A 72,089-nucleotide genomic window follows, 5' to 3' on the forward strand; every position below is an offset into this window, starting at 1 on the left:
TCCCGAGTAACTGGGACTACAGGCACCCGCCACCACGCCCAGTTAATTTTTTGTATTTTTAGTAGAGACGGGGTTTCACCATGTTAGCCAGGATGGTCTCCATCTCCAGACCTCGTGATCTGACTACCTCAGCCTCCCAAAGTGCTGGGATTACAGGCGTGAGCCACCATGCCCGGCCGAATATAAGTACTTTTAAATTAACTCTCCTGTTCTCTGCATCTTCTTCTAAATCATCATTTTTGCCTAAGCAACAGCTAGGGTCTAATACGGATGTGATGACTCACTTCAAAGTGGGGGAAGCCAGCCCCCATGTGCGCCCAAAACTCCTGCTTCCTTGGCCCTGGGTCCAGAGACTGGACCATCATTCTGGAGGCTTGCTGGAGATCTGAGCCAGGGCACCATTTTCTGTGGCCTTTAAACAAAGGCTGGTGCTCACCCAGGCATGTCAGCTCCACCGAGGATCTATTTGGAAGGCAGAATTCTGAGATGACCCCTTAGGTTCTTGCCCTGGATAAATGCCAGGTGTAATCTCCTCTCCCCTGGAGTGTAGGCACGACCCGTGGCTTGCTTCTAATCTATACCTAGGAAAAAGTTGAAGGGATTTTGCACATGTAACTAAGCCCCTAATCCATTCACTTTGAGTTAATCAAAAGGGAGATTATTCAGGGTGGGCCTGACATCTTCAGGTGAGATCTTCAGTGAGGGTCTGGAGGAGAGAGACTCCTTCTTCCTGGTTTTTGTTTGTTTGTTTTTGAGATGGAGTCTCACTCTGTTGCCCAGGTTGGAGTGCAGTGGCACGATCTTGGCTTACTGCAACCTCTGCCTCCCAGGTTCAAGTGATTCTCCTGCCTCAGCCTCCCAAGTAGCTGGGATTACAGGTGTGCGCCATCATGCCCGGCTAAGTTTTGTATTTTTAGTAGAGACAGGGTTTCACCATATTGGCCAGGCTGGTCTCAAACTCCTGACCTCAGGTGATCCACCTGCCTTGGCCTCCAAAACTGCTGGGATTACAGGCGTGAGCGACCACGCCCGGCTGGTTTTGAAGAAGCCAGCCACATGAGTTCCACAGTTGCATGGAAATAAATTCTGCCAACAACCATGTGAGGTTGGGAGAAGACCCCAAGCCTCATGAGACACCAATTCCAGCTGACACTTTGATCACAACCCTGTAAGAACCTGAGCAGAGGACCCAGCTAAAGCTGCACCCCCAGACTCCTGACCCACAGGAAAGGAGAGGTAATAGATGGGTGCTTTAAGCTGCTAAATTTGTGTTGATTTGTTATGCAGCTTAGAAAATGAATACATCATTCCATTTTTTAAAAATCATAAGCTAATCACACCATTCGATTTTTTTTTTTTTTTTTTTTTTTTGAGACAGAGTCTCACTCTATGGTCCAGGCTGGAGTGCAATGGTGCAATCTTGGCTTAACCTCTGCCTCTCAGGTTCAAGTGATTTCCTTGCCTCAGCCCCCCAAGTAGCTGGGACTACAGGCATGCACCACCACACCCAGCTAATTTTTGTATTTTTACTAGAGATGGAGTTTCACCATTTTGGCCAGGCTGGTCTCGAACTCCTGACCTCAAGTGACCTGCCTGCCTCAGCCTCCGAAACTGCTGGGGTTACTGACATGAACCACCGCACCCGGCCCGACACACCATTCAATTTTAAGGAACTTCCAGGTGCTGTGGTCACGCCCCTCTTGTGTGGCACAGAGGTGGGGAGAGATGGGTTGGAAGGTGACTGGATGGGGGCATGGAACTAGGTGGGAAGAGGAAAAGTGTCTTGAAGGAAATAAGTCCCTTCAGATAAGGGAGGGGGAAGCTTAATCAATATGCAAACTTTGACAGTCCTTCAGTCCTGAAGATATTGGAGGAGAGACAGTTACCATCCCAGACAGAGGCCCTATTTCCACCTTCTTGCAGGTGGGGCTGGGGCGCAAATACTTAGAGGAGAAAGGAACACCCTTTATAAGCATGTGAAAAGTTTCTGGAGTGGAGAGATGATGAAGCAGGATATTTGGAGTCAACAGCCAAAGTTTTAATTTTATTTTTTATTATACTTTAAGTTTTAGGGTACATGTGCACAACGTGCAGGTTTGTTACATATGTATACGTGTGCCATGTTGGTGTGCTGTACCCATTAACTCGTCATTTAACATTAGGTATATCTGTTAATGCTCTCCCTCCCCTTCCCCCCACCCCACAACAGTCCCCAGAGTGTGATGTTATTATACTCACTTGTTATTTTGAGATACGTCCCATCAATACTTACTTTATTGAGAATTTTTAGCATGAATGTTGTTCAATTTTGTCACAGGCCTTTTCTGCATCTAATGAGATAATCATACGGTTTTTGTCATTGGTTCTGTTTATATGCTGGATTATGTTTACTGATTTACGTATGTTGAACCAGCCTTGCATCCCAGGGAGGAAGCCCACTTGATCATGGTCGATAAGCTTTTTGATGTGCTGCTGGATTCGGTTTGCCAGTATTTTATAGAGGATTTTTGCATCGATGTTCAACAGGGATATTGGTCTAAAATTCTCCTTTTTGGTTTGTCTTTGCCAGCCTTTGGTATCAGGATGATGCTGGCCTCATAAAATGAGTTAGGGAGGATTCCCTCTTTTTCTATTGATAGGAATAGTTTCAGAAGGAATGGTACCAGCTCCTCCTTGTACCTCTGGTACAATTCGGCTGTGAATCCGTCTGGTTCTGGGCTTTTTTTGTTTGGTAAGCTATTAATTATTGCTACAATTTTAGAGCCTGTTATTGGTCTATTCAGAGATTCAACTTCTTCCTGGTTTAGTCTTGGGAGGGTGTATGTGTTCAGGAATTTATCCATTTCTTCTAGATTTTCTAGTTTATTTGCATAGAGGTGTTTATAGTATTCTCTGATGGTAGTTTGTATTTCTGTCGGATTGGTGGTGATATCTCCTTTATCAGTTTTTATTGTGTCTATTTGATTCTTCTCTCTTTTCTTCTTTATTAGTCTTGGTAGCAGACTATCAATTTTGTTGATCTTTTCAAAAAACCAGCTCCTGGATTCATGGATTTTTTGAAGGGTATTTTGTGTCTCTATTTCCTTCAGTTCTGCTCTGATCTTAGTTATTTCTTGCTTCCTGCTAGCTCTTGAATGTGTTGGCTCTTTGCTTCTCTAGTTCTTTTAATTGTGATGTTAGGGTGTCAATTTTAGAGCTTTCCTGCTTTCTCTTGTGGGCATTTAGTGCTATAAATTTCCCTCACACACTGCTTTGAATGTGTCCCAGAGATTCTGGTATGTTGTGTCTTTGTTCTCATCGGTTTCAAAGAACATCCTTATTTCTGCCTTCATTTCGTTATGTACCCAGTAGTCATTCAGGAGCAGGTTGTTCAGTTTCCATGTAGTTGAGCGGTTTTGTGTGAGTTTCTTAATCCTGAGTTCTAGTTTGATTGCACTGTGGTCTGAGAGACAGTTTGTTATAATTTCTGTTGTTTTACATTTGCTGAAGAGTGCTTCACTTCCAAATATGTGGTCAATTTTGGAATAAGTGAGGTGTGGTGCTGAGAAGAATGAATATTCTGTTGATCTGGGGTGGAGAGTTCTGTAGATGTCTATTAGGTCAGCTTGGTGAAGAGGTGACTTCAATTCCTGGATATCCTTGTTAACTTTCTGTCTTGTTGATCTATCTAATGTTGACAGTGGGGTGTTAAAATCTCCCATTATTATTTTGTGGGAGTCTAGGTCTCTTTGTAGGTCTCTAAGGACTTTCTTTATGAATCTGGGTGCTCCTGTGTTGGGTGCATATATATTTAGGATAGTTAGTTCTTCTTGTTGAATTGATCCCTTTACCATTATGTAATGGCCTTCTTTGTCTCTTTTGATCTTTGTTGGTTTAAAGTCTATTTTATCAGAGACTAAGATTGCAACACGTGCCTTTTTTTTGTTTTCCATTTGCTTGGTAGATCTTCCTCCATCCCTTTATTTTGAGCCTATGTGTATCTCTGCACATGAGATGGGTTTCCTGAATACAGCACACTGATGGGTCTTGACTCTTTATCCAATTTGCCAGTCTGTCTTTTAATTGGAGAATTTAGCCCATTGATATTTAAGGTTAATATTGTTATGTGTGAATTTGATCCTATCATTATGATGTTAGTTGGATATTTATCTCGTTAGTTGATGCAGTTTTTTTCCTAGCATCAATGGTCTTTACAACTTGGCATGTTTTTGCAGTGGCTGGCACCAATTGTTCCTTTCCATGTTTAGTGCTTCCTCCAGGACCTCTTGTAGGGCAGGCCTGGTGGTGACAAAATCTCTCAGCATTTGCTTGTCTGTAAAGTATTTTATTTCTCCTTCACTTATGAAGCTTAGTTTGGCTGGAAATTCTGGGTTGAAAATTCTTTTCATTAAGAATGTTGAATATTGGCCCCCACTCTCTTCTGGCTTGTAGAGTTTCTGCCGAGAGATCAGCTGTTAGTCTGATGGGCTTCCCTTTGTGGGTAACCCGACCTTTCTCTCTGGCTGCCGTTAACATTTTTCCTTCATTTTAACTTTGGTGAATCTGACAATTACGTGTCTTGGAGTTGCTCTTCTCGAGGAGTATCTGTGTGGCATTCTCTGTATTTCCTGAATTTGAATGTTGGCCTGCCTTGCTAGATTGGGGAAGTTCTCCTGCATAATATCCTGCAGAGTGTTTTCCAACTTGGTTCCATTCTCCCCGTCACTTTCAGGTACACCAATCAGACGTAGTTTTGGTCTTTTCACATAGTCCCATATTTCTTGGAGGCTTTGTTCATTTCTTTTTATTCATTTTTCTCTAAACTTCTCTTCTCATTTCATTTCATTCATTTCCTCTTCCATCACTGATATCCTTTCTTCCAGTTGATCTAATCGGTTAGTGAGGTTCGCGCATTCATCACGTAGTTCTTGTGCCTTGGTTTTCAGCTCCATCAGGTCCTTTAAGGACTTCTCTGCATTGGTTATTCTAGTTAGACATTTGTCCAATTTTTTTTTCAAGGTTTTTAACTTCTTTGCCATGGGTTCGAACTTCTTCCTTTAGCTCAGAGTAGTTTGATCATCTGAAGCCTTCTTCTCTCAACTCGTCTAAGTTATTCTCTGTCCAGCTTTGTTCCACTGCTGGTGAGGAGCTGCATTCCTTTGGAGGAGGAGATTCACTCTGATTTTTAGAGTTTCCAGTTTTTCTGCTCTGTTTTTTCCCTATCTTTGCAGTTTTATCTACCTTTGCTCTTTGATGATGGTGATGTACAGATGGGGTTTCAGTGTGGATGTCCTTTCTCTTTGTTAGTTTTCCTTCTAACAGTCAGGACCCTCAGCTGCAGGTCTGTTCGAGTTTGCTGGAGGTCCACCCCAGACCCTGTTTGCCTGGGTATCAGCAGTGGAGGCTGCAGAACAGCGGATATTGGTTACCAGCAAATGTTGCTGCCTGATTGTTCATCTGGAAGTTTTGTCTCAGAGGAGTACGTGGCCATGTGAGGTGTCAGTCTGCCCCTACTCGGGGGTGCCTCCCAGTTAGGCAACTCAGTGGTCAGGGACCCACTTGAGGAGGCAGTCTGTCCGTTCTCAGATCTCCAGCTGCATGCTGGGAGAACCACTACTCTCTTGAAAGCTGTCAGACAGGGATATTTAAGTCTGCAGAGGATTCTGCTGCCTTTTGTTTGGCAATGCCCTGCCCCTAAAGGTGGAGTCTACAAAGGCAGGCAGGCCTCCTTGAGCTGTGGTGGGCTCCACCCAGTTGGAGCTTCCCAGCTGCTTTGTTTACCTACTGAAGCCCAGGCAATGGCTGGTGCCCCTCCCCCAGCCTTGCTGCCACCTTGCAGTTTGATCTCAGACTGCTGTGCTAGCAGTGAGTGAGGTTCCATGGGTGTAGGACCCTCCGAGCCAGGCGCAGGATATAATCTCCTGGTGTGCTGTTTGCTAAGACCATTGGAAAAGTGCAGTATTAGAGTGGGAGTGACCCAATTTTCCAGGTGCCATCTATCACCCCTTTCTTTGACTAGAAAAGGGAATACTTTGACCTGTTGTACTTCCTGTGTGAGGCAATGCGTCTCCCTGCTTGGGCTAATGCTCAGTGTGCTGCACCCAGTGTCCTGAACCCACTTTCTGACAGTCCCCAGTGAGATGAACCCAGTACCTCAGTTGGAAATACAGAAATCACCTGTCATGTATCACTCACGCCGGGAGCTGTAGACTGGAGCTGTTCTTATTTGGCCATCTTGGCTCCACCCACACTATTATGATTCTTACACAGAGTCCTTTGCTTTCCAGCAGCTTCCTCTCCCTCCTTTTTAGGTCGGAATCCCTCTATTTTAGTGGCCACTGGGATTCTGAAATGACCAGGTCTTTGTCTCAGAGACCTCACACATGCTGTTCCCTCTGCCTGGAACACTTTTCCTTGCTCTGGTCCCCTGAAATCTCTTTCAGCTCAACTGCCCCATGCTCAGAGACCCCCTTTCTCCCTCTATAGTTTGAAGCCAGTTTACCCCTGTAGTCTGCGCCTGGAAAACTCGTTTTTGTCCTTGATGCCTCCCGAGTTGTCACAGGATGTACGTGCCTGTTTGGGTGTCTGGTGTCTGTCTCCCCGACTGGACTGCATGCTCCTGGTGAGCTGGAGGGACTGGACTAGCACAGGCCAAGGCCCTGAGGCTGGAGGGAGCAGGGCAGAAGGCACAAGCAAAAGGCCTTTGTGATCTGGAGGGAAGTGAAGGAGAGGGAGAGAGATTAGAGAGGCTGGCAGAAGATGGGCCAGGGGCCCAGCTGTGTGGGATCTTTTGGGCCACAGAAAGACATTTGATTTCTCATGTAAGAGAACCAGGACACCATTGGAGGGTATGAGTCACCTCATCTAACTGAGCTCTGTAAATGTCACTGTTTTATTATTTTTATACAATTCTTTAAAAGTGATTTTAGTTATTTACCTTTTTATTTTTATTTCTTTTATTTATTTTTTTTTTTTGAGATAAAATCTTGCTCTGTTTCCCAAACTGGAGTGCAATGGCATGATCTCGGCTCACTTCAACTTCCACCTCCTGGCTTGAAGTGATTCTCCTGTATCAGACTCCCGAGTAGCTGGGGTTATGGGCATCTGCCACCACGCCCAGCTTATTTTTGTATTTTTAGGAGAGACGACGTTTCACCATGTTGGCCAGGCTGGTCTTGAACTTCTGACCTCAGGTGATCCACCAACCTCAGCCTCCCAAAGTGCTGGGGTTACAGGAATGAGTCACCATGCCCGGCCTTATTTACTTTTTTAAAAAAGATCCAGCCAGGCACGGCAGCTCATGTCTCCAATCTCAGCATTTTGAGAGGCTGAGGTGGGATGATCACTTGAGGCCATGAGTTCAAAACCAGCCTAGGCAACATAGTGAGACACCCCCTGCCCCAATTTCTAAGAAAATGAGAAAATTAGGCATGGTGGCTTGTCTGTATCCCCAGATACTGGGGAGCCTGAGGTAGGGAGGACTGCTTGAGACCAGGAGTTTGAGGCTCCACTGAGCTGTGATTATGCCACTTAGCTACAACCTGGGCAACAGAGTGAGTCCCCAGAGCCACCTCAGCCTCCCTAGAGCTGACCGAGCTTTTGCTTCTTATCCCAGGGAATGACGGACGCTGTGGCTTTGATGGGCATCGGGTGAAATGGGCAGAGTGGCGCTTACCTGGGATGGCAGTGAAGTGGGACAGGGAGGTCATTGTGGCAAAGGGCGGCATGAGTTACTTGGCCTTGATGCCTTCCCTGGCCAGACGGTCCAGGTTGGGGGTGTCCACATCCTGATCCTAGTCCCAGTGGAAGCCCTGGAAGGAGATCAGCAGCAGCTGTGAGTGCTCTTCCTCCCTGGGAGGGGGTGGCCGCCCAGCAGGACAGGCGGCAGCAGCAGCTGGAGGGCCCCGAGCCCTGTCATCCCATGAGCACCTGTGATGCACTCCTCACAGAGTTCATGGGCTTCTCCCTCTTTAGTCCGTTGTTGAACAAAGTCCACATTAATAATTCAGCCCAGCTCTGTTGTGGGACAAACAAGCTACACTGTAGCAAGATGCTGCATATTTGCAGGAGAGGATGAAAGCGTTCTGGAGATGGATGGGGGACATGGCTGTACAATGTGGTGGATGCACTTAACACCACTGAGTTTTTCCTTTGAAAATGGCTAAAATAATAGATTTTGTAGTATTTTACCACAATAAAAAATCAAACTGGCCGGGCATGGTGGCTTACATCTGTAATCCCAGCACTTTGGGAGGTCGAGGCGGGTAGATCATTTGAGGTCAGGAGTTGAAGACCAGCCTGGCCAACATGGAGAAACCTCATCTCTACTAAAAATGCAAAAATTAGCCAGGCATGGTGGTACATGTCTGTAATCCCAGCTACTGGGGAGGTTGAGGCAGGAGAATTGCTTGAACCCGGGAGGCGGAGGTTGCAGTGAGCCGAGGTCGCGCCACTGCATGCCAACCTGGAGGACGGAATGAGACCCCGTCTCTAAAAAAAAAAAAAAAAAAAAGAAAAAATCGAACCATATTTTGGACTCTTTTACTAATTCCAACATTTTGAAGATCTGGGGAGAACAACCTAGATTGGTGCTTTCCTTGGCTTAGTATGTCCTGTTTTTATAGGGAGAGCAAATTATTATTCACCAGCACTATTAAAATAGCTACAACAGGATGAGCATGGTGGCTCACACCTGTAATCCCAGCACTTTGGGAAGCTGAGGTGGGAGGATTGCTTGAGCCCAGGAGTTCAAGATGGCAGCCTGGGCAACATGGTGAGACCTTGTCACTATAAAAAAATACAACAACAACAACAGCAAAAATAGCTAGGTGTGGTTGTGTGCACCTGTAATCCCAGCTACTTGAGAGGCTGAGGAGGGAGGATCACTTGTGCCCAGGAGATTGAGGCTGCAGTAAGCCATGATTATGCCACTGTACTCAGCCTGGGTGACAGAGTGAGACCCTGTCTGGAAAAAAAAAAAAAAGCTGCAGTGGACTCAGTGATCATGAGGCCAGGCACTGTATACATATACATCATCTCATTTAAATTTTTTCTCTTGTTTAAAATTATTTTTTCCTCTAATCCCCATGTTGATCGACATTTTTTAAATCCTAGGAATTTATTAGTTGAAAATTTCACATGAGAATTAAAAATTGCCTGGCGTGATGGCTTATACCTGTTAATCCCAGCACTTTGGGAGGCTGAGATGAGAGAATCACTTGAAGCCAGGAGTTTGGGCCAGTCTGGGCAATATAGTGAGGATGCAACTCTATAAAAAAATTTAAAAAGCTGGGTGTGGTATCGTTCACCTGTAGTCCCAGCTACTTTGAAGACTAGGTGGGAGGATTGCTTGAGCCCAGGCGGTAAAGGCAGCCGTGAGCTGTGATTGTGCCATTGCACTGCAGCCTGGGCGACGGAGTGAGACTCTATCTCCAAAATAAATGAATGAAATTGTGGTATAATATATGCAACATTTACCATTTTGTGCATCTGAAAGTGTACAATTCAGTGACATTTTGTACATTTATTATGTTGTGCAGTTATCACCACTACCTAGTTTCAGAGCTTTTTCCACACCTCAATTGGAAGCCTCATATCCATTCAGCAGTCACTCTGCATACCCCCTCCTGCAGCCCCTGGGAACCTCTCATCTACTTTCTATCTCTGTCGATTGGCTTAGTCTGAACATTGCATATAAATGGAATTGTACAATATATGACCTTTCAGGTCTGCGTCATTCACTGAGCATGTTTTTAATGTTCATCCATATCACAACATGGATAAGTTTTATTTTCTTTTTAGACCCTATCTAAAAAGAAAAAAAAATTGTAAAACAAAAACAAAAAAATAGGATGGAGATAAGATGAGTACTGCAAAGCTTATAATATTTACTATCTAGCACTTTACATAGAAGCTTGCCTACCTCTGAATGATATGCAGGTACAGAGATGACATTTATCTTGGCACTTATTGAAAGACCTATAAATTGTATAAAGACATCATCATTGGATTTCCAGTAAGAAGAAGTGGCAAGACGTGACGGTGTGTCCAGGTGTTCAGGGGAAGTTTAGGGAAGGTCTTGTCTTGATGAGGTTGGATGTGAGACCCAGATGAGATAACCCCATTTCCTCTGCTGAAATTGCCTGAGAATTTCGTTCCAGTTATTTGCGTAGGTTGATTCTTTCGGTGCAGGGTGGGGTGGGTGAGGAGGTGAAGTGTCAGGGGAGTTCTATTTTGTTTTTGCACAACTTGGTGTGGTACTTGTACTTCTACTTCTACTTGTACTTGGTGTGGTGTTTTGCTGTGTGAAGGAATTTCATAGAATTTTGTAATGAGTATGCAGCATAGTGGTTTGAATCCTGCCAGGCTGAGGGTCATAGCTCAGCTCTGCACCTCATTATCTATGATGCCTTGGGGCAGGTCCCATAACTCTCCAAGCCTCTGTTATATATTCCATGGGGTTGTGAGCTTCAGATGAAATAATGCATGCTGGCAGGAATGGTTACTGCTCATGGGATTTCCATGTGCTCCCCGTATTCCCCAGACCCCCAGTAGTTAGATGGATCCATGCCAGGCTCCAATGCTCTATAAGTGGAAGTCACAGACATCACCTCTAGCCTACAGCTTTTGAGGGCTTGGCAATAACTATCTCATTCCCTCATCTCCTGGTGCAGTAACTATGGGAGAATCCTTGCATTAAGATGGCAGAATTTCCATCATTCTAGGTCTTTGAGTGGCCATATGGAGCACACCATACCCAGCCAAGCCATTGTGGACATGGAATGTAAGACATCAACCTTGGTTGCTAAGCTGCTGAGACTCTGGGGTTAATTTGTTACTGCAGCATAACCTAGTCCATCCTGATACATGCAGCATGCAAACCACTTACGTTGACCCTTAGTCATGGTATGAGCTCCACAGATGTTGGCTACTTTTGGTAAGAAAATAGATTGCCTCTGAAAATTTTGTTAGCTGATCTCATGATGCCAATGTTGCTATTTTGTAATTGGATAAATTGGACTTGGCTCTCCTTCCAGCATGTGGGAGAGACAGATGACTGAGAGACAATGAAGCACTATTGTCTTCAGTTTGTGTCCTTGGATACCCTTGGGGGCAATGGACAATGTATGCTCCTCTGAGAAAACTGGACCTAAAGGAGAATGGGATGTGATACCAGAATTGGGAGCGTCCAAGGCCCCAGGCATTCCCTGGTCTGGAGACAACTTTGAGTCCTTGGTGGGAAGATTCTCCAAGGGAACATAAATGCTTTTACTATCTAGTTTGTCTCTTTGAGAATTACAACTTTTTTTTTTTCATTCCAGTAGCTTTTGAGGTACAGTTTGGCTCTTTGAGAATTGCATAGTAATTAATTTTAGGGGTCATCTGTACACATCTCTATATTCCTGAAACATGGTAGAAACAGCCCAGCAGTCAGGCAACAATCTACCATGACCACTGAAACATCCCCAAAGTGAAACACCAGATGTGATCCACTGGGTTTAGTGGAGGTGGCTGGCTGGAGAGTTGATTATATTTATTGTTGTCACTGTGGTGATTATGGTCAACATTGTGATGCGTGTTGGTCTTCTTTTGGTGAGTTGCAGTTTGGAAGGAATAAATCCATTATTATTATTTTTTACTCTCGCTCTCTCGCCCAGGCTGGAGTGCAGTGGTGCCATCTCAGCGTGCTGTAAATTCTGCCTCCCAGGTTCAAGTGCTTCTCCTGCCTCTATGGCCAGGCTGGTCTTGAACTCCTGACCTCAGGTGATCCATCTGCCTCAGCCTCCCAAAGTGCTGGGATTACAGGTGTCAGCCACCATGCCCAGCCCCATTATTCATTTAACCAATATCTATGGAGCACGTTGGGTGTGGTGGAGGATGAACTGCACGGGAGGGAGGAAGCCTCCTCCTGCCACTATGTTTTCAAGTTGTCCCAATACTCCACCATGGGACACACAGGCTTGTGGGTCCCAGAGCTCCAGAAGCATCTCCCGACCACACCATCCTGACCCAGATTCTACTGAAAAATACGTGAGTCTAGCAGAGCCATCTCTGACACTTCGCTTCCTTTGAACGGCTTATCTGTCAGTCATGGGGAGCCCTTATGAAAGTGCAGTGTGTTTTGTGAAACTTGAGGTTGATCAAAGAATACAGTTAAACTTTGTTAAGAAATCTACATATTGATGACATAGGCAGTGGGGTGGAGGTGGGGAAATTCCCAAATACGTTTTAGGAATTATCTCAGAAGGAGGTAATAGTCAGAACTCTTGTTTGCCAGTGACAGAAACTCATCTTACTAGTGTGGAGTGGAAAAGGGATCATGTTTTGGTCTGCACTCCCCAACCCCAACCCCAAGCAGATCCTGAAAAAGGGACAGGATTGCAAGTGGATTATTTAGGAGATGATTCCAGGGAACACCAATAGGTGAGTGAGAAACTGATTCATGGAAAGGCAGGAGGCCACACAGGGGGCTTCAGTGAGCAGCTTACCACTCCAGGCAACTAGGATTTGACCCCACTGGGGACTTCTAGGAGGTGATGTGGAATACATTTCAAAGTTGTTCCATCCACGGGGCAAAGATATTGAAGCATTTATAGCCTGGCTCACATCCATCACTGGCTGAGGACTGGTCCCAAGGCATCAACTCTCTGGCATTTCTTTTTTCTTTTTTTTTCTTGAGACATAGTCTTGCTCTGTCACGCAGGCTGGACTCCAGTGACTTGATCTCGGCTCACTGCAACATCTGCCTCCGAGGTTCAAATGATTCTCTTGCCTCAGCTTCCTGAGTAGCTGGGATTACAGGCGCCTGCCACCATGCCCCGCTAATTTTTTTATTTTTTGTAGAGACGGGGTTTTGCCATGTTGGTCAAGCTGGTCTCAAATTGCTCAACTCGTGATCCACCTGCCTTGGCCTCCCAGTGTTGGGATTACAGGTGTGAGCCACTGCGCCTGGCTTCTGTGGCTTTTCTGACATACTTCATGCCTGACTTTGAGAAAGCCCTCAGGTGAAAGTCTTGGTTGTATGCAGTAGCAAGCATGTACTAGAATGATAAAAACTAATGGGCTTACCACAAGATCTCTCTCTCCATCTCTTGATGGAGACACCATCAGATCTCTCTCTCCATCTCCATCTCTAGCTTTGTCTGCGTACTGGCTTAATTTCTTCTTACTCAAGCCTTTTCTCCATAAGGTGAGAAACGTGGCCACAAAAGCTCCTGTATTTCTCACTATACACAGTTCCTGTCATCACAGAGAATGATTAACTTGGTCTAGTTCTACTTTGGAAAAATATTCAAGGGAAGAATTCTTATGGGCCAATTTAGGGCAGATGCTCATCCCTGGACCAAGCAACTGAGGCCAGAGGGGTGGAGTCATGTGAGAACATGGCAGCCCCCATGAGAGCCACGTGACTGGAGTAGGAAGTGTGAGTCTCTATAGAGGGGAGGGCTGCTAGGCTGAAAAGGCAATAGGTATCTGCAGTGAAAGGAATAGATCAGGAGATACATTCTGTTAAACCTGTTAATTATTAAAAAAAAGAGAAACTTTCAATATACAGTTAGAGTATACATGAGACGGTGGCTCAGGCCTTTTGCTTGAACCTGGGAGGCAGAGGCTCCAGAGAGCTGAGATCACGCCACTGCCCTCCAGCCTGGGCAAGAGAGTGAGACTCTGTCTCAAAAAAAAAAAAAAAAAGTTACATTGTGGTTCCCTCAGCATGATTTATCAGAAAGGAAAAAACTTACCAAATGTGTATTTCCTATGCACAGGCTACTGCTATGAATTCAAGTTCTTAAATGCGAAAGATTAATTACAATGTTTCTCAAGACATAAACCGTTAGAATCTGCTTATAATGAGTCTGAAGTTGAGTAAGAAGAGAACTGGCATTTAGGACACTATTTTTCTTCTGTCGAGTACTGTCAAATTTTGGTTCTGCCTGGAAGTAGATGCACCTCAAGGGAGAGTTGCATGTAAAGGTGTGTGTGTGTGTGTGTGTGCGTGTGTGTGTGTGTGTGGTAGTTTCCAAAGATGGGTACAACTTTCTGCAAATGCTCGTGCAGTGTAATTGAACCAATCTTTCCTTTAAGAGGTAGAGTTTATATTCTTCTACATGAATCTGGGCTGCCTAGGACTTGCTTTGGCCAGTGGAATGCTGCCAAAGTGATGGTGACCAACTTCTAGCCGTGAAAGGAAAATAAACCTTGGGGCCCCAAGATCACTAAGCTAGGCTGGGCTTGGTGGCTCACGCCTCTAATCCCAGCACTTTGGGTAGCTGAGGCAGGCGGATCATCTGAGGTCAGGAGTTCCTAGCACTTTGGGACGCTGAGGTGGGCAGATGACCTGAGGTCAGGAGTTCAAGACCAGCCTGGCCAACATGACGAAACCCCGTCTCTACTAAAAAATATGAAAGTTAGCCAGGTGTGGCAGCAGGCGCCTGTAATCCCAGCTACTCGGGAGGCTGAGGCAGGGAAAATTGCTTGAACCCTGGAGTTGGAGGTTGCAGTGAGCCGAGATCCCACCACTGCACTCCAGCCTGGGTAACAGAGCAAGACTCTGTCCACATCCCCCCTTCCCCCACAAAAAAAAGTTACTAAGTTAAACAGAAAAGTCAAGCTGGGAACTGCTTAGGGGAAACCTGCCTCCCATTCAATGCAGTCACCCCTTTGCTCACTGAGATAAATGTATATCTGATTGCCTCATTTGGAGAGGCTAATCAGGAACTCAAAAGAATGCAACCATTTGTCTCTTAACTACCTGTGACCTGGAAGCCCCTTCCCTGCTTTGACTTGTCTCACCTTCACCTTCACCTGGAGTTGTCCCGCCTTTCCAGACTGAACCAATGTACATCTTACACATACTGATTGATGTCTCATGTCTCTCTAAAATGTACAAAACAAAGCTGTGTCCCTGTCGCCTTAGGCACATGTTGTCAGGACCCCCTGCGGCTGTGTCACAGGCGTGCATACTCAACCTTGGCAAAATAAACTTTCTGAATTGAGACGTCAGATTTTTGGGGTGCATATAGTCTTAGGCCTTGAGAGCCCTCTCGTAGTTTCCATATCTTTGCCCTCTTGGATGCTGGCACCAAGCAAGCCTTGGCTATCCTGCTTAAAAGGCCATTTGGAGAGGGGCTCTGGAGGGCGAGGGGCCACATAGAGGAAAACAAGGTTCCCCGGCTGACAGCCAGCACCAACTGCCAGGCACATGCGTGAGGCCATCCTGGATGTTCCGCCCAGCTGGCCCTCCAGCTACAGGTAGCAACACGAATGAGCCCAGGTTAAACCAGCCAGGAAGTCCCCATGCAACTCACAGGGTCATGAGCAATAATGACTTGTGGTGGTTTAAAGTTTCTAATTTTAGGGTGCAATAGGTAACTGAAATAGCCCACAAGGGTGTGAGCCCATGGAGGGTGGATTTCCCACCTGCTGAAGCTTCTCAATTCCCAGGATCCAATCAGGATAAGACTCTTGTTCTCAGTGTCCTTGATGGAAATGGCAATGAACTTTCTGCAGATTGGACCATCTCAGGGGAATCCCAAAGATCGGAAACTATTTTCTTTCTTAGAATCTTCCACACAGCATTGAGACTTAGGAATTTCTAAGAAGGATCTGGAATGAAAAAAAATCTTTTGAAAAGGTATTTGTATAGCTTCACTTCAGCAAGATTCATGGTGGGTGTTAGACTAAGTGCTGGTGTTAAGCCAAACCATGTTTTTCAAAGACTCATCTGGCCTCAAGGTTGGCAGGATCAGAGTGGCCTCCCAGGATCTATCACATCCTCAGAAGAGTTGGTTCAACTGGCATGTACCCAGATCTCTTTGAGCTAGGATGATACTCCCTTGAGTCAAAGGCTGCCACATCACATCTCCTTTAAGTCCCCCTAAGTACGACCCCAGAAGTATTGACAAAATAGTGCTATTACTGAAGATTTCAGGAGGACATAAATGAAGAGATTAAACTGCAAGGTACCAAAACTTCCATCTTTGCTAAAGATACTCATCCAGGCAGGGCACGGTGGCTCACGCCTGTAATCCCAGCACTTTGGGAGGCCAAGGCGGGCGGATCACCTGAGGTCGGGAGTTCAAGACCAGCCTGACCAACATGGAGAAACCCCATCTCTACAAAAAATACAAAATTAGCCAGGCGTGGTGGCACATGCCTGTAATCCCAGCTACTAGGGAGGCTGAGGCAGGAGAATCGCTTGAACCTGGGAGGCGTAGGTTGCAGTGAGCTGAGATCGTGCCACTGCGCTCCAGCCTGGGCAACAGGAGTAAAACTCCATCTCAAAAACAAACAAAAAGCCCTTATGCAATGGTCATGCCACTCTATCTGGCCATGTAATTTCTCTTCCTTGCTTTCTGTAGCAACAGCCTTCTGAGGAAACTCACTCTGCCTTTCAAAAGCCCTTCAACTTGTACCCTTCATCAGCAAAGTATTTAGCTCAACATGTATGCCTCTGGGGGAACTCATCCACATGCCATTTAAGGATATTTCCAGCAACATCATCTTCACTACCCCAGGACGGCATTTTAGAGTGGATTACGTGCCTGCTGGATGTGTCGTACTGGAGCGAGGTAGAGAAAATGCCACACTTTGAGACGAATTAAGAGTCTGTTTATTTAGCCGGCGGCTAAGAAATGGCCAACGTTTTTTTTTTTTTTTTTTTTTTTTTTTGAGACAGAGTCTCGCTCTGTCGCCCGGGCTGGAGTGCAGTGGCGCAACCTCGGCTCACTGCAAGCTCCGCCTCCCAGGTTCACGCCATTCTCCTGCCTCAGCCTCCGAGTAGCTGGGACTACAGGCGCCCGCCACCGCGCCCGGCTAATTTTTTGTATTTTTTAGTAGAGACGGGGTTTCACCGTGGTCTCGATCTCCTGACCTCGTGATCCGCCCGCCTCGGCCTCCCAAAGTGCTGGGATTACAAGCGTGAGCCACCGCGCCCGGAGAAATGGCCAACGTTTAAAGTTCTCTCGGCCTCCAAGAAAGGGGCTAGATTTTCTTTTATACTTTGGTTTAGAAACGGGAGGGGGGTCTAACTAAAACATTTTACAGAAGTAGGGAAAAAAAGGATAAATTGTTACATGAAAGTAAATAGTTCTAGGTCTAGGGGCTTTAAGACTATTACAAGGTGATAGTTGCGGGGCTTTGGGCGGTATCAATTGGACGAATTCCTGGGAACTGCGGATATTGCTCGCCACAGTATCTTATCAGTTAATTGCATTCTTTGATGTGCTGGGAGTCAGCTTGCACAAGTTAAGTCCTTGAGGAAGGGGCTGCCAGTGAAAGAGCCAAGATGGAGTCTGTCTGGCTCTCTGAGCTAAGGGAGAGTCAATTCAGGTGGAAACAAGGCTCGCTGATTAAAAGAAAGGGAGAGTCTAAGAACAGGGTTAGGAAAAACAAGGTTGGGCATTACATTCCTCCTTGTGTTTCTGGGGAATCAAATCATTGATTCTTCAGTTATAACAAGGGTGTTATATTGAGTCTTAAGATACATAGGTTTGACAGAAGCTATGCGTTGTTTTACAAAATTAAGAAACTAATTTAATATACAAGGCCCAAAAATTAGACTTAATAGTAGGATGGGCAGGGAGTCTGGCTAAGTTAGTAATTAGAGTAGTTAGCTCTGGGTTCCAGTTGAACATGCTTTGATACTAGGGGATGTTATTTTCTTGTTCTGGTTGGCGCTTACGTAGATTTTCTTGCACTTTTTGGAGTATATCTTTTATGACTAAGGATGGTGGAGGAACAGTTAAATCAACTTTGTCAGGGTGTTTCTGGAACGTAGGATTACTTAGATCAGTTAAAGGCCTGATTGGCTTGGGTGGGCTTTATGAGACCAGGGATTTTTGGATGCTGAACAGAGTCTTAACATTAAATCTTGGGATATAAAATCTTAATCTTCATGACATGCCATGATACTATTGAGTTGAGTTAAGGTCATGGACAGTTATAGTAAGAGGATTACAGCTTTTTCTAGTACATAATTTAGGATGAGAAGCAGGACTTATGGAAAGAGTTGAAGATCTGGTTGATCTTTTAGAGTAGGTGGCTAAAGTTACACATGTCTAATCAGGGCAGAAAAACTGGTAAGTACCTTGACAGCTAGTATCAGGGTGATTTCTAGGACAGAGGTAAAAGTCAATATTTTGGAGTCTTTTTTCTGCACTTTTGGAGCTTCTACACTTAGTTTGGCTCTTGGAGTGTCCGAATCTTGCTACAAGGTCGACATGTCCTGCTCCTGGGACTGGCAGATTGTGTTGCTTTTCGTGGGTACGGGCTGGCTTTGGGAACAGTACAAATAAATCAACTGCAAAGGAGACTTCCTTGGAGGTACTGGCCTTCTAAGTGGTGTTTGCAAATACACGTCCTGTTGTGAAAGAGGTGAGGAGAAAGGAGTAGGAAGGCACATTGGACGTAAGGGGCAAAAACAAATAAGTGAGGTAGATAAAAGAACGAATCTAACGGCTTCACCTGACTTAGGTGCAGTTTTAATGGGACTGACTTAGGCCTGGGGACTTCTGTTCTTAGTTAGGCTCTTTTGGCCTTTTTGATGCAGGAGTGATGAATCTAAGCAGGAATGCCGTCTACTTTCAGAGCCATTGGCGTCGTGAGGATGACGGTGTGAGGTCTTTTCTAAGCAGGAGTGAGTCTTTCTTTTTGAACTTTTTAGCAAACATTAGGTCTCCTGACTGGAAAGAACGGCAGGACTTTGGTAAGGAATTGGATTGGGATGGGCTCCTCGAGGAAGTGGCAGGATGATATGTTGTAGCTGTTGGAGAGACTATAGGTACTGTAATAAATTAGTTTGTGATATTTCTGCTATTTTGGCATCTCTTAGCTTAGGCAAGATAGGTGGTGCCTTCTTATACATGATTTCAAAAGGTGAGAACTTAGCCTGGTAAGGGGTGCACCTTACTTTAAGTAGGGCTGAAGGAAGGAGACTTACTTTATTTACACTGTTTTTTTAAGATTAATTTTGTAAGAGTGTTTTTTAGGGTGCGGTTCATGCGTTCTTCTTGCCTATAGCTCTGGGGTTGATAGGCACAATGGAGCTTCTATTGAATATTTAACGCCTTACTGACTGACTGAGCTATAGGTGAGGTGAAGGCTGGTTTATGATCAGACTTTATAGCAGCAGGCAGCCTATACTGAAGGATGATTTCATTGAGTAAAAATTAACTACTGTGTTGGTGGTTTCGTTTTTGGTAGCAAATGCCTTAGTCTATCTGGAGAAGGTGTCTACTAGTACTAGAAGGTATTTGTACTTAGCCTGGTGTGGTTTTACTTCTGTAAAGTCAATTTCTTACTTTTTTCTTGGCGACTTTTTTCAGAGACAGTGGCCTGGGCTGGGTTTAGGACTTAGTTTGGCATTTACTTGGGTGCAGGTTGTGCACTGGAGAGCTGATTAATCTGTTAAGTTTTGAACATGGGGGATATTAAAATGGCTCTGGAGGAGCTGAGGTAGCTTTGCTGTTCTTAAATGGGTAGTAGACTGTAGGTGACTGATTAAAGTTTCTTTAAGAGTTCAGGGTACGAAGATTCTAGAGTCAGGAAGAATCTACTAACTTTACTGTTTATTACTGGCTGTAAGATCTGAAGCCAGCTTTTTGTTGTTGTTGAGTATACGGGATTGTCAGGCGGATCTGGCTGTGGAAAGGAGACCGTGGACAGCAAGTTTAGAGGTGTGACTGAAAGTCTCGCTGCGGCCTGAGCTGCTGAATCAGGTTTCTGGTTAGTATGGGCAACGGCCGTGTTTTCTTTTGATGTCCTCTGCAGTGGATCACAGCTACCTGTTCAGGTGAGTAGCCTGCTTTCCTGGAAGATGGCTTAATGTACGTGCACAGCAGCAAAGGCGTACTTGCTGTCAGTGTAAATGTTAATATGTTTATTCTTGCTTTATCGGAGAGCCCGAGTGAGGGCGATCAATTCAGCCTTTTGTGCTGAGGTGTTCGCTGGTAAAGCTTGAGCTTACAACGTATCTGTCTCCGTGGTAACAGCTGCACTGGCTTTTCGTAGTTCCTGCTTGAGGAAGCTGCCACTGTCTGTGAACAAGGTGGCATCTGCCTTTTCTAGGGGCACATCTTGAAGATCAGATAGGCCAGTTTCGATAGTATCTAACAGTTCTTGACAGTCATGAACGGGAATAGTGGAGTCTGAGTCAGGAAGTAGCGTAGCTGGTTTAAACACTTTGTGGGAGAGACAGTCAAAGGAGGCTGATCTAACAGTAAACTTTGATACTGCAAGATGCGAGCATTTGACATCTATTTGCCAGAAGCACTTCGTAATAAGGTCTTTACAGCATGAGGAGCTGTAAGTTTTACATTTTGGCTTAGAGTTAACTTATCTTCTTGGGCTAGACTTGCTGTAGCCACTAAGGCTCGCAGACAATTTGGCCATCTAGAGGCCACAGGATCTAGCCTCTTAGATAAATAGGCCACTGGGCATCTTTAGGGTCTTAAAGTCTGAGTAAGCACCTCTTTAGCAACTCCTTGGCTTTTATGGAGATATTAGGGAGGGCTAAAGCTGGGGCTTCAGTTAATGCTAAATTAATGGGCTATTTCATTCTGTACTTCTTGGATAGCCGCCACTAAGATTTCTGTTTGTCTTTTGAATGCTTTATCAGCGGCCTTTTCCGCTGCTTGTTGCTTGTTTTTACTTTTTAAACTTTTGATTGTCAAAAACTTTTTGGGCTATTTCTAAAAGCTCACTGATACTTATTCTAGCAAATCTTTCTAGTTTTTGGAGTTTCTTTTTAATATCTGGGACTGCCTGAGCCACAAATGCTAAATTAAGAGCACGGCTATTTTCGGGAGCTGCCGGGTCAAAAGGGGTGTAAATCCGATAAGCCTCCTGGAGGCGCTCTAAAAACGTTCTTGGTGACTTATCGGGCCTTTGGACAACTTCGGTTGTCTTAGAGAAGTTTATGGGTTTCTGAGTGGCTCTTTGAATACCTGGGAGGAGATACTGGTGAAAATCGTCTAAAGCTCCCTTTCTACTTGAGGAATTTGGGTCCCAGTCAGGCCGGGTAGAGGGAAGGACCTCCTCAAGGGGGTCTCTAGCTTCTTCTTCCGGTCCATTGGCTGATGTGAGGAAGTACTTTTTGGCTTCTTTTTGGATACGTTCTTTCTTTTCAGAGGTGAAAAGGGTTAAAAGGAGCTGTTGTCAATCATCTTAGGTGGGCAGGTGAGTCCAGAGTATGGACTCTATCACAGAGGTCAAAGCCTGGGGCTTTTCAGAGAAGGGAGGATTATGGGTTTCTCTAATTATATAAGTCAGAAGTAGAAAAAGGGACACAAAGAAGGGGACTGAGCGCTCATCACCTGGAGGGAATTGTGCCTCTCTCAGTGGTAGTAGAGGGGGTACTTCTTCCTGCCACGGTCGTGATTGAGAGGCAATGGGTGGCGAGCCTACAGGGGACGTCGTCGAGGAGACATGGGATAACTTTAAGGGAGCAGGTTGGTTGTAAGGCGGTGGGACTGGGTGAGGGAGTCTCTCCTCTTCTTCAGAGGGAGGCAGTACAGGGGGAGCTGAACCAGCTGAGGGTCGAGGCAAAAATGTGGTCTGGCTTAGGAGGACCTTGGAGGTAGAATTATGAATGGCGCATGAGTGGAGCTGTGGAGGGGGGCTCCTGATTAACTTAGCTATTGATCAATGCAGGGCAACTGATCAGGGTTGCTAGGAGTTTCAGTAACAACCTGCCACACAGCTTGAACAATTGTGAGGTTCACTGACCCTTCGGGGGCCACTTGACTTTCAACTTTAGCCATTTTATTTTGCACATGTCTGGAGGCTGCCTTTTTTAAGGCGGACTTTGTAATCCTCTGAGACACTGAGAGGAAAATTCTGCAGCATATATTGGACAGGGCTTTAACTTCTACAAGGCTGGCAGGAAGTGTTTCTTTTTTTTTTTTTTGAAGGCAATTTAATAAGATTTGAGCATAGATATTAAACTTGGCACGGACAGAGAAACGTATTTCCTGGGGGACTGGAGTATTGAAAGAACAGAATCAACATGACTAGAAAGAGCAGAAAAACGACAACAGCTAATACTACCTGCTACATTACCGCAGCTTTAAGATTGAGGGAGGAGGACTAGAGCCAGCCTGAGATCTTCTGCGTCAGTTTGATCTAGACGTTCTTCTTCTTCATCTAGATCTGCACTTTAAATACTTTTGGTGTCTTTATGACTTAAAGGCAAATAGCTTAAACTTAGCTTTTTCTTTTAAGGGTTTAAGGAGTGAGCGCAGAGCCAAGTCCTGGAGACGGTGAACTTGCTGTCGCACCGGAAAACGAGATGTGCAGGGTGTAGGGGGCAGGGACAAGGGTGAAAAGGACTACTTGGATCATTTTTAAGGTGGGAGAGTAGACACAGAGGAACAGAGTAAGAATCTAAACGAAGTAAAGCAGTACGGGCGTACGTTTCTTTAACCAGTGTTCTACTTAAGGGCACAGGAAAAGTTACAGAATGACAAAAGAGGTGAGCAAGGAAATCTGCAGGTGGCTGTTTTGAACTTACTTACTACTGGTTTAGTTTAGAGCAGGTCTAATCACTTGGACGTGGGCTATGACAATCTAAATACTTACAACTTTCATGGTGCTAGAAATCTTAATCAGGCAAATGTTTTTCACACTTGTTCTTGTAACAACACTTGACTTGCTTCTGGCGGAAAAGACAGGACAGTGGTGGGCAGCCTAAATGATTGATGAGAAATTTAACCTCCTGTGACAAAAAATCAGCACTAAGGACTTTAAAGAAGTTTTTACTTAGACGTCTTGGGCAATATAAACATCTTGACATGCAAAACTTCGACAACTAAACAAGACAATAGACACTGAACAGAACAATAAACATAAAAGAAACAATGGACTGTAGGGCATGTAAACACTTATGACAGTTTCTTCCTTTTTTTTTTTTTAAGACACACAAGGGGAGGGGTTCCTGTGATGGGATCAGTCAGATGCCTGCCTGGCCGCTCCCCCTGAGGGGACTTGGGCTCCTCTTAGCATTGGCAGGCCAGTATAAACTTCCGGCTCAGATCGAGCGATGCCTGATGCTGGCTTGAGCCTTATGAGGTCGCCATGAACCACAGGCGAGGGCCTACGTGAACTCCGTAGCTTTCGCCACGGAGCTACAAACTGGAGGACAAGCGCAAGCCCTTGTCCTCCCTCATTCATTCATTATTCACACAGAGTTTATAACACTTTTTTTTTTCTTTCTTGGAGATTCTTCAAGAAACTTGAACAAGAGAAAGATGAGAGATACTAAGAGAGAGAGAGAGAGTGACTGGTCTGCCAGAAACCAGGACTCAGTCCTCCAGCATCCTGGGATGTGGACTGAGTCAAGGGGGGGCCCCTGTCAGGGCCACTTCCCTCCTAGACAGTGACTAGTTGGTGACTGGCGCCAGAGTTTTGGGTCCACGGATAAAACGTGTCTCCTTTGTCTCTACCAGAAAATGAAAGGAATTGAAATTAAGAGAAGGGAGAGATTGAAGTGTGGTGCCAAGACTGAAAGGAGAAAGAGGTTGAGGGATAGAGAGGGAGGTTGGAGAAGAGAGTAAAAAGAAGCCACTTACCGGATTTGAAATTGGTGAGATGTTACTTGGGCTGGTCAGTCTGAGGACCTGGGTCGTAGGTGGATCTTTCTCACAGAGCAAAGAGCAGGAGGACGGGATTGTTCTCCCAAGGGAAGTCCCCCGATCCAAGTCACGGCACCAAATTTCACAAGAGTCCGTGTGAAGAGACCACCAAACAGGATTTGTGTGAGCAATAAAGCTGTTTATTTCACCTGGGTGCAGGTGGGCTGAGTCCAAAAAGAGTCAGCGAAGGGAGATAGTGGTGGGGCTATTTTATAGGATTTGGGTAGGTAAAGGAAAAAGGGGGGTTGTTCTCTGGCAGGCAGGAAAGGGGGACACAAGGTGCTCAGTAGGGGAGCTTTTGAGCCAGGATGAGCCAGGAGAAGGAATTTCACAAGACAATGTCATCAGTTAAGGCAGGAACAAGCCATTTTCATTTATTTTGTGGTGGAATGTCATCAGTTAAGGTGGGAACCAGCCATCTGGATGTGTACGTGCAGGTCACAGGGGATATGATGGCTTAGCTTGGCCTCAGAGGCCTGACACTCTTCCTCCAGAGGAGGAGACCCAGACAGAAGAGGAGGAGGCAAGGTGATCACAGAGGCAGAGATTGGGTCATGCAGCCACAAGTTGAGGAATTCTAGTAGCCTCTACAAGCTGGAAGAGACAAGGAATGGATTCTCCCCTAGAACCTCTGAAGGAGCAGCTCCTGTTGACATTTGATTGATTTTGGACTTCTGACCTCCAGACATTTTTTTTTTTTTTTTTTTTTTAGACAGAGGCTTGCTCTGTTGCCCAGTCTGGAGTGCATTGGCATGACCTCAGTTCACTGCAACCTCCACCTCCCGGGCTCAAGCCATTCTCTTGCCTCAGCCTCCCAAGTAGCGGGGACTACATGTGCCTGCCACCATGCATGGCTAGTTTTCGCATTTTTAGTAGAGATGAGGTTTTGCCATATTGGCCAGACTGGTCTCGAATTCCTGGCCTCAAGTGATCCACCCACCTCAGCCTCCCAAAGTGCTGAGATGATTTAGGTGTGAGTCAGGGCACCTGGCCCAGACATTGTTTGAAGCCACCCATTTCATGGTTCTTTGCTGTAGTGGTTGTGGAATATGAATGCACTCGTGCTGTTGGTTAGACTTTGCTGACCTTGTGTCTGTTATTCCCTGGCAGTTCTACAAGGCCTGGAGCTGATACGAAAAACCTCCCTTCTTTCCCAAATGGTCCCCAGCTTCCTCGTTCATTGAAGGCCCTGCAGTCAGGAACGGTCAGGACTTTGCACCCAGTTGTTGTGGGTGTTTGGCTGACCCTTCCTCTTGCGTGATTCATGGACCGGCAGCATTGCGTCACCTGGGAGCTTTTGGAATTGAAGGCTCTCCTGGAAGGAACTGCTGAGCCAGAATCTGCATTTTAACAACATGCCCACGTGATTTCTGTACACGTTGAGATCTGAGAAGTGCTAGTAGGAGAGGCTTTGAGGTAGTAATGAGATTTTTTCTCCACCTGCAAGAATCTTAGTTTCTTCATGTTAAATCTATTAACTGTGGCATGGGGGTTATAAAACAAAAGAAAATCCTTATATCAAGAATGCACCCTGGTGTGTTATGGATGTGGGTGAAATGAAAATGTCTGGAATTTGCTTTAAAATATCCTAAAATAGCAAGAAGGAAAAGAAAAGTGAGAACTGGAATGAGATTGGCGAAATGTTGACAAGTTCTTGCAGTGGGATGATGGGTGCATGGGGATTCATGGTGCAATTCTCTCCCTACTTTTTGTGCATATGGGAAATTTCCATAATGAAAATTAGCCAGTTGTGGTGAAACATGGCTAATGTTGGCTCATGACTGTAATCTCAGCATTTTGGGAGGCTGAGGTGGGTAGATTGCTTGAACCTAGAAGTTCAAGACCATCCTGGACGACATGTTGAAACCCCATCTCTACTAAAAATGCAAAAATCAGCCAGGCATGATGACAACATGCCTGTAGTCATGTGGAGGCATGAGGTTGAGACATGAGAATCACTTGAACCCAGGAGGCAGAGGTTGCAGTGAACCGAGATCACACCATTTCACTCCAGCCTGGGTGACAGAGTGAGACTTGGTCTCAAAAAAATTTTTAATTTGATTTTTTTTTTTTGAGATGGAGTCTTGCTCTTTTGCCCAGGCTGGAGCGTAGTGGCATGATCTTGGCTCACTGCAAGCTGCACCTCCTGAGTTCACTCCATTCTTCTGCCTCAGCCTCCAGAGTAGCTGGGACTGTAGGCACCCAGCACCATGTCCGGCTAATTGTTTGTATTTTTAGTAGAGATGGGGTTTCACCGTGTTAGCCAGGATGGTCTCAATCTCCTGACCTCGTGATCTGCCCACCTCGGCCTCCCAAAGTGCTAGGATTACAGGCATGAGCCATCGTGCCCGGCCTTAATTTTAATTTTTTTCTGAGACAGGATCTGTAGCCCAGGCTGGAGTGCAGTGGTGCGATCACGGCTAACTGCAGCCTCTACCTCGTGGGATCAAGCGATCCTCCTACCTCAGCTTCCCGAGTAGCTGAGACCACAGGCATGTTTCACCACACCTGGCTAATTTTTCCCTTTTTCTAGAGGCAAGGTCTTGCTATTTTGCCCAGGCTGGTCTTGAACTCCTGAGTTCAAGCAATCTTCCCGTCTCAGCCTGGGAGTGATCCCAAAGTGCTGGGATTACAGGTGTGAGTCACTCTACCCAGCCTCAACTGTTTTTCGTGACTCCACTTTTTCTCCCCTCTTGGAAATGAGTAGTCTTTGAGGGAATGTCTTTTTTGTCTCAATCTCTGGTTTCTTTGCTCAGTGCATCTGTGTTTGGGGCTTTGTGGATCTCCAGGCCTTTTTCAGCAGCATTATCCCGGGAGAGCAGGATGGGAGCTGATGGCCTCTCAGCATCTTTTAACTCAGTTTAAAGATGACTATCAACAACATCCAGTCAGCATCTGTTGCACTCAGCAGCGGGGACTTCATTTCCTTTCTCTTTCTCCACCTCTCTAACCTCTTTAAGACTCTTTGTCATGGGTACAGCATCACCTGTGTGGCCCGTAGGCTCTATTACTTACATGTGATGTGCGTATTATGTCTTTACTTCAGGGCTTCTCAGCTAGGGGGTGATTTTGCCCCCCAAAGAACATGTGGCCATGTCTGGAGACAATTTTGGTTGTTGCAGCTGGAGGAGGTGGTGCTACTGGCAGCTAATGGGTAGAGACCAAGGATGCTGCTAAACATCCTACAATGCCCCGGCCAACTCCCACTAAGGCAAAATAATGATCCAGCCCCAAATGTCGATAGTGCTGAAAGTGAGAGACCCTGATTCCATCTTAGAGATTATCCAGGCACACTTTGCAAAATTGTTTTTCTTACTGTCCCATGAAGAAAAGGCAGACTCATGACTGATGGCAACATCGATGGGAATTTTGTTTACCTCTTCTTTGTGGACTTTGGCATATGATGACTTACCATTTGTGCAAGTTGTGCATTGCATACCTCCAGGGGGCGCCACCCACATAGTTATGAAAATGCCACCCCAGGAATTGCACAGTACATAGTCTACATGGCTATAAGCAGTTGCTCTGGTTTTGGGGTTGCCCTGGGCCGCTCTGGAACTGGGAGGAAGTTTATTTCTGGCCATTAGAGGCCCTGAGCATGACATTGAGTATCCTTTCAAGAAAGGAGAAGTGTTGAACAGAGAGGACCTCATTTTTATGACTCTTGACCATCATCTAGTTACGGAGTATCCACTTTTCACCCCTGGGCCATATCCATTTGACGGATGTAAAGTCATCAAATTACAATGTCATGGCTTATACTTTTGATAGCTTCTGCCCGGAACATGGCGGTAAGAGCTTCTCATTTTCAATTGATTCATTGGGGGAGGAAATATACACGGCTGCCCTAAGACTTTCTATTACACGCCATTTGCTTGATGGGATTTCTTTAGTTTCTGTAGCATAACTTATTCTAACTGGTCCTCAATCACTTTGCAGTAAAACCTGAGATTGTGAAAATGTTCACTGTCATTACCAGTGATGGAGCAGTAAGTACAGAGTTCTGGAGAGGGAAGGAATCGAGAGAGTTAAACTAGCAGAATGAGTCGCTCACCCTCGGAATTGCTTTTAATCTTGGTGAGAACTGAGGGGAATTTTGACAGGGTTCAGGGGGACTGCAGGGAGTGGGGCTCGGAGGTGGCTATTTGCATGTGTGGTCAGCAAATCCAGTGAGGGGGTCCATGTACTGTGGACAGCCCCACAGATGGAGCTGGGATTGCCCTGGACTGAGTATTGGGTCATCAGTACTCAAGACATCGAGGCCCAGGCTGGTGCAGGAGATACATTGCACTATGTCAGCCTTTCTTTTATCACTCTTCTCCAATGACAGTCCCCAATTTTCCACTGAGGAGTCACTAGTCCCCCAGAGCATGTGTGCGACTGGCCATTCCCCACCCTGATCTGGAGCTGGGGCATGTGGTCCCAGCCTTGATGTCAGTATCCTTCCACCACCCTGGCCACAGTGATTGGGTCTGAGAAGCAGATTAGCGAAAGGAGAGAGAATCTTGGAAATTTCATGTTGATGCTTAAGAAAGTAAAATGGAAAGCGGGGGGAGGGGGAGGGGTCATTCTGATGATACAGTTAGAGGACCTGGATGTAGCCACACCTGTAGCTGTCAACTCTGTGCCACAGTACTATTTTTTTTTTTCCTTTAAATTTAAATACTTTCTAAAGGCAAGGTCTTGCTATGTTGCTTAGGCTGGTTTTGAAAAGTCCCTTTTTGGGGGATCCTTTCAGTGCTTCACTTCCTTTCTATGACAGCTCAGGGAATCAGAAGACAAGGGAGATGACTTTTTTTTTTTTTTTTTGAGACGGGCTTGCTCTATTGCTCAGGCTGGAGTGCAGTGGTGCAATCACAGGTCGCCACAGCCTTGATCTTCTGGACTCAAGTGACCCTCCTGCTTCAGCCTCCCGAGTAGGTGGGACTGTAGGCGGGTACCATCATGCCCAGCCAATTAAATTTTTTTTTCTTTTTTTTAGAAATGAGATCTCACTATATCACCCAGGCTGGCCTCAAACTCGTGGGCTCAAGTGATCGCCCTGCCTTAGCTTCCCAAACTTACAGGTCTGAGCCCGCACACCAGTCAACGCTGTGGTCTTATGCACCTGGTGTCCCCCTAGGCCCTGAGCAATGATCCTCCTGCTTCATCCTCCCAAATTTCTGGGATAACAGATGTGAAGCAGCATGTGTGGCCCACATAGTATTCTTATGAGTTAAATTGAGTCCTCCTCAAAACACGTTGAAATCCTAAATTCTAGTAGCTCAGAATGTGACCTCATTTAGAAATAGAGTTATTGCGGGCTGGGCGTGGTGGCTCACACCTGTAATCCCAGGACTTTGGGGGGTCGAGGCGGGCAGATCACCTGAGGTCAGGAGTTTGAGACCAGCCTGACCAACATGGAGAAACTTCGTCTCTACTAAAAATACAAAATTAGCTGAGTGTGGCGGCACATACCTGTAATGCCAGCTACTCGGGAAGCTAAGGCAGGAGAATTGCTTGAACCCAGGAGGCGGAGGTTGCACTGAGCTGAGATCGCGCTATTGCACTCCAGCCTGGGCAACAAGAGTGAAACTCCGTCTCAAAAAAAAAGAAAGAAAGAAATAGGGTTATTGCAGATGCTATTGATCAGGATGAAGGCATCCTGGAGTAGGGAGGACCCTAAGTCAATGACTGGTGTCCTTGTAACAGAGGAGAGGACACGCCGAGTCACAGAGACACAGGGAAGAAGGCCATGGATTGGACAGAAGATTGGACTGGTACGTCTGCAAACTTTTGGTGTCTTTACGACTTAAAGGCAAATAGCTTAAACTTAGCTTTTTCGTTTAAGGAGTGAGAGCAGAGTCAAGTCCTGGAGATGCTGAATTTGCTGTCGCACTGGAAAACGAGATGTGCAGGGTAGGGGGCAGGGACAAGACGGAAAAGGACAACTCGGGTCATTTTTAAGGTGGGAGAGTAGCCACAGAGGAACACAGTAAGAATCTAAACGAAGTAAAGCAGTACGGGCGTACGTTTCTTTAACCAGTGTTCTACTTAAGGGCACAGGAAAAGTTACAGAATGACAAAAGAGGTGAGCAAGGAAATCTGCAGGGTGGCTGTTTTGAACTTACTACTGGTTTAGTTTACAGGAGGTCTAATCATTTGGACATGGGCTATGACAGTCTACTTACAACTTTCATGGTGCTAGAAATCTTAATCAGGCAAATGTTTTTCACACTTGTTCTTGTAACACTTGACTTGCTTCTGGCGGAAAAGACAGGACAGTGGTGGGCAGCCTAAATGATTGATGAGAAATTTAACCTCCTGTGACAAAAAATCAGCACTAAGGACTTTAAAGAAGTTTTACTTAGACGTCTTGGGCAATATCAACGTCTTGACATGCAAAATTTTGGCAACTACTGAACAAGACAATAGACACTGAACAGAACAATAAACATAAAAGAAACAATTGACTTTAGGGCATGTAAACACTTATGACAGTTTCTTCCTTTTTTTTTTTTTAAGACAGACAAGGGGAGGGGTTCCTGTGATGGGATCAGTCAGATGCCTGCCTGGCCGCTCCCCCTGAGGGGACTTGGGCTCCTCTTAGCATTGGCAGGCCGGTATAAACTTCCTGCTCAGATCGAGCTATGCCTGATGCTGCCTTCAGCCTTATGAGGTCACCACGGAACCGCAAGTGAGGGCCTACTTGAACTCCGTAGCTTTCGCCGTGTAGCTACAAACTGGAGGACAAGCACAAGCCCTTGTCCTCCCTCATTCATTCATTATTCACACAGAGTTTATAACAGTCTTTTTTTTTTTTTCTTTCTTGGTGATTCTTCAAGAAACTTGAACAAGAGAAAGATGAGAGAAAGAGAGAGAGAGAGAGTGACCACTCTGCCAGAAACCAGGACTCAGTCCTCTAGCATCCAGGGATGTGGACTGAGTCAAGGGGGGGCCCCTGTCAGGGCCACTCCCCTCCTAGACAGAGACACAGAGATGCCTAACAGAAAACCAGGGCTCTACCTTCTAGCGTCCTAGAGAAACGGGCAGAGTCAAAAGAGGGACGCCCTCGTCAGGGCCGCTTCCCTCTTACTAGAACTGAAGTCAAATCTCACCTACCTGACCTCGGGGTCAGAAGTTGAGGACTCAGAGATGGAATTTTTATGGGCACCCACACGGTAGTCGATCCGCTCTCCTCTCCTCTGGAAGACGGTCACCTTTCAGGGACTCGAAAATTTTTTTTCAGGTGGCACCCCCCCTACAAGCCGGCCGTCCTTCGGGGAGAGCCCGGAGCGAGCCTGGCTCTTGCCTGGTGGCGTTTCCCGCTGCGGCCTCCAAATGTTGTACTTGAGTGAGTTAGAGAAAATGCCACACTTTGAGATGAATTAAGAGTCTGTTTATTTAGCCGCCGGCCAAGAGAAGCCTAACTCTTAAAATTCTCTTGGTCCTGAAGAAGGGGCTAGATTTTCTTTTATACTTTAGTTTAGAAAGGGGAAAGGGGTCTAGTTAAAACAATTTTACAGAAGTAAAGTAGGCAAAAAAGTTAAAAGGATAAATTGTTACAGGGAGGAAGTAAACAGTTCTAGGTCTAAGGGCTTTAAGACTATTAAAAGGGATAGATGCGGGGCTTTAGGCATTATCAATTGGACAAATTCCTGGGAACTGCGGATATTGCCCACGGTATCTTATCAGTTAATTGCATTCTTAGATGTGCTAAGAGTCAGCTTGTACAAGTGAAGTCCTTGAGGAAGGGGCTGCCAGTGAAAAAGCCAAGATAAAGTCTGTCTAGCTCTCTTAGCTAAAAGAAAGTCAATTCAGGTAGAAACAAGGATAAGTGATTAAAAGGAAAGTCTAAGAACAAAGTTAATAAAAACAAGGTTAGGCATTACAGAAGGGGTCATCCTTATATTCAGCACAGTGTTTGTCCTGAAACTTCAATGGAGTGTTCCTAGTTTGCTAACTTCGGCCATGTCAAATAAATTGAATTTCTCTTTCTTAACAACATATGTTTGAATACAGCCCCATGTCCCTCTCTGCTCCTTCCTGCCTTCCTTCTTTCCTCTTCCTTTCCTTCCTTTTCAAGAGAAGAGTTTGCAAACTTTTTCTTGAAAGCACCAGATAGTAAATATTTTAGAATTCGTGGGCCATACAGTCTCTTGTAGTAGTTACTCAACTGTGCCACCCACAGCATGAAAGCAGCTGATATAGGTTGAATATGTGTCCCTGCCCAAATCTCATGTTGCAATGTAATCCCCAGTGTTTAGAGGTGGGGCCTGGTGCGAAGAGATTGGATCAAGGGGGTGGATTTCCCATGAATGATTTAGCATCATCCCTTTGGTCCTGTCCTTGCAATAGTGAGTGAGTTCTTGCAGAATCTAGTTATTTACGAGTGTGTAGCACCTCCCTCCTCACTCTCTTGTTCCTGCTTCACCTTCTGCCATCATTGTAAGTTTCCTGAGGCCTCCACAGAAGCTCAGCAGATGCCAGTGTCATACTCCCTGTACAGCCTACAAAACTGTGAGCCAATTAAACCTCTTTTCTTTATACATTACCCAGTCTCAGGTATTTCTGTATAGCATGAGAGAACAGCCTAATCCAGCAGCCATGGGTGTGGCTGTGTTTCAATAAAACTTTATTGACAAAAACATGTACAAGCAGGTCAGATTTGCTCACGGGCCACAGTGTCCCAACCTCTGCTCTGGAATATTCTCTTCAGCCTGGATGGACATCACTAGGTTTTTTTTGTTTTTTTGTTTTTTTTTTTTGAGACAAAGTCTCACTGTTGCCCAGGCTGGAGTGCAGTGGTGCAATCTTTGCTTGCCGCAACCTCTGCCTCCTGGGTTCAAGCAATTCTCCTGCCTCAGCCTCCCAAGTAGCTGGGATTACAGGCACCTGCCACCACACCTGGCTAATTTTTCTATTTTTTAATAGAAATAGGGTTTCACCATGTTGGCCAGGCTGGTTTCAAACTCCTGACATCAGGAGATCCACCCACCTCAGCCTCCCAAAATGCTGGGATTACAGGTGCCCGCCACCACACATGGCTAATTTTTGTATTTTTAGTAGAGACGTGATTTCACTATGTTGCCCAGGCTGGTCTCAAACTCCTGATCTCAAGTGATCCACCCACCTCAGCCTCCCAAAGTGCTGGGATTACAGGTGTGAGCCACTGCAGCTGGCCTCTAGGTTTTTTTTTCTTTTTGACCATTGCTTATTTGGTTTGACTTTCATTTTCTTCCCCGTTGTGGTAGTCATTTTCTGAATGCCTGTTAGTTTGTCCATCTCTCTCCTCTGTAGTCCCTAGAGTCAGATGAACTCCTCTGCAGGTGCCGTGGTGTAACACTCTCTAGTGCTGAATTTTGCGCAGGAGAAAGAGAGCAAGAGTGACCAGTACCCTTGGAAACTCTGGCCTCCTGAGAATTTGGTGTCGTCTCTGCAAAGGTTGCAAACCTGTTAACCCACAGGCAGGAGAGAGAGAGAAGCCAGAAGCATGATCTGTTGAGCTTTTAATAGTTGATGGACAGAGATCACTATGTTTTTTGATAAGAATTAGAGGGGGAAGAAATGGCCACAGAGAACAATTTCTATCCCCAGGTGAGGATTCAGGAGATAATTCTGCGAACAGAACTTCCTCAGAACTGAGATGGGGGAAATCGCTGACATTAGAAGGGTGAAAAGTCAGTAATTAAGGCTACAATTGTGCTCTTAGAGGCAAAAGAAGAAAATGAGACTGCCAGGCATGAATAATGAGAAATCTTTGATGGAACTAGCCGTGCAGAACAGATACTAAATGCATCCTCATTCCTCTCATAGTCAAAAGTTTTTGCTTAAGCTGGATGGGAAAAAGAGAATCCCATTTCACTAAGTATAAAAGAGGGGATTTTAGAGAAGGTCTCAGAAGAAAGACATGTGGGGGTTTGGTGAAACTCACTAGAGGATGAACCCTCTCCAGCATAACACAGGGATTGGGAGGAGCGGGGCGGCATTAGGCTAGGTACATAGCCTAGTGCTGCTCTCTCTGGACTTGTTTGCTAGCTGAGCTCATCCATTTGTATAATTTTCTGTGTCATTTCTCAGCTGATGAGTCCTGAATTTTGTCTTGAGGCAAAGACTTCCCCTTCAAACAGCAGTCTTAAACACTCAACTTCTTTCTTGTTTTTCCACTTGTCAACTCATGAACACCTCAACCTTGTTAAATCCAAAGCCAAATTCATGGCTTGGAGTGCTAGGTGATGGCTGTAATCCCAGTGCCATGGGAGGCTGAGGTGGGAGGATTACTTGAGGCCAGGAGTTTGAAGCCAGCCTGGAAAACACAGTGAGACTCTCTATCTACAAAAAAAAAAAAAAAAAAAAAAAAAAGTTAGGCATGGTGATGTGCATCTGTAGGATCTGTAGTCCTGCTACATGGGAGGCTGAGGCAGGAGGTTCACTTGAGCCCAGGAGTTTGAGGCTGTAAAGAGCTATGATCACACCAATGCACTCCAGCCTGGGTGACAGAGCCAGAGACCCTGTCTTAAAAAAACCCAAAGCCAAACTCTCTTTTTCCTCCTCCTTCTCCATGGGCTCTGTCCATGCCATCTCTGTTCTGTAAATGGCACCAGCCCCTGCTGAGCTGCTCAAGGTGGTGATAACCCATGTGTTGTGCTAACTCTGCTTTTGCCCTCTTCTCCAGTCAGCAAGCCCTGTGATTCTAAACTTTATCCAACTTGTCCACTCTCTCTATCTTCACTGTCATTATCTTTGCCTAGGACACCACTATCCCAGATGGGCTACATCAGCAGCCTCCTAACTGGTCTTAGCTTGTTCTCTGCACCTGCTCTCCATGCTCAGCAATCCATTTCCCACCTGGCAGCTTCACTGATCTTAAGGTGTCCATTGAGTCTCATCCCTGCCTTTCCTGCCCATGGCACATAGAATAAAATCGAGACCCCCGAGTCTTCAGCCTGTTCCTGCCACCTTTCCAGCCCTCTCCTATCTCCTCCCCTTGGCCTACTCTATTTCAGCCACTCTGGCCTCCTTTTGTTTTCTTGGACTTTCAAACCTTTCTCCACAACAGGGCCTTTGCACTTGCTACTTCAGCCTGGAATGATTTTCCTTTGCACCTCCCCAAAGTAGACCATCCTTTAGGTCTCAGCCAAAATGGTGCTTCCAGAGAGCTCTTTCCTGACCCCCTTATAAAGTGGACTTCCCTGCTCTTCTCCACCTTAATGTCTTATTATTTCTTGTTATGGGATGTCAGGGACCCCAAATGGAGGGACTGGCTGAAGCCACAGCAGAGGAACATAAATTGTGAAGATTTCATGGACATTTATCAGTTCCCAAACAATACTTTTATAATTTCTTATGCCTGTCTTTAATCTCTTAATCCTGTTATATTCATAAGCTGAGAACATACATCACCTCAGGACCACTGTAATAATTGTGTTAACTGTACAAATTGATTGTAAGACGTGTTTTTCAACAATTTGAAGAGAATAACAGCGATTTTTAGGGAACAAGGGAAGACAACCATAAGGTCTGACTGCCTGCAGGGTCAGGCAAAAAGAGCCGTAAGTTTCTTCTTGCACAGGGTCTATAAACGGATTTGCAAGTAGGAGAGATATCACTAAAATCTTTTCCTAGCAAGGAATATTAATATTAATACCCTGGGAAAGGAATTCATTCCTGGGGGGATGTCTATAAATGGCCGCTCTGGGAATGTCTGTCTTATGCAGTTGAGATAAGGACTGAGATATGCCCTGGTCTCCTGCAGTACCCAAAGGCTTACTAGGGTGGGGAAAATCTCTCCCATGGTAAATTTGTGGTCAGACTGGTTCTCTGCTTGAACCCTGTTTACTGTTGTTTAAGATGTTTATCAAGACAATACGTGCACCACTGAACATAGACCCTTATCATGGTTCTGTGTTTGCCCTTTGCTTTGTGATCCTTGCTGGACTCTTAACAGTAGTTCTGCTTTTGGCCTTTGTCCTGTTCCCTCAGGAGCACATGATCTTTGTTAGACCCTTTGTAGTAGTTCTGCCTTTTGCCCTTTGAAGCATGTGATCTTTGTACCTATTCCCTGTTCTTACACCCCCTCCCCTTTTGAAACCCTTAATAAAAACTTGCTGGTCAGAGATTCAGTGGGCATCACAGTCCTACTGATACGTAATGTCACCCCCAGTGGCCCAGCTGTAAAATTCCTCTATTTGTAGTGTCTCTCTTTATTTCTCAGCTGGCTGACACTTATGGAAAATAGAAAGAACCTACGTTGAAATATTGGGGGCAGGTTCCATCAATACTTCTTTCATGGATTTACTTATTTTTTGTTTGTCCCCCTCCATACCCTAGAAACTCCTGGAGTGCAGAGCTGTGCCTGCCATCCTAATCATTGCATTACCACCACCCAGCACAGTGCCTGGCACAAAAGAGTTGCTCAACAAATAAATCAGGATGAATGGATAAATACATGGATAGGCACTTTGAACTCCAGATGAGCTTAAATTGTGTTTTTCTTAGTCAAACATGGGCAATTAAGCATGTGATAAATGATATGATGACCACACCTGTGTCTTGCCTGATGTTCTTTGCAATCACTAAATGAAGTCAATTGTGCCTGTTTTGACAGTTCTGTTTTCAACCTAATGATCTGTTTCTTTTAACTTCTGGCTGTTGGCTTTGACTTTGTTAGCCTGACAAAGTGGCAGATATTGGTATTTGCCCTTTTGTTTAAATGTCACAAACTTTAAAAATGCCTTTTCTTTCGGTAAGAAACCCTAGTTAGGACAGTCTAGCAGTCAGGATGATTTGGGTTCTGGTGCAGTAACAACAATCCCCAAATCTCAGTGGCTCCATGCAGTGAGGTATTTGCTTGTTTGTTTTTTGAGACAGGGTCTCACTCTGTCACCCAGACTAGAGTGCAGTGGTGCAATATCAGCTCACTGCAACCTCTGCCTCCCAGACTCAAGCAATTCTCCTGCCTCCTGAGTAGCTGGGATTACAGGCCCTTGCCACTACTGTCTGGCTAATTTTTGTACTTTAGTAGAGACAGGATTTCACCATGTTAGCCAGGCTTGTCTTGAACTCCTGACCTCGAATGATCCACCCACCTTGGCCTCCCAAAGTACTAGGATGACAGGCATGAGCCACTATGCCTGGCCACAGTGAGGCTTATTCTTGGTCATGCTGCATGTCTGGGTTGTGTTAGGGCATTGTGGGGTGGTCTGTTCATTGTGTTCACTCAGGGATCCGGGCTGACAAAAACCCCATCTCTGCATGTGTCCTTGATCACCACTTCAGGGGAAAGGGAATGTGGTGGCTCACAGAGCCTCTTAACACTTCCACCTGGAGGTGATTCAAGTTGCTCCTGCTCATGGTTCATTGGACGAAACGGATCACAGAGTCCTGGGCAACTTCTCTGTGCCTGGAAGGGGAACCAAAATATGAATAGCTACATTGATTTTCGCTAGCTATTACACAGAAGGCCTCATTTAAATGCAGTTACTTATTTGTGTTTTGAAGCTAACTGTAGTCCATCAACCTTCATAGAAGATATGTGCACTTCCAAGCTATTATTAAGCACAATTTTTTTTTTTTTTTGAGACAGAGTCTCACTCTCTTGCCCAGGCTGGAGTGCAGTGGCATGATCATGGATCACTGCAACTTCTGCCTCCTGGGTTCAAGTGATTTTCGTGCCTCACCCTCCCAAAGTGCTGGGATTACAGACACCCACCACCGTGCCTGGCTAAGTTTTGTATTTTTAGTAGAGATGGGGTTTCACCATGTTGGCCTGGCTGGTCTGGAACTCCTGACCTCAAGTGATCCACCTGCCTCGGCCTCCCAAAGTGCTGAGATGACAGGCGTGAGGCACCGCGCCCGGCACTGAGTATGATTTTTGATTGGGAAGGTCAGAGTTAGAGTTAGGGTTTTAATCTGAGGACAGTATGATGTGAAGGTGAAAAGCAGAGCTTGGCTGTGAGTTTCCTGGGATTCCTGTGCTGCTTCTACAGTTCTTTGGCTGTGTGACTGTCACCTTTGGCAAGTTCCTTTACCTTCCTCATCAATAAAATGAAAAAAAAATCATAATCATAATATCTGTTGGTATTGGGGTAGCCCAGTGATTGACACATAAGGACTCAAAAATGGTTTTTTTTTTTTTTTTTTTGAGATGGAGTCTTCCCCTGTTGCCAGGCTGGAGTGCAGTGATGCAATCTCGGCTCACTGCAAACTCTGCCTCCTGGGTTCAAGCAATTCTCCTGCTTCTGCCTCCCGAGTAGCGGGGATTACAGACGCCTGCCACCACTCCCAGCTAATTTTTGCATTTTTAGTGGAGACGGGGTTTCACCATGTTGTCCAGGATGCTCTCGATCTCTTGACCTCGTGATCCACCCACCTCAGCCTCCCAAAGTGTTGGGATTACAGGCATAAACCACTGTGCCCGGCTCAAAAATACTATTGTTAATTCTGGGGGGGTAGTTACTATATTTTGTGAAAATCAGAGTTCAGTACCTTGTAACACTGGGTTGGGATCTATCCCTGAAGTAACAGGCTTCTAAAGAGGAAGGCATGGAGAGAGGGGCAAAATTTTAGTGGATGTTGTAATGACTTTAGGTATATGGACCTGGGGTTGAGTTCTAGCTGGGGCCACCAGGTAGCAAGGTGGACTTTGCTAAATTCTATCACTTTCCTGAGCCTCAGATTCACTTGTTAGAAATGGAGTTAAAGCATCCCTCTCTCAGGGCTAAGATAAAGATGTTTAAGTAAGAGGGAATGAAAGCAACTTCCATCAGTGGTCAAAAGTATTCGTTTAACTTTTTTTTCTTTTGAGATGGAGTCTCTCTCTGTTACCCAGTTTGGAGTGCAGTGGCATGGTCCCAGGTCACTGCAACCTCCACCTCCTGGGTTCAAGTGATTCTCCTGCCTCAGCCTCCTGAGTAGCTGGGACTACAGGTACGTGCCACCATGCCTGGATAATTTTTGTATTTTTAGTAGAGATGGGATTTCACCATGTTGGCCAGGATGGCCTCGATGTCTTGACCTTGTGATCCACCCATCTTACCCTCCCAAAGTGTTGGGATTACAGGCATGAGCCACCAGGCCTGGCCCATTTAACTTCTATATTACTTTCCTGTTGGTGGATTTACCAGTGCAAACTGAGCAGCTTAAAACACCACCCAGTTATTACCTGTTTTCATGGGCCAAGGGTCTGGGTAGGGTTTAACTGGGTCTTCTATTCAAGGTCACAATACTGCAACCAGAGTGTCAGCTGGAGCTGGGGTCTCATAGGATGCTCAGTGTCCTCTTCCAAGCTTATTCAGTTTCTGGACTGAATTCAATTTCTTGTGATTGTTGAACGAAGGCCCTCAGCTCCTAGAGCTGCCACCTCCAAAGACAGCTCACAGCATGGCCATTTGTGTCTCCTTGGAGGCTAAGGGTTGAATCTCTGAAACCTCACCTTAAAAAGGTTCACCTGATTAGGTCTGGCCCACCTGAGATCATCCTGCTTTGAGGAACTCAAAGTCAGCTGAGCAAATGTGCGTAACAAAGCAAGTGTGACCATAATCACATTTGCAAAATTCCTTCCCCTTGGCCAAATCACAAGCTCTGCACACACTCAAGAAGAGGAGATGATACAGGGAGCAGATATAAGGGAGTGGGTCTCTTGGGGGCTTTCCTAGAATTCTGCCCATTACAACTTCCTTTCTCAAGGAACAGCAGGCCTGGGGAGAGATGATCACGGATGAGGGCAGCCCACAGGTGGTGAGTGCCTGGTGCTGGGGTGGGATGCAGGAGGCTGTGAAGCAAGTATGAAAAGCCTTCTCTGGGCTGGGTGCAGCGGCTCACGCCTGTAATCCCAGCACCTTGGGAGGCCAAGGTGGGCGGATCACGAGGTCAAGAGATTGAGACTATCCTGGCCAACCAACATGGTGAAACCCCGTCTCTGCTAAAAATAAAAAAATTAGCTGGGCATGGTGGCGCATGTCTCTAACAACCCAGCTCCCCAAGTGAGCAATTCCTGTCCCTTTTAAGGGCTCACAACTCTAAGGGGGTCCACGTGAGAGGATGGTGATTGATTGACCAAGCAGGGAGTACGTGACTGGGGGCTGCATTCAGCAAATCCCATCTCTACTAAAAATACCAAAATTCAGCAAAGTCTCAGGGTACAAAATCAATGTGCAAAAATCACAATCATTCTTATACACCAATAACAGACAAACAGAGAGCCAAATCATGAGTGAAGTCCCATTCACAATTGCTTCAAAGAGAATAAAATACCTAGGAATCCAACTTACAAGGGATGTGAAGGACCTCTTCAAGGAGAACTACAAACCACTGCTCAATGAAATAAAAGAAGATACAAATGGAAGGACATTCCATGCTCATGGGTAGGAAGAATCAATATCATGAAAATGGCCATACTACCCAAGGTAATTTATAGATTCAATGCCATCCCCATCAAGTTACCAATGACTTTCTTCACAGAATTGGAAAAAAACTACTTTAAATTTCATATGGAACCAAAAAAGAGCCCACATTGCCAAGTCAATCCTAAGCCAAAAGAACAAAGCTGGAGGCATCAACCTGACTTCAAACTATACTACAAGGCTACAGTAACCAAAACAGCATGGTACTGGTACAAAAACAGAGATACAGAACAGAGTGCTCAGAAATAATGCCACATATCTACAACTATCTGATCTTTGACAAACCTGACAAAAACAACAAATGGGGAAAGGATTCCCTATTTAATAAATGGTGCTGGGAAAACTGCCTAGCCATATGGAGAAAGCTGAAACTGGATCCCTTCCTTACACCTTATACAAAAATTAATTCAAGATGGATTAAAAACTTACATGTTAGACCTAAAATCATAAAAATCCTAGAAGAAGACCTCAGCAATACCATTCAGGACATAGGCATGGGCAAGGACTTTCATGTCTAAAACACCAAAAGCAATGGCAAGAAAAGCCAAAATTGACAAATGGGATCTAATCAAACTCAAGAGCTTCTGCACAGCAAAAGAAACTACCATCAGAGTGAACAGGCAACCTACAGAATGGGAGAAAATTTTTGCAACCTACTCATCTGACAAAGGGACCTATGACTTTCCTATAACCAAGAGAATATGGCAGAGGTGATGGGATGTACTGATTATGTTAGACAGGATGTTGAGTTGTCTTGCTAGGAGGCTGTCTGTCTTGCTGGCTTTGAAGATGTGAGTTGCCATGTCATGAGTGGCCAGATGGAGAGGCCCATGTGGCAAGAAGCTGAGGGCAGCAAGAAACTGGGGCCCTGAGTCCAGCAGCCTGCAAGGAACTGAATGTTGCCAACAACCAGATGAGCCTGGAAGCAGATCAATCACCAGTCAAGCCTCCAGATGAGAACAGAGCCCTGGCTGACACTATGGCTGCAGCCTTGCACTGAACCCAGCTGAGTCATGCCTGGATTCCTGACCCACAGAAACCGTGCAGTGATAACTGTCTGCTGTCTCAAGCCACAAAGTTTGCAGTAATATTGTTGCACAGCAATAGATAACTAATATAAAAACTGTCCTACAACATGTACATTACTGAGGAAATGTAGAACCTGGATTTGAGCTCCGATTTCAGAGTTGTGGTCTCAGTCTCCCCAGGGAGACCTGTCCTGGGAGACAGTTATGCCAGGCTGTGATGCTGTGATTACTGTTCTCTTCCTCCCCAGCAGCTTTCAATAGGCATGTCAAGCATGTGACCCCAGCTACATATACCAAATGTATTTCTGACAAATTCCAGGACATCATGAGCTTTCTTGTTTTACTGAGAGCTCCATAAAGGAAGGACCATCTCTGTCTTTTTTTTTTTTTTTTTTTTTTTTAAGAGCCTCACTGTCACCCAGGCTGGAGTGCAATGATGCGATCTCGGCTCACTGCAGTCTCTGGCTCCTGGGCTCAAGGGATTCTCCAGCCTCAGCCTCCTGAGTAGCTGGGATCAAAGGTGTACATCACCACACCCAGCTAATTTCATATTTTTGATAGAGATGGAGTTTTGTCATGTTGGCCAGGCAGATCTTGAACTCCTGGCCTCAAGTGATTCATCTACCTCGGCCTCCCAAAGTGCTGGGATTGCAGGCGTGGGCCACTGCACCTGGCCTGTCTTTTTTATGGTATGTCTACGTGAAACAGCCCAGTGGTCGGCACACAAAGGGGTCCAAATGTGAAAGGAAAGGGGAAACATAGGGGTGTTCAGAATTAGTTCCCAGGTTACTGTCTCTTTCAATATGTACAGTCCTTGGCCCCACCCACAAGATTCTGACTTGGCAGGTCAGAGTTGGAGATGGGGGAGCTACCTGGTTACGAGGGATCCCAGTGCATTGTGAGGCAGCTGGTTGTTAGACTGCATTGTAAAAATTACCCCCCAAAGATGTGAAGGGATAATTTTTGTACTTTTAATAGAGATAGGGTTTCTCCATGTTGGCCAGGCAGGTCTCCAACTCCCAGCCTCAGGTGATCCGCCCGCCTTGGCCTCCCAAAGTGCGGGGATTACAGGCATGAGCCATTGCTCCTAGCAGTATTTTTTGAATGAGGCAAAATTCACATAACATACAAGTCCCTGTATGAAACCATATACTTCAGTATCATTAAATACATTCACAATGTTAAGCAATCATCATCTCTGTCTAGTTCCAAAACATTTTCATTAACACCCCCCGCCCCCCAAAAAAATCCCTGTATCCATCAAGCACTCTCCGTCCCCTCCCCTTTCCCCCAGCTCCCGGCAACCACTTACCTGCTTTCTGCCTCTACAGATTTGCCTATTCTGGACCTTTCACATAAATGGAATCATGTAATATATATAATAACCAAAAGGTAGCAACAACCAAGATGGCCATTTGGTTGACCAATGAATAAACAAAATGTGCTGTATCCATACATTGGAAGTATTGGGGCCTACTACATGTGCATGGACCTTGGAAACATCATACTAAGTGAGAGAGAGCCTTGGTGTTGTCTCATCTCCCCAGGAGATTCCAAGGTACAGCCAAGGTTGAGGCCCACTGACAAGCAATGGATATGTTTGGGTGCAGATGAAATAAGGCAGCCGGGGCAGGAGGGACGTCTAATTGAAGATGACTATTTGTGGATGCCTAGCAGGGGTGGGGATGAGGTATGATAACAGCAACCCCAATCTCAACACAGCGTGACCGATTTTATCTTCAGCCAGCTGATACGCCTCGTTGGATTTGGACACAGGACATCTCTGCCTCCCAGGTTCAAGCGATAACTCCTGCCTCAGCCTCCTAAGTAGCTGGGGTTACAGGCATGTACCACCAAGCCTAGCTAATTTTTGTATTTTTAGTACAAATGAGGCCTCATCATGTTGCCCAGGTTGGTCTCGAACTTCTGGCCTCAAATGATTCACCCATCTCAGCCTCCCAAAGTACTCGGATTACAGGCATGAGCCACAGTGCCCAGCCTCCAAATTCTATTTGAAGTTTGACTTTCCACCTCCAGAAAATCCAAACCTTTGCCCAAGTCACACTGGAATACCCCGGAGTTAATTTGAGAGAAATGTGCTTTAAAAAACTACTCCAGGCCAGGCACAGTGGCTGACACCTATAATCCTAGCACTTTGGGAGGCCGAGGGGGACGGATCACGAGGTCACGAGATCAAGACCATCCTAGCTAACACGGTGAAACCCCGTCTCTACTAAAAATACAAAAAATTAGCCGGGCGTGGTGGCACATGCCTATAAGCCCAGCTACTCGGGAGGCTGAGGCAGGAGAATCGCTTGAACCAGGGAGTCAGAGGTTGCAGTGAGGCGAGAGCGCGCCACTGCACTCCAGCCTGGTGACAGAGATTCCGTCTCAAAATAAATAAATAATACCCTCTGATATGAACACCAAACGAGAATCACTTCATTGACTCCCCTCCACCAATCAGGGGAAGTGCTGGTGATGGTGCATGCGTGTCTATTTGCATTGAGTCTTAATGGAAAATAAGGTTGTATCACTCAAAGAAAAAAGAAATCACAGCCCAGACTGGAGCTGTGGATTAATAACACGGCTGAGTGTTGGTACAGGCTTTCCACAGCAATATGAAAACTGAAAAAATCAGCAATGAAGCTCCCAGCCACATTTCTGCCAAATGATTTCGGCGAAAACAACAGAGGCACTCCTCAACTTCTCATTCGCTGCACAAAGTGGGTTTGGCCGGAAATGCCAAATGTGCTTGTTGCTGGGATCTTTCAAATGGAAAGCAAGCTGGGAGTCAACCTCCTGCAGCCGCAGGCCAGAAATGGGTTTAGACCAAACTATTATAGTAACACTGGTGCAGATCTAAACAGATTTAACTCCCTCACAGCAATCCAGATTAATTTAATATGCTTTCTTATTGGCATTCCGCATTTCTCACTAATGCAAATGAACGTCCATCCCTCTGTGATAAATTAGGGCAAAAACAATTCATATGTTTAGGGCATAGGGAAGGAGGCGTTGTTGGCTGTTAAAAAAAAAAAAAAGAGTACTGCAAATGGCCTTTCAAAGTCTAGACATCTTCATTATAAACATAAACATTCCCCTTCACAAAGGGACTTCAAGTAACCTTAGGCTGGAGGGCCTACTTGAGTATGATTTTCTTCTCATTCTTTCTTACCTTCCCTCCAGCCCACCCAACCCACATTCAGTGACCAGGTTACGTGGATTTTACCTCCTAAATCTTTCTCATATCCTTCAGTGCTCAGCCACTCTCCTGACACCACCATAAACCAAGCGACCATCACCTCCAGCTGTTTGACTGCAAATGCCTCCAGACTGGCCTCTGTTTTTCCCTGGCCCTGTGACAATCTGCACTCCTCACAGGGACCAAAGCAATCACTTCAGAAGGTGCATCCAAACAGATCACTCAACTTTTAAAGGCTCCCACTGCTGTGTGGGTTAACAATGATAAAAGCTCAGCCAGGTGCGGTGGCTCACGCCTGTAATCCCAGCACTTTGGGAGGCCGAGGCGGTCAGATCATGATGTTAGGAGATCCAGACCATCCTGGCTAACACGGTGAAACCCCGTCTCCACTAAAAATACAAAAAAATTAGCTGGGCGTGGTGGTGGGCGCCTGTAGTCCCAGCTACTAGGGAGGCTGGGGCAGGAGAATGGCGTGAACCCGGGAGGTGGAGCTTGCAGTGAGCGTTGATTGCGCCACTGCACTCCCGCCTGGGCGACAGAGTGAGACTCCATCTTAAAAAAAAAAAAAGGTTAAAATGTCACCTTTACTGAGCACACACTATCTCAGTCCATCCCTAATCAGCCCTTTATTTCACCAGTGGGGAAGCTGGGACATGGAGTAGTTACGTGGGATGCCCAAGGTGGGACCACTTGTGTGAAGTTTCCACACCCTAATGTGAGAGCCTCCATGACCTAGCCCCTGTCTTTCTCCAGCCTCATTTCCTGATTCTCTCACTTGCCCTGCAGGCTTCAGTCACACAAACTTCTTGAAAGTCCCTTAAATCTGGCTGAGGGCAGTGGCTCACGCCTGTAATCACAGAACTTTGGGAAGCTGAGGCGGGTGGATCACCTGAGATCAGGAGTTCGAGACCAGCCTGGTCAACATGGTGGAACCCCATCTCTACTAAATATCCCAAAATTAGCCAGGTGTGGTGGACAGCACCTGTAATCCCAGCTACTCAGGAGACTGAGGCAGGAAAATCGCTTGAACTCGGGAGGCAGAGGTTGAGCCAAGATCGCCACTCCACCCAAGCCTGGGTGTCAAGAGTGAAAGCCCGTCTCAAAAAAAAAGTCCCTTAAATCTGTTCTATGCCTATCAACCTCAGGGACTTCACTGTGCTGTTCCTCACCCTGAAATGCCGTTCATTTCTCCACCTAGTGAACTCATCACACCCCGTAGGCCTCTCCTTACGTGTCATCTCTTCAAGGAAGATTTTACATTTTTAATACAACTACTAAAATATCACTCAGGTACCATATGACTTGCCCATTTAAAGTGAACAAATCAGTGGTTTCAGTCCATTCACAGAGCTCGGCAACCACCATCATGATCAATTTTAAAATAATTTCATCACCCCAAAAAGAAACCCTGTATCCATGAGCAGGTACCTGCCATTTCCTCCTCCCACTAAGCCCTGACAATCTACTTTTTTTGAGATAGAGTCTCTGTCACAGGCTGGAGTGCAGTAGCACAATCTCAGCTCACTATAACCTCTGCCTCCTGGGTTCAAGCAATTCTCCTGCCTCCCGAGTAGCTGGGATTAGAGGGATGTTGCCCCACGCCCATCTAATTTTGTATTTTTAGTAGAGACAGGGTTTCTGTCTTCATAGATTTGCGTGTTCTGGACATTTCATATAAATGAAATCTTATAATATGTGACATTTTGTGACTGGTTTCTTCCAATTAGCATAATATTCTCATGGTTCATCCGTGTTGTAGCACGTGTTAGTACTTCATTCCTTTTGATGACTGAATAATATTCCATTGCATGCTCAAACCATGTTCTATTTCTCCACTCATCAATAGACAAGCATTTGTGTTGTTTTCACTTTGGCGCTATTATGAATAATGCTGCTATGAGCATTTGTGTACAAGTTTCTGCACGGACATATATTTTCATTTCTTTCATAAACTGGAATGGAAGTGCTGGGTCATAGAACTCTGTGTTTAAGGTTTTGAAGAAGTGCCAGACTGTGTAAGAAAGAAAGCCTTTCCTCACCCTGCGACACTAAGCTCCCTCTCTCCATTTATACGTTCCCTTTATGCCCTTTGCTTCTCTTTCCAAGCAATTCACGTTGACCTGGGTCAACATCAACTTAAGGCTCATGACTCCCCTAGATCCTCAGGGTCCACAATAAATGTGATGAAATATGATGCAAGCCACATACTTACTTTTGCATTTTGTAGTAAGCACATTTTAAAAAGTAAAACAAAAGAAGTGAAGGTAATTGGAATAATATCACAGATTTAAACAAATCTATCCAAAATACCAGGTCTACATGTATAAAATATTTTAACATTAACAAAATACTTTGCTTTCTTTTTATATTAAGTCTTCACAATCTAATGTGTATTTGACACTTCTCGCACATCTCAGAATGATGGCAGCACCCCATATGGGGGGCCCTCCCATGCTGCCAATGATGGGCCCTCCTGGGATGATGCCAGTGGGACCTGCTCCTGGAATGAGGCTGCCCATGGGAGGCCACATGCCCATGATACCTTGGTGCCCATTGCTGAGACCTCCTGCCCATCTCATGACGGAGCCCAGTCAGCCCAGAATGACTCAACCAGACAGATAAGGATAGAAGGGAGGCCTCATTACATCAGTGTTGTTTTTTGTTGTTATTGTTGTTTTTTGTTTGTAATGTTTTGTTTTGTTTTTGAGACAGAGTCTTCCTCTGTTGCCCAGGCTGGAGGGCAGTGGTACGATCTCAGCTCACAGAAACCTCCACCTCCCGGGTTCAAGCGATTCCCCTGCCTCAGCCTCCTGAGTAGCTGGGACTACAGGGGTGTGCACCATGCCCGCCTGGAAGATCAGTTGAGCCCAGGATTTTGAGGTTACGGTGAGCTCTGCCTGTGCCACTTATACGCTAGCCTAGGCAAAGAGTGAAAGCCCGTTTCAAAAAAAAAAAAAAAATGGTTGGTTGGGGCAGGTTGGAGAAGAAAGTATTTTAGTAGAGACAAGGTTTCACCATGTTGGCCAGGATGGTCTCAATCTCCTGACCTCGTGACCCGCTCGCCTCAGCCTCCCAAAGTGCTGGGATTACAGGTGTGAGCCACTGCGCCCGGCCAATATGAGTTTTATATTTACCTGCTCCCTTCACCAGGAGATCATGCTGCTGTGATGCCGGCTTTTCTTAACAGCATAAGGAAGACTTGCCCCCTTGCCCTATCAAAGAGAATAGTTTTGGAGAGGAGAAGTGGGACCAAAAAAATGCAGTTTTCATGTATATTGGGAAATGTGAAAATAAAACTGTCAACTCTTTTAGTTAAAAACAACAACAACAAAAAGGAAACAAGATGTGGGGCTGCCACATGCAATATAGTGCATTACAAGGATCTTCTACTCTGGAGTCAAATATTATCTTTGCTGAAGCCAGACCAACCTAACACAAAGACCTTATGTTTTTTTAATGTGACTGTGTTTTATTTTACAATGTGTAATTCACTTTAGAAGGGCAAATCACCTGTCTGGGGAAGACTATTTAATTTCCTGCATTTATTTAGAATGTTGGCTAATGTTATTCTGAAGGGAAACAGCTCTAATAAGTGAGTGCCCCCCACATAGACACAGCTCGTGAGCTCACGGGGCAAAGGAATTGAACAGCAGCCTCCTAATAGCTGGCCTTCTTTGTGGCATGGAAATAATTATCAGCATGTAAAAGACTATATATATATTCAACAATTCTGACCCCTGCAAAATTCAAATCTACAACTGATTTGCTTCCTGGGCTCCTGAAAACAACTTTGTCAAAATTGTTCAGAAATGAAATCAACTAATCAGTGCCCCTTGGGGACACAGGACAAAGCAAATCAGCCATGACCAGTGTGGAGTCGGCCATACACAATTACATGCAGACCTGCAGGACATCAAGTCCCTGCTATGGTCCCTCCCCAGTCAGGCCCCCATTGCCTGGGCTGCAGCCAGAAGCATTCAGGCACAAGTGCATTCAACAAATACTTATTTAATTGTATTGGTGGTTAGAGGGTTGTGGTTGATTAAGGTACATTAATGGATCGATGTCCTCCCTGTATCCCAGACTCTGCCATTTGTCTGCAGTTCCTCCCACTGAAGAATCGGAGTATATTTCTCCAGCCCCTAATGTTGGGTTTAGTCATGTGTCTAGCTTTGGCCACTGGAATATTAATCTGCATGACCAAAAACTTGGAAAGTGTGCATTCATTTGTGCTCACTCACTCCTGCTGTCACCATGAGAACAAGCCCAGGCCAGCCTGCTGCTTCCAGCAGAAGATAAGAGACACCAAGAGCAAAGGAGAGCTTCCCAGACATGCTCATGCTAGATTAACCAATCCTCAGCTGACCCATAGATCCACGAAAATAAATGACTGTTGTATTAAGCCACTGAGATTTGGAGTGACTTATTATGCAGCATTTTGTGACAATAACTAACTGATACAAGGGTCACCGTCCTTTATCTCTGTACATTTTAACCAATTTTTAATAGCTAGATGGAGATCTTCTAGTTGCCTTTATTTATAATGAATAAGACTGTAGAGCTAGTTTGGCCTGACACTACCAGTTACCTATGCAGAAATTCAGAAATACTTTCTTCTCCAACCTGCCGCAACCAACCTTTTTTTTTTTTTGAAACGGGGTCTCACTCTTTGCCTAGGCTAGAGTACAAAAGGCACAGTCAGAGCTCACTGTAACCTCAAAATCCTGGGCTCAACTGATCTTCCCCTTCAACCTCCTACGTAGCTAACACTACAGACATGTGCCACCATGGCTGGCTAATTTTTTTATTCTTTGCAGAGCCAGGGTCTCACTGTATGGCCCAAGTTGGTTTCCAACACCTGGGCTCAAGCAGTCCTCCTGCCTCACCTTCCCAAAGTGCTAGGATTACAGGCATGAGCCACCACACCCAGCCTCTTCTTCTTTTTAAATAGAAACCATATTTTATTCTGCCAGCGGGTTGCATTTTTTTTTTTTTTTTTTTTTTTTTTTAGAAAAAGTTGGCCCAGCCCCAGGGAATAAATTGGGACTGGTCTAAACACGGTTGGCAAACTATAGACCAAGGGCCAAATCTGGCCCTCTGACTCTCTGTATAAATTGTTTTATTGGAATAAATCTAGGTCTATTCATTTATGCATTGTCTACATATGCTTTTAGGCTAGAGATTAGCCTGCCACACACACCACCCAGGAGCCCAGTGGTGCACCTGCCCATCTGGCCCAGTGCTGCCACTGCCAGCAACCAAAGAAGTGATCTGGAGGCCCAGGGATTGGCCCATGCAGACAGGCTATCATCAGTGCCCACATACACTGCCCATGGTCCCTAGTATTGACATACCTGGTCTACTACCACTACCACTGATGCTGAAGGACAAGACTTCCTGGCATCCCCATCCTCAGCAAAGCCTCACCACAGCCTCCAATAACAACTGCAGTCTGGCTGGGTGCGGTGGCTCACGCCTGTAATCCCAGCCCTTAGAGAGGCTGAGGCAGGTAGATCACGAGGTCAGGAGTTCCAGACCAGCCTGGCCAACATGGTGAAACCCCGTCTCTACTAAAAATACAAAAATTAGCCAGGCATGGTGTTGTGCATCTGTAGTCCCAGCTACTCGGGAGGCTGAGGCACAAGCATTGCTTGAACCCAGGGGGCAGAGGTTGCAGTGAGTCAAGATTATGCCAATGTATTCTAGCCTGGGCAATAAAGCAAGACTGTCTCCAAAGAGAAAAAAACCCTTATGTGTTACAGAATTAATGTTTATATGGACAGTATGTACATGGGTGTATGTTAAGAGCATGAGTCATCCACCAGATTTTAGCAAAGTTCATTTAGAAAGCTCAATGCTTTGGGCTTCCACTTGCTTTGCTGCCTCTGTCCTCAGAAGGAGGCTTCATCCTTCCATGTGACCAGCAAATCCTTTATGCAGAGATGTACACAACACACTCCTATCCTTGGCTATGACACCTTGAAAGGCTCTTCTTGGTGGCCCCTGGTGCTCATTTCAGAGTAGTTCAAATTAAGGTGATCAGCTTTCATGCCAATCACTCTACAAATCACTTCTATTATGACCAATTTTTCTAAATGCTTCATTGAATTATTACTTAAATGTGCACATAGAAGAGGTCAACACAGTACTTTTCTTACAAACTGAACAAACTGGCCAGGTGCAGTGGCTCATGCCTGTCATCCCAGCACTCTGGGAGGCCGAGGTGAGCAGATTGCTTGAGCCCAGGAGCTTGAGACCAGCCTGGGCAACATAGTGAGACACCCCTCTCTACAAAAAATAAATAAAAAATTAGGCAACAGTGGTGGCACATGCCTGTAGTCCCAGCTACTTGGGAGGGCTGAGGTGGAAGGACTGCTTGAGTCCAGGAGGCAGAGGCTGCAGTGAGCCATGATGGTGCCACTGTGCTCCAGCCTGGGTGACAGAGCAAGATCCTGCCTCAAAAAAAACAAAAAAACAAAAAACAAAAAACTGAACATCTCCATATTACCGACACCCAATCCAAGAAGCAGAACATTACAGCCCCTTGCAGGATATTCCTGGGGTCTCTTCCATCTCTACTAACCCCTGACTACAAACAGCCTCCAGCTATTTCACCTGACATTGTACTTTATGAAAGCAGCAGTTCTCAGATGGGGGCTATTTTGCCCCCCTGGGGACATTAGGCAATATCTGGAGACACTGGGGGTTGTCTCTACTTGGGGGGAGTTGTGTTGCTGCATCCAGTGAGTCCAGGGATCCAGGGAGGCCGCTCAACATCCTAAAATGCACAGGGAACCCCCACACATACAACAGAGAAATTGCTGAGCCAAAATGTGAGCAGTGTCCCAGCTGAAACCCTGACATACACAGAATCACACGGTATCTGCTCTTTCGTGCTCAGGATCTCTTTCACTCTGATCATTTCATAGGAAACAGAAATGTCATTTGGAGGCAGGTAAAGTCCAAAACAAAGAAAATCCAGAGGTTTTTTTTTTTTTAGTCAGCCTGGTGCCTTTAGAGCTAGGATTTAGTTTCCATTCTTTCTGTCTCATTTTCAAGTGATTTTTCTTCAAATGGCATCTGCTGGGCTCAAGACCTGGAGATCCCCACAAAGCTGAGATTCACGTGGGAATTTTGTACACACCCACACAGGTATACACTGCCATTCACATGCAGACATCCACCCACAGATATACACATGCAGAGACCAAGACAGTAAGCAAACTCCACCATAAAAGCACAGTCCCCCGAACAGGAGAAATGCACTATTCACTCCAGGGAGGTACCTATTTGTTTAATTCAGCCTCTGATAGGCAGGCTGTTGCCAAGCCCAGCTCTGAAAGTCTTCCCCTCTAGGAAAGAGAGATGGATTTTTTCTTTACTCAAGAATATAGATCTAAAAAAAAACAAACACTTCTGCATCTCAAAGCAGGCTCTACCTCCTGAGCTACACATATTGATCAGCATTTGTCAATTTTCTTTTATTTGAACTGGAGAAAAAATATAATTATGTTCTTACTGAAAGTTGGGAATCAGTCACACTAAATCCAATTCTCTGGGTTCGCCTGATTAAGGTGTTTAATTTGGGGGACAACAAAGCAAAAGCATTGGTCATGTTTTAATATAATTAGTACAGAATATATCAGAGGGGTTCAAGTATCACTGTAGCAAGAAGTGCATTCTGCAGTAAAAGGGGGATTCTGCCACTAGGATTGAGTGATGGTGGTTCATGGCTGCACCGTTTCATCAATGTCTCTTCAAGATTCCATGGAATGTGGAATGGGAAAGACTGAAATAGTCCAAGTCTTGGCTAAGCTTCTATAAAGGGGTGTTAGGAGCTGATAAAATAACCTGGTCTTTACAGACATCCCACACTGTAGTTCTCTAAGCTACAGATTCTCAGATTTTTCTACTTTATAAACCAGTAAAAATATTTTTTTAATTTGAGAACCAACATAAGGTTGCTATTTTTTTTCTTTTTGGTAAGAAGGAACTTTTTTATTTTTATTTTTATTTATTTATTTTTTTGAGACAGAGTCTCGCTCTGTCGCCCAAGCTGGAGTGCAGTGGTGCAATCTCGGCTCACTGCAAGCTCCGCCTGCCGGGTTCAAGCCATTCTCCTGCCTCAGCCTCTCCGAGTAGCTGGGACTACAGGCACCCACCACCACACCCGGCTAATTTTCTGTATTTTTAGTAGAGACGGGGTTTCACTGTGGTCTCGATCTCCTGACCTCGTGATCCGCCCGCCTCGGCCTCCCAAAGTGCTGGGATTACAAGCGTGAGCCACCGTGCCCGGCAGAAGGAACTTTTTTAAACTACCAGTTTCACACACACACACACACACACACACACACACAGAAATTCCACCATGATTGGTCAGAATAGGTTAGGTTTTGCTGCAATAACAAACAACTCCTAAATCTTGGTAACTTTAAACATCAGAAGTTGTTTTTCTCACTCATGCTACATCTGCAGGGAGGTGTGGTGTGCTCTGTTTTCCATCAAACTTGCCCTAAGACTAAGGCTAATATTGGTTGCATTACCTCAAGTATCACCAAGCAGGGAACAGAGGGAGAAGAATGCTTGACAGCCTTGTACTAAGAATTAAATGCTCCAGCCTAGAAGTCTCACACTGCACCTCTGCCCCCAGCCTGTTGGCCAGTACTAGCCACATCCCCTCCCCCACCACACTGCAATGCATGGAGACAGGAGAATTGGATACATTATAAATTTCTACCCCATGGCATTTCATAAAAGAGAAAAAAATGCAAATACAAAAATATTTTAATAGAATAGAATATATACATTTTTAGAATAAAGAATAATCCTCCAAAAAGGACAGCTGGTGGTCTTTCAACAATGGGCACATTTCTGTGACATTGTCTCTGTTTTTCCATTTTATCCTTGGCCTATGAACATTTTATACAGATGGTCCAAAGAACACCATTTGGGGACCACTGCTCTAATCAGGTGATGAAAACGGCCCCAAGAACAGAGCACAGTCTCCTTAGCAAAAACCCAGCAGGGCCAGAGTGACCACGTTCTCACCATCAATGCGCAGACATCCACCTGCAGCATCCTTACATCCCAACATCAAACAGTGGCTCTTTATAGCTTGATTCTAATGCCCTTTGATCTTCATCATCACTGTAAAGCTCTCTGGCCCTAAGATCTAACATTGCCACTCTAGCTACATCCTGCAACTGTTCACCTCTCCTGCCTCCTCATCCCTCTAAACTTCTCTTCACAACCTCATGTTTCCTTCTTGCTTTACCTTCCTGCTCAGCCTGGACCTTACAGTCACCTTCTTGTAATGTGCTCCTAAACGCATTCTTCCCTGCCTTCAACCACACCCACCTGGAAAATCTCCATACCCCATTGATGACTTGCCCCGCAATTGCCCAAGGGCTGCTGAATGATACTGGAAAGAATCACAACATGGATCTGGTAGTTTCACTAAATAATCTCACCATCCAACTCTAGGGTAGACTTCACTTCTGTTCAGCAATATTTTTAAGCATCACAAATAAATTCCAAACCATATTTGCTATAACAACTGACTTTAAACCTCTTCCGTATCTCAAAGCCCCCAAACCCATCCCTAGGGGTTTCAGAGCCCAGAGTTGAGTTCTCTCAACTCACTTCCATCTTACCCCTAGATCACTGTATCGTGACCCTGTTCCTCTGCCTTTCCCATCTTATAAGGAGAAGCATCCTTCTCCTTTCCCAAGCTACCTTCTCTATTTGTGCCTCATCTGAGACCTCCATTTATCACCCGTTCCCTTGGAACTCCCATGACTCACCACCTTCACTCATCATTTCACTCACATTTTGTACCATGTATGTGCCAAGTGTTTAACATATAATCATGCTTAAGTCTCCACATGCTAACAAGAGAAACCTTGATCATCCCTGCTATGCCCTCAAGTCATTACCCTCCCCGCTCCTTTGTGTTCCCAAACTTTGTTGATCTTCATCAAACCCTCTGATGCAGATGGCCCCGAAGTTTGCATCCTATTAGGCTGGTGCAAAAGTAATGGCGGATTTTGCCATTAAAAGTAATGGCAAAAATAGCAATTATTTTTGTATCAGCCTAGTATCTTTTCTCCTTCTACCAAACTTTGTCCCTGAACCATCTCATCACCTATAACTACCTCCTCCATGCAGTTGATTCCCAGATCTCTACTATTCTACTGGAAGTCCATTCCCCAACTTTCTCAGCTAGAATGACAGAAGCCCAATTAGAATTCATGCTACCAGTTTCCCACCACCACCACCCTGCCATTCTTAGCAAAACCATCTCTTGAGTGGAGCTCAAAGATTTGTAATGATCTCCCACTCCCCAGAAAGAGAACTTCAGACTCAGCCTAGAAGTAAAGATCCTCCAGATATGGCCTCAACTACCCTCCAACCCATGTCCCCAGTGCATCCCTTTGATGCCCCCTTCGGTGGAGTTAAAATGGAGTGAGTGTTTTCCTTTTCACATACTCCTAGTGTTCTTCCACAAATACAATTTTCACCTCTTGAATATTTTCAAGGAATCTCCATGCTACACACAGTGAAATCCAAACTTCCCATCAGGACCCCAGTCTTCCCAAACCCTCTTCACACTTTTCTGCCTCCATGCTTTTCCTTGGCTCATCCTCTTCTCTAATATAACCTTGTGTATTACTATAGGTTCTCCAAAGAGGAGAGAAATAGAGGTAGAGCTATACACATAGAGAGAGACAGATTGATTTGTTGTAAGGGATGGCTCAAATGGTTATGGAGGCTAAGGAGTCCTGGAGTCTGCAGCCAGCAAGCTGGAGACCCAGGACAGCCAAGGATATAGTTCCAACTCGAGTCCATATCTAAAGTCAGGAGAAGATTGATGTCCCAGCTAAAACATAATCAGGTAAAGAGAGCAAATTCTCTGTGACTCTACCTTTTTGTTTTGTTCAGGCCTTCAGTAGATTGGATGAGGCTCACCCACATTGGGGAGGACAATCTGCTTTACTCAGTCTACCAATTAAACGTTGTCCTCATCCAGAATACCTCAGAGACACACCCAGAATAATGTGTAGCCAAATATCTGGGCACCCCACAACCCAGTCAAATTGATACATAACATTAACCCTCATGCCTTGCTTCTACTCTCTCGCCATTACTGCATGGCCAAATCCTTCCCTTATTTCAAGGCTTATTTCAAATGTTACCTCTTAACTAAGCCTTCCCTGCTAACCCCAAATATTAATAGAATTGGTTTCTCCCTTCGCTGATGTCTCAAAATACGTTGTGTGTTTCTCTTTTACTGTATTTATTACAAACTCCCTTATAAATCAAGGCAGTGATTCCCAGACAAACAAAAAATCAAAAGAGTATAAAAGAAGTCTTCTCTGAGTGTGAAATATCTCATGGAATATAGCACATAGCCTCTTCATGAAGAAACTACTGGGAAAGAAGAAGACAAGATGGAAGAGGCCAGGGAAAGGGGGTTAGTAGAAAGCACAATGAGGCTGGGCTCATACGGTGGCTCACACCTGCAATCCCAGCACTTTGGGAGACCAAGGCCTGTGGATCACGAGGTCAGGAGATCGAGACCCTCCAGGCTAACACGGTGAAACCCCGTCTCTACTAAAAATACAAACAATTAGCCAGGTGTGGTGGTGGGCGCCTGTAGTCCCAGCTACTCGGGAGGCTGAGGCAGGAGAATGGCATGAACCCAGGAGGCAGAGCTTGCAGTGAGCTGAGATGGCGCCACTGCACTCCAGCCTGCGTGACAGAGTGAGACTCCATCTCAAAAAAAAAAAAAAAAAACCCAATGAAATAAGTCAGTGGATGGGTGTCTATAATTTCTAAGGGAAACACAGTATAATCCAAGAATTTTATAGCCAGCTAAATTATTGCCCAATCAAAATAGGCAAAAGACACTATCACATGTTCAAGAACTTAGAGAATACAGTATTTCTGAGCTCTTTTAAAAAAAAGGCTTCATAATAAAATTTAGTCAAGAAATTAAAAAATAAGCAACTTGTGAATTGAATGACAATGACAAAAGATTAGTGATGAGAGGTGAATCCATTTAAAAATAGGACTATGATTGCAGAGCAGAAAGAAAAGGTGGTCAACCTTAACAACATAAAACAACCTAGAAATAACTAGTTTCCAGAGGTAAAGGGAGGGACTGTAGGAAGTAGAAGTGCTAATGCCCTTTATTAAGTCAATTAATCAGGTCTAAAATTGAAATGTGGTTTTAAATATACAATTTCTTGTTTATTTTCCTCCCTAACTACCTGAGGATCAACCACCATGATGAATGACACAGTAACTATCTGGACCAGGAAGTTCATGACCAACTGACCGCTCCAGAGGAAACAATGGTCACCAATGTCCTTCACCCCGGAAAGGCAACAAAATGTACTAGACCACAATGGATGTCATCTTCATATTAATATTTGGACTCAGAACTCATTTTGGTGGTGGTTAAACAATGGGCTTCGGCATGCTATCTGGTTCTTTCAATTATGCAAAGAAAAATGAACTCAAACATACATTTGCAAGACATGGCTGGCATGAGAAGACGACGACCTCGAGAAAACAGCAAAAGGAATGCAAGGGCAGAATGAAGTCGAGAGACTGCAAAGGCCAATGTCGGTGCTGGCAAAAAGCAAAAGGAGTAAAGATTTTGCAATGACTTTATTTGCAGTGACCGTACAAATTTTTCATGAGATGATCACTCAACTGTAAAGACTTTTACATATATATAAAACATCTTAATATTTTTCATCTTTGATTTCTTAAATGTTCTAGAAACTGATTTTTAGTGAGGAAAAACTACATTTATCTGAGTTGACCAGTTCCTTCAGTTTCACTGTCGTTTCTTTTTCTTCTGATAAATTTACACAGCATTCAATTTGCTACTTCTTGTTTTTAAAATCTCATTTTGTGTGATGTCTGTTCATGTCTCTAGCCATCTTTGTGCATAGCAAGGAATGCTGTTCACTTAATATTAAGGAGGTTTATTTCTTGGGGTCATGAGATTTGGGGTGACTTCTCTCCCTTTTTGTACTTTTCTGTATTCATTAATTTTTTTGAGACAATGTCACCAATGTCCTTCATATTAATATTTGGGCTCAGAACCCACTTTGGTGGTGGTTAAACAATTGTCACCCACATTGGAGTGCAGTGGTACGATCTCAGCTCACCAAACCTCTGCCTCCCAGGCTTAAGCGATTCTCCTGCCTCAGCCTCCCCTGTAGCTGGGATTACAGGCACGCACCACTACCGCCTGGCTAATTTTTGTAGTTTTAGTAGAGACGGCGTTTCACCTTTTTGGCCACGCTGGTCTTGAACTCCTGACCTCAAATGATCCACCTGCCTTGGCCTCCCAAAGTGCTAGGATTACAGGTGTGAGCCACTGCACCCAGCCTTTTCTGTATTAAATTTTTTAAAACACAACATTTAAAATAATCAAGTCATTCTTTTTGAATCTACTTGGTATTATAGGTATTCAAATACTCACCTATTCTCTCTTACGTGATGACAAACTTGTTGAAATGTCATTTCATTTTGTGGTTCCAGCCCCAGGGATTCTGACTCTGATTCTAAAGTGTCTGTATGCAGAGCGAGCAAGCATCCTGGATGATTCTCTTACAGGTGTTTTAAGGGCAGGAGTTTGAGACACCTTGATGCAAAAGAACGAACCCTCAAGGAAGTTGGCTGTACATATCTTTTCCTTCTTAGCACAGGAAATGACAGAAAGATTATCCAATCAGTACCACTCATAGCACCTGATTATATGTGTATGAGGAATTCAGAAATGGTTTCATCAAGGTTGAAGACCTAAAAGGAGGCTCTTCTCTCGGACACCAAGTCCCCATCTCACGCGTGGTTGAGTTAGAAGAAATTGAGGATGATGCTTCTTCCTCCAGCATTGGTATCCCATGGTTTTTGTTCAGTAGATGAAGTACCTCCATCCCCCAACATCCCCAAGCTCAATCCCAGTTTCCTCACATACACTTTTTTATTTTTTGAGATGGAGTCTCGCTCTGTCACCCAGGCTGGAGTGCAGTGCACTGGTGCAACCTCAGCTCACTGCAACCTCCACCTCCCAGGTTCAAGTGATTCTCCTGCCTTAGTCTCCCGAGTAGCTGGGATTACAGGCATGCACCACCATGCCTGGCTAATTTTTGTATTTTTAGTACAGACAGGGTTTCACCATGTTGGCCAGGCTGGTCTCAAACTCCTGGCCTCAAGTGATCTGACCACCTCAGCCTTCCAAATGCTAAGATTACAGGTGTTAGCCACCGTGCCCAGCCTCCTCACTTACACTTTTACAGAAGATCTGATCATACCCACTCCGCAGAAGTCAGAAGAGCCCCCACGTGGTGTTAAACGGGAGTGAAAACTTGAGTTCAATCAACTGAGGGTGACACAGAAACATTTCCCCCAAAACGTTTTTGGCAGCTCTGCTGATCCATAACCTGGCTCCATTTCAGGGCAAGACCTCCACTTAAGCTGCACTGGCTTCCACTAGAGTAAGTCACATTAACTCATGGCAAACACAACTGAAGGGCAAAAAGATTCTTTTTAAAATGATTTTTTCTCTCACCAACACACGCTGGCCTCCCTAGAGCCTGATTCCATTTAGCACCTGTTCCACTGAGCACCCATTGAAAGCTCAGCTCATGAGCTGAGATGACCCAGACATCAAGGAGTTTACAATCCAGGGGAAGAACAGACCTGAATACAAGGATGACAGTACAAGACGGAGTCAAAGAGCCCAACTTGAAGTTTCAGCAGAATAGCACCAAAGACTAGTTCTCAACCCAGCTCCCAGAGCCAGAGCCAGAGCCAGGCTGGCTGCATGAGATCAGCTGGGAGCTTTTGCAAACATAGGTCCTAGCTAAGCCCCTAATCATCGGATAGGGAGTCACTGGGAGTGAGCTCCAGGAATTGGTTTTTCTAATAAGCACCCACACACACGATTCTGATGTTCCTAAGGGTTGTAGAAACATGGAACTACGGAAAACACTTAAAGGCACTAAAAGAAACCTATAAATATTCACTACCATCCCAGGCATCACGAGGACGCTCCACGTGCACTATTTCCAATACTTCGAATAACCTGCAAGGGAAGCATTCACTCATGACGATGGGCTTTATCGGGATCAGAACCAGCCCTGGGAATGCTTGAACCTGCGCTGAAGGTCACCCCCTCCTCCCCACAGAAGGGGGCTAACATTAAGGAGCAGGGGCCAGATGGAAAATGGAGTGTCCTTTTATTATGAGACCACAGTGAGAGATTTTTTTTTTTTTTTTCAGAGTCTCGTTCTTGCAACCCAGGCTGGTGTGCATTGATGCAATCTCAGCTCACTGCAACTTCCACCTCCCGGGTTCAAGCGATTCTCCTGCCTCAGCCTCCAGAGTAGCTGGGACTATAGGCGCCCACCACCACGCCTGGCTGATTTTTGTATTTTTAATACAGACCGGGTTTCACCATGTTGGTCAGGATGGTCTTGATCTCTTGACCTCATGATCTGCCTACCTTGGCCTCCCAAAATGCTGGGATTACAGGTGTGAGCCACCATGCCTAGCCTGAGACTTTCAAGTAAAGCCACAATGGACCACAGAGCTTAGACATCAGGCTTAACATGGAATCTCTGTCATTAAACCTTGAGATCTTATTATCTTTGCTCAAAGAAAAAAATAATCACTATTGACATTTTTAGGACATCTGAATGTAAACTTGACCTTAGAGTATATTAAGGAATTACTGGTAATTTTATTAGGTATGACAATGATCATATAAAAAATGCCCTCATGTTTTTAGACGGAAAGTAAATTACGTAAGGATGAATATCATGATGCAATTACATAACTACTGTAAACTATTTTTCAAATACTTAAGAAAAACAAATGGAGTAAATATTGCAAATGTTAATAGTTTTTAAACCTATGTGATGGGTATATGATAGCTCATTAAACTAGGCTACTTTTATATATATTGAAAATTTTTCATAATAATAATAACAATAAAAAACCTTAGCCAGGCACAGCAGCTCATGCGTGTAATCCCAGCACTTTGGGAGGCCAAGGTGGATGGAGGACTGCTTGAGCCCAGGAGTTTGAGACCAGCCTAGGCAACATGGTGAATCCTCATCTCTACAAAAAATAGACAAATTAGGCGTGGTGTGCACCTGCAGTCCCAGCTACTCAGGAGGCTGAGGTGGGAGGATCACCTGAGCCCAGAAGGTCAAGGCTGCAATGAGCCAAGGTCACACCACTGCACTCCAGCCTGGGCAACAGACCCTCTCTCAAACAAACAAGCAAACAAAAACCCTCTTGATCCCATTTCCCAAAAAAATGATTTTTTTGAGATCTTACTATCTCCCGGTTTGGTGCAGAGTACAGGAAATCAAGACAAAGTACAGCACACAAGGAATAAGGAGGGAGGGAAGCATGGGGGAGGCTGACACTGTGGACTTTCCCAGCTCAGTCGACCCATGCACCTTGCTTCCTGGAAGAAAGGAATGGAAGATGAATCATGCCTTTAACACACAGTGACCTTCCTCACTAGTAAATGTGCCTTCAGAAGTGTCCAAGAACTCAGTGCCAGAGCCAGGCTGGCTGCATGAGAATCACCTGTGAGCTTTTGCAAACATAGGCCCCTACTGGGTCCAAATGTATTCATCTCTTGGAGAGGAGGAGAGAGGCAGAACAAGGAAAAGGATGGGAAGAAACCAGGCTTGTGCACAGGAAGATGCTGGGATTCCTCCTGCACGTTTAGTGCAATGCATCGTATTTTACAAGGTCACAGAAGCTCAGAGAGGTGAACCTGCCCAGGTTCTCATAGCTTGTAACCGGCAAAACCTGCCCAAACCTCTGTCTCTAGAGATATTTCCACTTGCTTCAACTCTGGAGCTGTCTTAGTTGTAAAGATGACAGATTCTACTCAGGACTCACTTTTGTTTGCAGATATTGCCTAAGATCCCTTGTGAATGTTTAGGTCAGGGCTGTTTTTGTTTTGTGAGTTTTTTGTTTGTTTCTTTTTTTTTTACAAAGCAATCTTGTAGAAAGAACCCAAAGTGGCTCCCCCATTTAAGACCCTGTAAACACGAAGACCAGAGTCTGCAGTCCTGGTCTGGTTTCCACACCTTCCTTAGATTTCCCTGTGTGTAAAATCCAACAGTCTTTGACAAATTGCCTCCCCCAGGGGAGAGATGGAGGACGTGATAACTTTGCTGTTTTTTTTTTCTTTTTTCAGACAGAGCCTCACTCTGTTGCCCAGGATGGAGTGCAGTGGTGCAGTCTCGGCTCACTGCAACCTCTGCCTCTTGAGCTCAAATGATTCTTGTGCCTCAGCCTCCCGAGTAGCTGGGACTACAGGCAGATGCCACCACACCTGGCTGATTTTTGTATTTTTAGTAGAGATGGGGTTTCACATATTGACCAGGCTGGTATCGAACTCCTGGTCTCAAGTGATCCACCCCCCTCAGCCTCTCAAAGTGCTAGGACTACTATAGGCATAAGCCACCATGCCCAGCCACTTTGCTATTTTTTTTAATAGACAGCTTTGAGGTCCAGTATGATTTCACAGATTAGGAAACATCACAGGCAAAGAAGAACACTTTGCATTCAAATAGTCGAATGTTTTCATTTTCAAAGAGCTCTCACCTGCCATCTAATCCTGTCTTCCTAGCAGTCCTGGGAGAGAAGCAGATGTGGTTTCCAATCCCACTTTCCAAAAGAGGAGACTGAAGCAGAGGCTTTGCAGATGCACAGAGGACATGTGAGGACAGGTGAAGTTCATGATCATTGTCAGCCCCCTCCCCCAACTTGACATTCTCAGACCTAGTGGACTTCCAAACAGAGGAGACAGAAGAACTGATCAATCAACTCTGCCATGGGTGCCAGGACCCAATTTTTCCCTAGCTAACTCGGTCACATCCTGTCTGGGATCTCCAACTACTACCCATCCCATAAGTCTCAGCTAAAACAGCAATTCAACGGGGAACATTTTTCTGAGGCCCCAGGATTGGGCTAGGCCCTCTCCACGGCTCTCTGACCTTCCCCTACTGCAGAACTTAGCACCTGTATGTCACTATTTGTTCAAACATGTGTCTTTCGTATGTTCTCCACGTTATCTGCAGCATCTGCCAAGAATAATAATGAATAGTAAAACCTAATCTCTATTGAGTGTCGATGATGCACCTTTAATGTGACATCTTATTTAATCCTCACTATATCTGCAAGAGTAGAAGCTATTAATAGCCAATTTTCAGATAAGAAAATCAAAGCACAGTTTCTAAAACTTACCCAAGCAGCTAGCTAGGAGGCAGCTCAGTTTGAGCCCAGGGAATCATATTCCAAAGACCATGTTCTCAATTACTAGAGCAGGTACCTCCCCAGAATCTAGCAGGTGGTTAACGAGTCTTTGTGGAATAAATGAACAGAAGGACAAGCAGATGGATGGATACATAGGTGGGTGGGTGGATAGATGGGTGAATGGATAGATGGGTGGGTGGGCAGGTGGACGAATGAATGGATGGTTGAGTCAGTGAAGGGATGGCTAAGTGGATGGAGAAATGGATGAGTGGGTGAGGGGGTGGAGGGATAGATAAACGGATCGATGGGCGGGTGGACAGATGGTTAGATGAGTGAATGGGTAGATAGATGCATGGGTGAGTGGATGGATAGATGGGTTGGTGGGTGGGTAGGTGGATGACAGCTAGGTGCATAAGAGAGTGGGTTGGATAGATAGATGGGTGAGTGGGTAGATAGATGGGTAGGTGGGTGAATGGATGTGTACATGTCTGGATGGATGGAAGGAAGGAAGGAAGGAAGGAAGGGTGGATGGACGGACAGATGAACAGATGGACTTGGGCATTTATTAGGGGTCCTCCAAAGAACTGAGTGATTTCCCTAGGGTGTCTCATCACCTGCAGGTAGGTGGGCAAGGGGGCTTGCCTCTGTAATACTCATGATTCTGGGTAGTGCTCAGCCTTAGTCACCACTCTCAGAACACCTTATTGACTAGGAAAGTCAAAACTGGCATTGATAACTAAGGAAAATTGCAGCTATAACTAACAGAAGATGTTGAGCTGATGACAGCTGGGCAACCAATAATCAATAACTTGGTTGTGTCATGTTACTGCCATGCTGGGCAGGTAGAGCCAGGGATTCCTTAATCCCTCCATCACATTAAGGATGCTTATCAAGACTTCCCCCACAATGGGGACAGGGATATCATCAAATACTTGCAGTTCACCCCAAAAAGCTCACCCTCTTCGTTCCACCTGCACATGACCTTCAGCTCAAAGACATTTCCAGTCCTCCAGGTCAGCCCTTCTTCCAGCCTTTGAATTAACCCTGATGACTGCCTGCCAATTAGGTATCTTCACCTTTCATCACACATCCTTTTCCAAGGCTTTCCTTCAATCCAGCCCGCACTAAACGCTGGAACTGTTGTTGACAAAATCCAGAACAAGCTGGGTGGGGGATGCAGGTGGGAAGCAGGCTGTAGTAATGGGGAAAAATTCTACACAATCTGGAACACAGAAAATAAACTGTATAGGTAAGAGAGAGGCAGTCAAGAGAAAAAGTGTTAATTTTGCATAACTGAAGCTGAAGAAGATCGAGGGGCAAGGCAGACCACAAGATAAATATGATGTAGACTCCTTTTTAAAAAAGTATAAACATCCACCCTTTCCTACTGACAATTGTGCTTCAAATATTGCTAAGGTCTTTACTAAAGGTGAGTCAGAAAAACTGGGCATTTTATGCAATACAGTAAGAAGGCCCATAGGCAAGTATGTTCCTGACACCACCTTCTAGGATAACCCCTGGGATTCTGGTTACTCCTGTCCTAAAGTTGTCTCTCACTCCTGCTGTTGGAGAACTACCATGAGAGAAGAACCATAGTGAAGTGGTTAAGAGTATGCACCCAGCGACCAGCTAGATGGCTTCAAACCATCACTATCTAATACCGAGCAAGTTACATAATGTTCCTGAGCCTCAACTTTCTCATCTATAAAACTGGGATGCTGTCACTCATTAATCAAATTCCACGTGAGCATATACTAAACACCAGAGACACAAATGAGAATCAGGCACAGGCATGGCCCTGGCCCTCACGGTGACCACAGTCTTGAAGGGGAAGGATGACACACACAGAAATAGGAAGCCGTAGCTGAGCTAGTGTCTACCACAGAGAGGCACCTGGTGTCATGAAAGCAGATAACAGGGGGTTGCTGTGACTGAGTCAGTGTGGCCAGGCGTCCCTGAGGATGTAGTGACTCCACTGTCAGATGAGACAGTGACCAGGTGAAGGGGCAGGGAGAGGGAAAATCTTTACAGGCAGAAAGAGCAGGATGTGCAAAGGCCCTGTGGCAGGAAAAGAACAAAGGAAGTGCAAGAGCCTGAAAGAGGCCAGAGAGAGCAAGTGAACATGTGGATAATCACAGCACCCACCTCATACAGGACTTGCAAGAAACTGAGACCCTGTCTGTAACAGATTCAGCAGTGACTAAATAGAAACTATCTCCTAAAACACAGGATGAGGCTCCTTGGTGATATTTTCCACGTGAGGCTGCCACGCACTCAGAGGCCAAGCTCAACCTGCCTGTAGACAACCTCCAAGCCAGCTGGACACACATACACCCTCAGGCTCAGGATACCCAGGACAGAGTCCTGGATGCTTGAAGTCATGTTAAGTATCCAGAATGACACAGAATTCCTGCCAGGCGTGGTGGCTCACGCCTGTAATCCCAGCACTTTGGGAGGACGAGGTGGATCACCTGAGGTCAGGAGTTCAAGACCAGCCTGGCCAACATAGTGAAACTCCCTCTCTACTAAAAATACAAAAAAATTAGCCGAGTGTGGTTGTGGGTGCCTGTAGTCCCAGATACTCAGGAGGCTGAGGCAGGAGCATCGCTTGAACCCAGGAGGCAGAGACTGCAGTGAACTGAGATTGCACCATTGTACTCCAGCCTGGGCAACAAAAGTGAAACTCCATCTCAAAAAAGAAAGAAAAAAAAATGACACAATTTGCTAACGGGGAAGAAAGGGCTTTCTTCCAAAGCTGGGCCTGGTTTCTGCAGAGAGTCTTTCACATGAAAATTAAGCGGCTTTTTGCAAGCACCTCAGAGGAGAACCCCTCGCCCTGATGAATCAGGCACGTGGGCAGATCCAAGACAATCGGCTGCGTGCATGTGAACAAGCCTGTGGTGGAAATGCAGTGCTTTGTTTGTTTGGGGTGGTTTAATCACCAGGAGGGAGAAGCTTCTAAAGCAGCATTCAGAGGTGGCTGTTGCCTGGGTTTTCTCGAAGGGGGAGGCGGTAAGGATGATGGCTTCCCTTCATCCGCAGGCCCCTTGCAGAAGGAGCTGGGGAAAGCTTTGCAACCATCTGCACGCTGTTTGCCATCTTGTCTGGCTGGGCAGCCGAGCTCCAGATGGGGGCAGATGGGATAGCTCTTGCCACCGTATTTGGAGAGAGATGGCAGGGAAGTCAGCCCCCGTGGAGAAGACAGGAGCAGGCAGGTGCTGGACAGTGATGCCCAGGCCCCTGGGGCTGAAGTGTCCAAACCCACAGCCTCTAGGTGCCACTAAAGAAGCCCAAGAGGACCTTCTCTGTCCATCTCCATCCTGGCACCTACAGACACTTGGAGAGTCCTTCACATGGGAACTCACAAATGCACACTGATAACCCCCACACGGAACTCTCATACGTAGCAAGTAAAAAGACAGGATGCCAGTTTAACTTGAATTTCAGATAAACAACAAATCATTTTTTAGGGTAAGCAGGTCCCAAATATTGCATGAGATATATTTGCACCAAAAAAAAAAGGTTAATGAGAAATTCCGGTTTAATTGGACCTCCTGTATTTTACCTGGCAAGCCTAACCCTGCAGAAACACAACCTCGAGCTGGAAACTCACAGAGAAGCCACGGCCGTGCTCACACACGTGCACAAACCCATATGCGTTACAGAGTCAAGGGCTGTGATGAGGGTCCCCACCCTTGCACACTTCCCTGTCCTCTGGGCTCAGAGCAAACAGGGGGTCACCTGGCATCCACGTCTAAGCTGGGCTTGGAGGTGTCCTAATGAAGCAGGATGCTGACCTGCACTTCCCCAGCTCAGCTGGGGCTGCAGCCAGGCCTAGCTTCCAGTCTCGGGCCTAGAACACACAGCACAGCCCCAGACCTTGGGAAGAAGGCTTCGTCTCAAAGGCCACTGGTTCAGGACCTTTTAGAAGCCCCACTTCTTTCCTCTGTTTCTGATGCCGTTGCCCCAGTCTCTGACCCTGCCACTCAATCACTCTATAAAGACAGCAGGTACTAGGGGTGGCTCTGGGTTCGGCACTAAAGACATTGCCCCTGGTAAAGCCACAGTCTAGCAATGACAGTCAACCATGTATGAGCAACAGCCCTGCCCCACAGGTGCTGACTGCGCACAAGGCCGGCGCTGTGAACGTGCTCTCAGCAGTGATCTCACTGAACCCTCGTGGCAGCTCTAGGATGCAGACAGTAGCATCACATTATCCCCATTTTACTTATGAGAAAACTGAGGCCGGAAAAAGGCAAACACAGGCCTCGGGATGTGCAGTAACATTGCCAGGAATGTTTGAGAAAGCAAACTTCTCCAGAGTGAAGCTGTCTGCCAGAGCTCAGAAGTCACAGTCCCTGTTAGCAGGGGCTGGGGCACTGTGGGGCTGGGGCAGACATGCGGGTAGGGGCTGGATCCCCCCAGGACACCAGGGAGCAGACTGGTGTGAGTAAAAGAGAGAGAGGTGGTCGTGCCATCATCTGCAGAAGATGATGTCTACAGAGGACAGTGCCATGGGAGCCCTCGGGGAGCCGGATGACTGGATGGAATTTTGCACAGGATGCAAATTAAGCACAGATCCCCCTCTGACCCAGACAGCCCACCTCCAGGAACATCTCACAGAAATGCAGGCACAGAGCACCAAGTGATGTGTGTGAGGAAATTCATCAGAACACCGTCTGTGATTGGGAAAAGGCAGAAACCACCCAAAGACGTATCAGTGCAGGGCTGGTTAAATGAAGCATGGTGCATCCACACGTCAGAATAACTGCTGGGAGAAGAAGGTGGTACCCAGCTTCCAACGTGAGACAATGTCAAAGACATGCTGCCTGAAAAGCAGGCTTCTCCAAAGAATAAATATAGCATGATTCCATTTTTATTTTTTGAAAAGGGTTACAATAATCACACGTGCAAATACATGTGCTTGCGTGCACAGAGGAAAAAGGTGTGGACAGGAACAGAAAACCAAACTGCGCCTTCTCACTCATAAGTGGGAGTTGAACAATGAGAACACACGGACACAGGGAGGGGGGCATCATACACCGGGGCCTGTCGGGGGTGGCGGACAAGGGGAGGGAGAGCATTAGAATAAATACCTAATGCATGAGGGGCTTAAAACCTAGATGATGGGTTAATAGGTGCAGTAAACCACCATGGCACATGTACACCTATGTAACAAACCTGCACATTCTGCACATGTATCTCAGAACTTAGAATAAAAAATAAAAAGAAATCAAAGAAAAAGGTGTGGAGAGGTATACCCCAACCCTTCCCAGTGTTACCTCTGAGAAGCAAAATCAAGAAAAGCAAATCAAGAGGAAGTTTTGTTTTTTGTTTTCTATATAAATTTTTTTTTTTTTTTTTTTTTTTTTTTTTTTTTTTTTTTTGGAGACATAGTCTTGCTCTATTGCCCAGGCTGCAGTCCAGGGACACAATCTTGGCTCACTGCAACCTCCTCCTCACTGCAACCTCCTCCTCACTGCAACCTCCTCCTCACTGCAACCTCCTCCTCACTGCAACCTCCTCCTCACTGCAACTTGCTCCTTCTGGGTTCAAGTGATTCTCTTGCCTCAGCCTCCCAAATAACTAGGATTACAGGTGCACACCACCAAGCCCGGCTAACTTTTGTATTTTTTGTAGAGACAGGGTTTCACTATGTTGGCCAAGCTGGTCTCCAACTCCTGGCCCACCCACCTTGGCCTCCAAAAGTGCTGGGATTACAAGCCTGCATTGCTTGAATTCTCAGACCACATGGACCCTCTCATTTGGCCCAATTGCAAGAGTCCAAGGCAGGAAAGGTGGAAGGCAGGGGCTTACCCCTCCATCAGGACAACATAGAACAGAGTCAAAAAAGAAAAACATGAATGGATCAGTCAAGAGGGCCGTGCACATCCCCTCCCAGGCGCCTACACCTTGCAACTTAAGTGGACAGGCTTTCAAGCCACACAGTCTTCCTCCCCAGAGACTAGCAAGGACACAAGCCCTGGCCAGGCCCCTCCAGGAGGATGGTCTGAGGGACAAGGTGGAGTGCACAGTCAGGGGTGGCAGGAGGAAAGGGGGACACGAAGCCAAGGAAACCAGGGCACCGCATGCTTCCTGAAGGCTACCAGAACAGGGTGCTACAGAGCCCCTGTGTACCTGTTTCTACAACAGCCTGAACACAAGGAAAAGAGAAACAAGGAAAATACACAAAGCCCTGCCTCACCTGGAGCAGGTTAAATAAAGGTGTGTGACTTTGTCTTCATGTCCTTTGGAATTGGAAATCCGAGCTTCCTCTTCTGTGCCTTTAAGGTCCTGGCTGCTGCCCCACAGCTCCCTTCTCTTCCCTTCTCCTCTTGTCCTAACTCTTTTTTATTTATTTATTTTTTTTGAGATGGAATCTTGCTCTGTTGCCTTGGCTGGAGTGCAGTGGCACAATCTCAGCTCACTGCAACCTCCACCTTCCGGGTTCAAGCAATTCTCCTGGCTCAGCTTCCCAAGTAGCTGGGATTATAGGTGTCACCACGTCCAGCTAATTATTGCATTTTTAGTAGAGACAGGTGTTCACCATGTTGGCCAGGCTGGTCTCAAACTCCTGGCCTCAGGTGATCCCCCCACCTCGGCATCCCAAAGTGCTGGGATTACAGGTGTGAGCCACCATGCCCGGCCCTCTTGTCCTAACTCTGCCATCTCTTTGCAGTCTCCCTCGAGCAGCTTTTCCTGGGCCCGCCCTGCCCCCCTCCAGAGCTACACTCTCAAACCACCCCTCAATGCCCCCGGCCCTGGCCCTTGCCCCGGGGCTCTGATCCTCAGCTGGTGAGGTCTAGAGGGTCAGAGGGAGCCAGACTCCTTAGAGAAGCCAAGGCAGGAGCCCTGTGCTAGGCTGTGGGTAACCTGCCCCCTTCCAGCTGGGGCCAAATAGAAGGGGGAAAGGCTGCCCCCAGAATACAGGGCCCTCAGAGGCCCTGGGGATCTCTGCTGGCCGTCAGGAGGACTATCACCTCAGCGCAGTTGCCTGCAAGGAGGGCTGTGCAGGAAGCTGCATGTTGCTCAGAGAACAAAAAAAGGAAATTAAATGCACCATCTGGTTATTAGCAAGAGCTTTTGAGGCAGACACTTAAATATGCACGCCTAGACATTATAAAACTTGGGGGAAATGTTAATTTCAATAATGCCAGTTCTTGTGTTTGCGGAAACCATTCTTTCATCTCCCTTCCTAGTAATTTGGGGGCTCCATCCCTCAGAGTGGCAGTGCCAAGACAGCTGGCCTCACTGGGTTTTGTAAGCTGTGCAAGGTGAGATCCCAAGCCCTTGCCTGGAGACCCATCTTAGGAAAATGTTAGAACAGGGCAACAAGTTGCCGTTTCCTCCCTCCTTTCTCTTCCCCATACAAAAATCAGAAAGCACACTAGCGCAGTGCCCAGCCACAGTGGTGAAGAGACCCTGCTCAAAATCCTGGGTTGTGTGCCTGATGCCAAAGACCTGCAAAATTGGGACTCACCTGCTGCAACCCTAGCCCAGACTTGTGTACATTTCAAGGGTGGCTGGAGTCATGGTCCCCTGGGACGTCAGGGTGGTACAAAGTCCTCTTAACCTAAGACTGTCAGGGTACAAGGATTAGCATTTTTTTTCCTTTCTCTCGAGGGCCAGACGGTAAATAGTTCAGCTTCGCAGGCCATAGGTCTCTGTCCCGACTATTCAACTCTCCATTGTAGCAGGAAAGCAGCCACAGACAATATGCACTGAAATGGGTGTGGCTGTGTTCCAATAAAACTTTATTTGTATGAACAGGCCGGGGGCTGGTTCTGGCGTGTGGGCTATAGCCTGCCTCCTTTGCTACAGCGTGACCTCCAAGGACCATCCATCTTGTAGACCAGCACGTGGCACACAGGAGCTTCTCAGATACTTGAAGAAGGAATGGAGAAGGCACACAGCTCCCAGTGTGTAGAGGTGAGGGTCTCCCAGTGGCACCATCCTTTGCCATCTCATGCCGAGGGACACAGCCAGAGCAGGGCTCTCCACCAAGGCTGGGTTCTCCTCCAGGAAATGTGATAACATAACAGAAAGCATCGTGGAAGGATAGGGGCTTTGGAGTCCCACAAACCACAGTTTGCAAGACCAGGAGCATCCTGCACTTCCTTGCACACATCCTGGGTGGGTGCTGGAGCATCTAGTCTTAGAGTGAATCTTTTCCCCCTCCTCCCCCAACTGGCCTCCATTAAACTTCCAGCAACAATGTGCTGTATGTACACAATGGAATACTATTCAGCCTTCAAAAAGAAGGAAATCCTGCCATTTGAGACAACAGGGATGAGCCTGGAGGATATTATGTTAAGTGAAATAAGCCAGGTACAGAACGACGAATACCACATGATCTCACTTACATGTGGAATCTAAAACAGTTGAACTTGGCCAGGCATGGTGGTTCATGCCTGTAATCCCAGCACTTTGGGAGGCTGAGGCCAGCAGATTGCTTGAGCCCGGGAGTTCGAGGCCAGCCTGCATAACATAGCAAGACCCCATCTCTACAAAAAATACAAAAATTAGTGGAGCGTGGTAGTGCATGCCTGTACTCCCAGATACTCAGGAGGCTGAGGTGGGAGGACTGATTGAGCTTGGGAGGTCAAGGCTGCAGTGAGGCAAGATCACACCCCTGCACTATAGCCTGGGCAACAGAATGAGACTGTCTCAAAAAAAAAAGAAAGAAAAAGAAAAGAAAAAAGTTGAATTCATAGAAGCGGAGTAGAATGATGGTTGCCAAAGTGGGCAGATGCCAAAAGACACAGAATGTCATTTTTAGAGAAGAAGAAGTTTGGGAGATCCATGGGACAACATGGTACCTATAGTTAATAACAACATATCATACACTTGGAAATCACTAAGAGAGTAGATTTTTTAAGTGTTCTCACCACAGAAAAATTAGTCTGGGAGGTGATATGTTATTTAGCTTGATTTAGCCATTTCATAATGTAGACATACTTCAATCACATCATGTTGTATACCCTCTTGTACATAATTTTTGTCAATTCAATAAATTCAACAACTCCAAAAGACATTCTCTTTACAAAAATAATTATTAAAAATAAAATTCAGAATTCTATTGTATTTATTTAATTTTGAAACAGAGTCTCGCTCTGTGATCCAGGCTGGCTGAAGTGCAGTGGTGTGATCTCGGCTGACTGCAACCTCTGTCTCCCAGGTTCAAATGATTCTCCTGCCTCAGCCTCCCAAGTAGCTGGGATTACAGGTGTGTGCCATCACACCTGGCTAATTTCTGTATTTTTAGTAGAGACAGTTTCGCCATGTTGGCCAGGCTGCTCTCGAACTACTGACCTTGGGTGATCCGCCAGCCTTGGCCTCCCAAAGTGCTGGGATACAGGTGTGAGCCACTGTGCCCCGCCAGAATATGAAAGATTGTTTAACTCAACTAAAACATTAAAACATAGATTATTTCTATAAGTGGTAATTTTTCTAATACGTTTTGGTCAAAATAGTCTCCTTACCTATCCACAATTAAATGGTTAATTGACAATTGATTGGATTTTGATAAAGTTTTCAAATCATGATTGACTTTTCCAAT

General features: G+C 45.6%; 1 pseudogene; it reads left to right on the forward strand.

Annotated features, from left to right (window-relative positions):
• The first annotated feature begins 2,217 nt into the window (after positions 1-2,217).
• Positions 2,218-56,994, forward strand: LOC129487723 (small ribosomal subunit protein eS24-like; annotated as a pseudogene).
• The last annotated feature ends 15,095 nt before the right edge of the window (positions 56,995-72,089 follow it).

The sequence above is a fragment of the Symphalangus syndactylus genome, chromosome 1 (assembly GCF_028878055.3).
Source record: "Symphalangus syndactylus isolate Jambi chromosome 1, NHGRI_mSymSyn1-v2.1_pri, whole genome shotgun sequence".
NCBI classification, from domain to species: Eukaryota; Metazoa; Chordata; class Mammalia; order Primates; family Hylobatidae; genus Symphalangus; species Symphalangus syndactylus.